Source organism: Panthera tigris, chromosome B1 (assembly GCF_018350195.1).
Source record: "Panthera tigris isolate Pti1 chromosome B1, P.tigris_Pti1_mat1.1, whole genome shotgun sequence".
Lineage (NCBI taxonomy): Eukaryota > Metazoa > Chordata > Mammalia > Carnivora > Felidae > Panthera > Panthera tigris.
Genome location: NC_056663.1, coordinates 139913806 through 139985894, shown reverse-complemented (window position 1 = coordinate 139985894; position 72089 = coordinate 139913806). Strand labels below are relative to the sequence as shown.

Here is a 72089-nt window from a genome sequence, read left to right as displayed (position 1 = left end):
TAATGGAGAAAGCCTGAAAGAGGCCTGGAGTCTTATTTCCTGCTCTTTGATGAGTAGTAGTTGGCTTTTCCAACTCAACAAGGCTCCAAGTTAATGGCTACTAGTTAATATAGCTTCAGTCATAAGGGGTCTCCCTTAAAAGAGCTGCCTTTAAACAGTTGTCAATTCATACCTCTCTTAGTGTGTCTTATTAAAAAATATGAAGGTGCAGTCAGTATACTTACATTCTGGCTATTTCCAACTGCTTGCCCTCATGCTTTGCATTCTGTGGGAAGGTAGTATCCCTTCCAACTTAGGCCAGATAACAGTTTTACGAAACATTTTCACCATGGTATAAAGAGGATTACCAGCTTCCAAGCCTACAAAGTCTGTGTGTGTGTGTGTGTGTGTGTGTGTGTGTGTGTGTGTGTGTGTGTGTGTGTGTGTGGTAGTGCTGACTTACTGACTTCTAAGTGAATGCCATATATTTTAAGTTTTTTTTTTTTTTATTAGGTGTAGGTAAACTGACTATAAAGAATGACCAAAAAAATGATGCTTAAAATAAGATAGAGGTAAATTTCTTTGTATTAACTGTCAGAGGAGAGCAGGCAGTCAGGATGAATAATCAGCTCTGCTCCATGGGATCATTCATGGACCCAGGGTCTACACATTGTAGCCCCACCACTTCTTTGGGTGTGCTATCTGAGCTCTTCACCAGGTGTTCATTCACAGAAGGGGAAAGAAAGGAAGTAGGGGGTCAGAGTTGCCTTTTAAAAAAGTGACATGAGGGGCGCCTGGGTGGCTCAGTCGGTTAAGCATCCGACTTCGGCTCAGGTCATGATCTCACGGTCCGTGAGTTCAAGCCCTGCATCGGGCTCTGTGCTGACAGCTCAGAGCCTGGGACCTGTTTCAGATTCTGTGTCTCCCTCTCTCTCTGCCCCTCCCCTGTTCATGCTCTCTCTCTGTCTCAAAAATAAATAAACGCTAAAAAAAATAAAAAATAAATAAATAAATAAAATAAAAAAGTGACATGAAAATTGCACATCGTTTTTGCTTGCATCAGCTATGGATGGCAACATGGATTTCATTGGTGACTTTAGCATTGATTTAATGAGGTGAGGTGGGCTAGATTTAGGATGGAGTGGGAAGAAATAATACAAGCAATTTTTCAATGAGAGAAAAAACGTAGTTGGAGAGGAACTATTTGTTTTAAATAGGAGAGATTTGAGAATGTTTTAATGTTGATGGGGAAACTTGAGCAAGCACGTAGAAGTGAATTGCAGAATTGTGCTGGAATTTGACATAAATTAGTTTGAGAGTCTGAATGGATGCCTCAAGAAACAATTTGAGATCAAACTAATAAGTTGGCTGTGGAATTTTTAAGTGGGACAAATATTGTGCCTTGGGTAGGAGTGGACATTGTCCCCATTGATTATTCAGACAGAGCACCACCAGTTCCATCAATTCTTTTTTATATGACAAGGTTTCACTTTGGTTACATTCATCTGGGTGACAAGTCCAGTTTGTCAGAGTCCCTCCTTAAGTGTGGTGTCCAGAGGTGGAAACCATTTTTCATGTGAGAGTGGAAGGTGATGGACCATCTTTCCTTTGAATGGGTTACTATGTTTCATATAATGCAGCCGTATTTTCCTTTAGCAACAAGGCTACACCACTAAGTCTCATTGAGCTATTTCTCAGCAAAAATTCCCTTCTCTTTCTCATATTAACTGCTGGGTAAGTTGCTTCTACCCAAGATTTGATCAGTTCATTTATGAAAATATGTAGATACTTCCATTTTTTTTAAAGTAAATTTCTGCCAGTTTATTTTAGTCCATAGTTTGAACTCCCTCAGTTTTTTTGGAACTGGATTGTATCTGCATTAGCCATATTTTCTATTTAGGGGTTTATTATAAAATTAATAATGGGTTCTATGCATGAGATGAAATACCTTTTAGCAATGACAACAAAAATAATAATAACTGCCATTTACTGGGAGCCTAGTGTCTATTCTTATTGAATAGAGCAGTGTAATGAGGTGTAGTGCATATGTCTTCTCATTTAAACTTTGTACAACCCTATAGGGTTGATTTTTGTTTTGTTTGTTTTCTGGCTTGAGTATTGTATTAATTACCTAAAATAAAACACTTTGGGGGAATATTAGTAATTTTGACAGGTTTTTCCAACATCAATGATAGTACTGTTATAGCTACCAAACAACCCCACCACTAAAAACCTTTTTTTTTTGTTTTTGTTTAAGAATCTGGAGTTATTTTATTTAATTATTTTATTTTTATATGATTTATTTAATGTTTATTTATTATTTATTTTATTTATATTTATATATATTAATGTATGTTATATATAGTTTATATATTTTTGTTAATATATATTATTTATATACAAATTTAGTCTATTTGGCATATAGTTCTATTCATTTGGATAAGCTTGTACAGTCTCAGGTGTACAATTTAGTGATTCAACATTTTCATACAACACCCTGTGCTCATCACAAGTGCACTACTTAATCTCCATTACCTATTTAACCCTTCCCCCCCCCCCCACCTCCCCTCTGGTAGCCATCAGTTTGTTCTCTATAGTTAACAGTCTATTTCTTGGTTTGCCTCTGTTGTTTTCCCCTATGATCATTTGTTTTGTTTCTTAAATTCCACATAGAAGTAAAATCATATGGTATTTGTCTTTCTTTGACTGACTTATTTTGCTCAGCATGATACTCTCTAGCTCCATCCACAGCATTGCAAATGGTAAGATGTCATTCTTTTTAATGGCTGAGTAATATTCCATTTGTGTGTGTGTGCGTGTGTGTGTGTGCGTGCGTGTGTGTGTGCACGCGCAAATGTGCGCGTGTGTGCGTGCACACAGAGGACATTTGGGTTGTATTCAAGTTTTTGGCAATTGTGAATAAAGTTATTATAACTGTTCATGTGTAGGTTTTTGTGTGGACATAAGTTTTTGTTTCTCTAAGGTAAGTATCTTGAAGTGAGAGTACTCGGTTATATGGTAACTATATGTTTGATTAACCCAATAGGAAACTACCAAACTGTTTTCCAAAATGGCTGAACCATTGCTGGCTGAACCAGCAATTTATGAGAGTTCTAGTTACTTCCCATCCTTGTCAGAACTTGGTATTGTTTTGATTTTAGACATTCTAGTTGGTGTGTAATACTATCTCATCGTGGTTTCAATTTTCATTTCCCTAATGGCTAATGATTTTGAAGATCTTTCTTGTGTTTGTCATGTGTTTAGTTGACATATTTATATATTTTTCTGTGAACTCTCTCCTTAAATCATCTGCCCATCTTTTGTTTTTGGTGTTCATTTTCTTAATGAGTTTTGAGACTTCTTTGTATAGGCTGAATACAAGTCTTTTATCAGACATATGATTTGCAAACATTTTCTCCTAGCCTTTGGCTTTCTTTTCCTTCTATTAACATGTCTTTGACAGAGCAGAATTTTTATTTTTTTGTGAAATCCAATATAAAATATTTTCTTATATGCATTGTACTTTTGGTGTTGTATGTAAGAAATCTTTGCCTTACCTAAGATCACAATGGGTTTCTCCTATGTATTTTTCTAAAAGAAAAGTTTTCTAAAAGAAAATTTAATCTATGATGTATTTTGAGTTTATTTTTTGTTCAGTGTGAAAAATGAGTTGATATTCTGGTTTTTTTTAACCTATGTACATCCAGTGTTTCCAGCATCATTTATTCACAGTCTTCTCCCCAGTGAATTACCTTTACTTTTTTGTAAAAAATCAATTCAGTATATATGTGTGGGTTGACTTCTGAGCTATTAGATCTATGTATCCTTTAAAGTAGATCATCAATTAACATTTTAATGAGTAAATGACGCTCAAAGAGTTTACTTGCCCAACATCATTATAAATAGACATGAGAGTTAATATTCAATGAACTAACGAAAATGCTGTTTATTATTAGACCAAATATGAAACTCTGCTTTCATTCAGCATTAGACCTGGCCTTCAGGGTTTAAAAAATCCATTGGTTCACATTTATTAGTAGTAAAATAGCTAATAGTCAGTAATTGCTTCCCATGTTCCTGCCATGATACTGAGTCTTTGGATGCATCATCTCATCCAAGCCTCACTAGAACTGTTTGGAGAGGCTATTATTATGCCTTGTCACAAGAAGTGGGGCACAGATAGATATCATGTAACTGCCTCAAGTTCACAGAGCTTTTAAGTAGTAGAGGTGAAATTTGAAGTTAGTTCCTTCTACGTGCTCTTATCCATTATTTTGTCAAACTGAAAGTCTGCAACAAATCAAGATTCTACCTACATTTACTGGCACCTGGTCTATATTTTCCATTACATTTTCATAGGTTTTTCTAAAGGTTGTATAGAAAATCTTCCAACATAATCCATGTCTACAGTGTTTTCGTGATCTTTGGTATCTACAGTGTACAAGCACTGTACTAATTGCTTACAAATGATTGTTAAAAAGGAGGTTAGCCTTTTTGAGAAAAAGCTATCAGAGAGACCAGAATGTCATTTTGGAGTTTATGACAGGGACTGATGCCCTGACATTGGCATTGTTTATAATAAATTTTATGTGCAGAACAAGCAAACAAATAAAAAACATAGAGGGTTTTTTGGTTTCTCATATAGGACATCTTCTGTGTTTGAATATTTGGGCCATGGCAGATGATAATCTTAATGGAGCAATTGCTCAAGAACTTGGAGACCCACTTGAGGTTGGGAAATTATTATTTTTTTAAATTTTTTTTAACGTTTATTTATTTTTGAGACAGAGAGAGACAGAGCATGAACAGGGGAGGGGCAGAGAGAGAGGGAGACACAGAATCGGAAGCAGGCTCCAGGCTCTGAGCCATCAGCCCAGAGCCCCACACGGGGCTCGAACTCACGGACCGTGAGATCGTGACCTGAGCTGAAGTCGGACGCTTAACCGACTGAGCCACCCAGGCGCCCCAGAGGTTGGGAAATTATTTAATAGTACCAGATCCATAGTTCTACTCTTCCAAGAATTAGATTTCCCAAAAAATCTTCCCTGACACTCAGAATAGTAGCAGAGACTTCCATGGTGTATCAGCATAGCACTCTCTACTTGCTTAGCAACACCTTGCACATTCTAATTCTTTATTTAATTTCTTATTTAATATCATAGTCTCTCAAACACTTTATGAGGGTAAGATTGTGCCTGTTTTGTCACAGCTCAGCACAATGCCTATGTATATTAAATGTTTCAGAAATGCTTTCAATGGACTGACTGATGTAGAAAGCAATTGAGGCCACTAGCATAATTGGTTCCTTGGACACTTTTGCAAGAGAAACTAAATATTGTATATGGCCTATCAACTAGTAAAAGAAACCTATTGGTCTGGCATAGTCCTAGTTCTATAAGTAAATAAAATTAGCAACTTTCCATTGGTGAAATAATGGGGGAGAAAATTGGGGGCATAGAAAGACTTGCTAATGGAGAAAGTGCTGGGACTGAACTTCATTTTTTTCATAATTACTATAAAAAGAGTATTCCAGAGAAGTTGCCTACCCTACTCACAGTATGGGACTTTAGCCCTTTTTTTTTTTACCCTTCATCTTAGAATATTTATGACTAAGTCCCATGTCTGAAGACTATAAACCAGCATAGCTAGTAGTAGGCAGGTAGTCTTTTCCAACAAATTTTGATCCTTTTTGAAGCCGTGTAAGCTTGTTTCTTAGAAGTTTATATGCCCCCATAAAAGTGATCCCACACTTTTTAGTGGATTAGCAGGTTGATAACATCTGAACCAATTAATCAATCTTTTAACATTATGAAAAGAGAGACAGTTAGATAATGTGCTTCCTAATAAGATGCAGTAAGTAGACAAAACACATGATTTTTGTAATTTATTATTGCCAAAAAATAATTAAACCTAAATCTGATCAAGCTTTTAGATCCATTACCAGTTTTATAGGAAATATAAGGCAAAAGGGAATTTGTTAAGTAACACCATAGAGATGCATTCAGCAAAGTCTTGAATATGAAATATTTTCTAGGACAAATCATGTGTATAGATGTATAAAATACATACATATGACTTGTTCAGGGACATTTGAACAATAAATGGCTATTTAGTGACACTAAGAATTTATCATTTATTTTTTCAGATATATTAATGCTACTACGATTATGCTTTTTAATAGTTACTATCTTTTAGAAATACATTTTGAAGAATTTATGGATGAAGTGATATCATGTCTGAAGTTCTTTTTAACATAATCCAGTGGGACATTGAGTATTATTAAGGGTAGACAAAATGAGATTAGACAAATGTTGATAAATATTTAAGTTAGGATAGGATAGGATATATGACATAATGATTTTTTACTTTTGTATAAGTTTAAAAAATTCCATAATGAAAGATGTTTTTAAAAATTACGAAAATAGTGATTACACATTTGAAAATTTCCCTTTAGCTCTAAAGAAGCTATTCAATTTTTCACAATTCTCCTTAAGTCTGTCTTTCTAAAATTGTGCTGCGATACATTAAAACACATAATGCTTTCCATAAGTACCCAGATTTCTTTTCCATGTAAGTGTTTACAACATTCTTCAGAAGTTTATGAAGTTTCATCCACATGTCAAAATTAATAGTTGTATTTCACATTTGTGGAGCATGTACCTGGCAAAGTCAGGAAAAAATCCAGTTCTCCAGCCTGTGAGTCCAGTCCTCTATCCATTGGTTTAGGCTACTACTAAATTATGAGCCAGATGACTCATGTAAACACCCAAATCCTTCTGGCGTATCATACAAAATGAGAATTTGTTCTTGAGGATAACATCTGTTAGAGAGACTTTTGTGTAATATCTGACAGTCCCAAGATTCTTTGGATGCTTGACAACAGCCATGGATCGATAATAGAGCATACCAGCAGAATAATCAACACTGGATTGATTCATGCTCTGTTAACCTCACCATGAGTTAGTTTTTGTTTCTCCCAGGGAAGACAGTCACCTAAGTCATTGAGAGGGAGCGTGGATTCAGGTACTAGTTCTACCACTGTAACTTTTATAGCCAAGGCAAGCTCCTTGGCCTCTTTTTTAAAAAGGTTTTTTTTAATGTTTATTTATTTTTGACAGAGAGAGAGAGAGAGAGCATGAGCGTGGGAGGGGCAGAGAAAGAGGGAGACACAGAATCCAAAGCAGGCTCCAGGCTCTGAGCTGTCAGCACAGAGCCCCATGCAGGGCTCATACTCACAGACCGTGAGATCATGACCTGAGCTGAAGTCAGACGCTCAACCAACTAAGCCACTGAGGCGCCCCAAGCTCCTTGGCCTCTTTAAGCTTCATCTGTAAAATGGTGATAATAATACCCACCTCACAGAATTGATGCTCAGGGCTAAATGAGAGAAGAATATATTAAAGTACCTACAACAGTGTCTTCCACGTATCTAAGCCATCATTACCTCCTCTTGGCCATTATCAGCTAAGAAGCTTCTTTCCTTGGGTTTGTTAACTTGTATGCTTTAATACCACTTTGGATGAACTGGATTCAAGTGTTTCTCTATCTCTATAGCCTACCTTGAAAAAAAAAAGAAATTTAAGCATCCTTCCATGTATATATGGAATGGTGGTAGTGTCATTAATTAAGGTGACTTTAGAAGATAATTTCAAAAAATTAAATACAGTAAAACCTTAGATTTCAAGTGACTTGTTCTGCGAGGGTTCCACAAGATAAGCAAACATTTCTAAGAAATTTTAGCTTGATAAACAAGCAATGTCTTGCAATACGAGTAGTAAGTGATGCCAAACATCATATGATCACAACTGAGCCAATGATTCTTCTCTCTGTCTGTCTGTCTGGCTGTCTGTCTCTCTCTCTCTCTCTCTCTCTCTTTCACTTGCTGTGAGATTGTGGGTGATCGTAATCATCTCCCATGCTTGGATGCTGGTCTCAGGCCGTGGTGTTTGTCATAAGTCAGTGATTTTTAAGAATGTTGGAAAGTGCCCACAACTTGCTCTACTGTATTTTTTGTCACTTCAAAACACCTCTGGACAGTCCTTTGCTTTTCCATACAAGAGTAAGATTAGGACTTCTTTGCTTCATTCTAGGTCTGGCTGCCTGCAGATATAGACCTTTTCTTCTGCTGCCTTATTGCCAGTTACGTTAAATACAGTATATGACAAGAGTTTATTAATACTGTACTGTAGTCAACATCTGTGTGAGTGTACACAATGGCCCTCATGCAAAAACAATTGAAAAGAAAGGTGGTAAGAAGAAGGATATGATTACAGTGGAAGTTAAGAAGGAAATCGAGAAGTACGAAAGAGGTATGTGAGTGGCCGAAATTGCAAGATTTTATAAGGAGTCTACATCTGCATCTTGTCTGCAGAGGAGGAGGAGAAAAAGACAGAGGAATCCCTCACCTCAAATGAGATTAGGGAGCTGTGTAAAATGTGGCAAATAGTGCAAATTTTGTGGCAAACCACCACCCAATAAGGCTGTAAGAGTGCTAGTAATGAATCTATTTAATGACAATGCAATGCCACATTTCTGTGAAATCCTCAAAAGGAGACAAAAGCAAGTGTCATTGGATAGGTTCCTTGTTAACATTGCATAAAAAGAAAAAGATTCCATTGAGCCAATAGACAGCAGTGATTCCATTAGTGATAATGAAAGTCGTCTCACACAATACCCTCCTCTCTCTTGTCTCCCTCACACCAGCCATGAAGGTTTTCAAAATTAAGTGCAGGTTAATTTGTTTATTTTTCTTTATATTTTGTAATTTCTGTATTATTTTGTATTATATTATGTATTATAATCATTTTTATATGAATATTTTTGAGTTGTAGAATGAATCGTCTGAGTTTCCATGATTTCTTATGGGGAAATTTGCTTTGATACACAAGTGCTTTGAATTACAAGCATGTTTCTAGATTGAATTATGCTTGCAGACTAGTTTTACTGTATTTTCTTTTAAATGTCTTCCAAAATGTACCTGATCAATTCAACTACTTTGTTCTTTGGGAATATCTTTTATCTCTAGCTTATCTTGGTGGTGTAGTATTGGTTTTGCCTAGTCAGCATTATATATATAATATATGTATATGTATTTCCTGTGTTTTTCTTTTGAGAATTACTCCTTCCCATTTCTGGTCCATGTGAGGGCTCAGCAAACTTTTTCTTAAAGGTCAGATAGTAAATAGATTTTTCAGACTATATGATCTCTGTTGCAATTACTCAATTCTGCTATTATAGCATGAAAGCAGATATGGGCAATACATGAGCAAATAGATATGATTATGTTCCAGTAAAACTTTATTCACAAAACCAGGGAGCTGACTTGTGAGCCATAGTTTGCTGACCCTGGTGTATGGCATTCAGATGAAACTGCCTTCTCCCTCTCTTTTTATTTTAAGTATAGGCACATGAGCTGGAACTGGCTTATTTTATCTGACTATAGTGATAGCCTCATGATGGACATTCAATTGAAACTGGACCGTTTAGATTTAAGTCCAGGACTTTTGCTATTACTATTAAAGCAGAAGAATTCTCTTTTAATTGAGAAAATATATTCCTGGGATTACTGGTGGGCATCTTGTTACTAGAAAGGGGAAGTTCATCTGAAGGTAAAGACATCACAGAAGACCACAGAGAAGAGAAACAGATAGAACTGAGACTTTTTGTGTCAACAAGAGCTAGTTTGTTTCAGGAAAACTTTTCCAGAAAAGATAAGACTGCAAAACCAATAAAGTACTGTTTGTGTGAAGTGATGGTTTCTTTAAAATCTTTCCAGGATAAAATGATTTCAGGTTTATCTTTTGCTGTAGAAAGTTGGGGCTTTGATTGCAAATTGTGTGTGTGTGTGTGTGTGTGTGTGTGTGTGTGTGTGTGTGTGTATCTGTGTTAGACCCAGAATTTTAATTACTTTAGAAAAGTTTTGGTCCTATCCGTAAGTGGCTATTTCCTCGCCCCATGGTCCATTCCCAAGAAATTCAGTAGCTTTCATTTAAGCACATGTCCTGTTGTCACATTTTCTAAAATGATGTCAACCCTGAGGACTCCCAGGATAGATGATTATGAAGGCATATGGGTCTATATTTAATTGTCCAAGAAAAAGAGGTACAGTCCGTATACTTTCCAGGCAGTCTAAAGTCAAACTCACTGACACTTTTATTTGGGGGTTAATGCAGACAATAGAAAACTGAGAATTCAGTTCAGTATTTTGCTTTTGTTGAACTACATTTCAAAGCCTTGCTATTAGTTTACTGAAGGTCATTACTAGAAATAGTCCCATGGAATTTGTCGCAGTTACTGGATGACTATCATTAAGGATTTATTCTCTCCATCAGGCAATGTCCTTTTAATGAAAGTCCATGAGAAAAAAAAAAAATTTTTCAAATCTCAGTGCTAGGAATGTCTAATTTTTTCAAATCAATTGAATACTTTTTAAAAAAAATCTTAAGAGTACCATTAATCAACTTTTTCTCTATGACCAAACTACTACTCGGTGTTCAGCTTATGACTAACACTAGTGAAAGTATAGGATCTTACAGCAAATATTTTTGAGAGAAATACATTTCAGTCATCTTTTTTCCCAACTATTTTTTTCTTTTATATCAATTTTCTAATTTGAATTTATCACATAGCACTGTGAAACCATATGTAAATATCTACATTACATTAGTGAATTATGAAATGTTAGCCATGAAAGGAGAAAGGAACAAGAAAAGGAAAAGTGGGAGGGCACCATAGGCTGACTTTTTATAATCAGTTTAACTCAGTGTTTTGCCTGAACTACTAGGTATCTTTTCTGATGTAGGGGAAGCCATGAATGTGTTCAGATTGTATTGCTTCTAAACATTTGCCGATTCTCAAAGAGACCCCATCTCTTTGGGGACCTGAGCCCTGGAGTTGAGAGCACCCATAGGATTCACGCTTCCCTGACTCTGGGGTTCTCTTTAGGGCTTTACCAGATGGAAAACTAGCACCTCAGAGCCATTGAGGTGGTGAGCTAACAGCCTTTATCGACAGATGGAGGACCCCAAGTGTGAATGAAAACAGCTTCAGCTTGAAAAGAAAAAAAATTCTGAATCCAATCTATGTAAACAAATACCCATATCAAACCAACTATCTAAAGGACTTGGTCCAGTGGCTACCTCCCTGACTCCATGTAAAGGATATTTACCTGTCCACTGTTTTGTTAATGCTTTTGAGTAGATTATACTAGGTTGAGAAAGAATGGCCTTTTCTTCTTCTAAATTTTAACCTAATATAAGGTGAGGAATTCCCTTTTGTTATTGGTGGTGATAGGATAGTTATTGGCAATTTGGAGCAAACCACTGTAGGCTAACAATGTCATCACACATTGTTTGGAAAGCCTTAGGTATATCCCCATACTCCTGGTTTGCCTGAAGGTAAAGAAATAAATATGTAACTAGATCAGATAGATAGATCAGAGTTCCATCATTCAAGAAGAGACCTGAAGTTACAAAGTGCTTATCTCAAGTAAAAAGTCTCCAGGTTGATTCCTATCCAACACTTCTAACTAAATTTTTTCTGTTTCCAGAAATACTAACACTTATGGAAAGAGGATACTTCTAGTACTTAGTTTTATTCTTTTTATAGATTAATTTCACAGCCTATTTATCATAACTATACAAATCCAATAAAAATTTCTTTGGTTAACACTTTGTATTTGTTCTATCCAATGCAAAGAGAAAATATTGACAAAATACTTTTGGTATTTTAACTTTTTTTTAGAAGTTTATCTATTCATTTTGAGAGAGAAATTGAGTGCATGAGAGTGAGGTAGGGGCAGTGAGAGACGGAGAGAAAGAATCCCAAGTAGGCTCTGTACTGTCAATGCACACGGTTCAATCACACTAACTGTGAGATCATGACCTGAGCTGAAATCAAGAGTCAGATGCCTTGCTAGGAATTTGCCCAAGAGATACAGGAGTACTGATGCATAGGGGCACTTGTACCCCAATGTTTATAGCAGCACTCTCAACAATAGCCAAATTATGGAAAGAGCCTAAATGTCCATCAACTGATGGATGGATAAAGAAATTGTGGTTTATATACACAATGAGTACTACGTGGCAATGAGAAAGAATGAAATATGGCCTTTTGTAGCAACGTGGATGGAACTGCTAAGTGAAATAAGCCATACAGAGAAAGACAGATACCATATGTTTTCACTCTTATGTGGATCCTGAGAAACTTAACAGGAACCCATGGGGGAGGGGAAGAAAAAAAAAAGCGAGGTTAGAGTGGGAGAGAGCCAAAGCACAAGAGACTCTTAAAAACTGAGAACAAACTGAGGGCTGATGGGGGGTGGGAGGGAGGGGAGGGTGGGTGATGGGTATTGAGGAGGGCACCTTTTGGGATGAGCACTGGGTGTTGTATGGAAACCAATTTGACAATAAATTTCATATATTGAAAAAAAAAGAGTCAGATGTTTAACTGACTGAGCCACGTAGACACCCCATTAATTTTTTTCTTACTAAGTCTCTATTTGTTTCTCAGCTTTTAAAAGAAGTCCATATATACATACTGCATTCTACTGACCACCATTTCACATGTTCTTGGGTTTTTAAGTGTCTATGTATGCAAATATACGTACATATATGTATGTAAATATATGTACTTATTTTAAGTAGTCTATTAATGTAAATATACTTCAGATAAAAATCACAAATCTCCACCTAAATTTAAAAGGCTCTCAAAAAAAAGGAGGGGGCACCTGGGTGGCTCAGTTGGTAGAGCGTGTGACTCTTGATCTCAAGGTTGTAAGTTTGAGCCCCACATTGTGTGCTGAGATTATTTAAAGTAAAATATTTTTAAAATAATAAATAAATAAAAGGCTCTCTACCAATTTTAATCGTTGGCAAAATGCATTTCCCCCCCCCCAGCCCCCACCCTCACGCTCAGACAATCTAAATTTCAATTTAAAACTGATTTTTAAATTCTGAAGAAATTATACATCAATCTGAAGCGATATATATAAGTGAAATATTTATATTTGAACAACATTTTATGATTTAATGAACATTTTAATTGTAGCATTCCTGGCAGTAACATTAGCAGACCTTTGGTAAATCAGAGTTCTTTTGTTAAAGCTGAATGAAAGTATTCAAAATTGATTTCCCTATTGAAATGCCTCTATGATGTTCCCTTCCTGCCACTGGGAACATAGAATCTATACAGCAAAGTTGGAAAGGGCCACACAAACAGAGCCATGTCTGAGGTAGTAGAGGAGCTTAACAGCCATGGGACCCTTCTGCACGAGTGACAACACTGTATTGGTCATAATGGTGTATGGTCCGCCATCTGTCTGATAAACCAGCTCAGCGTGCTAAGTGTTATTGACAGGAAGATGGGCAAACTGCCTCCTTTTGGGGGGCTCTGGCTGACCCTTCCTCAAAACCTGGCAAACATTCAAAGGTCTGTTTCTTCCATATAAAATACTGTCAATCTGCCTGCCTCAGTATTTCTGTTTTCTTAGGGTACATGCAACATTCTTTATGAAAGGAATGGCTGTTAGTATATTCCACTGATCTAAAATGATGAGACTTAGGTGCCAAAATTGGGTAATGTAAACGTGCCTTTTACTTATAGAGAAAATTTGCCAGATACCAGAGAGACATCTGATCAGCAATGGAGGTTAATGGCATGATGGTTCTAGTGATTACTTCCAAGTTATAAGGATGGTAAAGTAAGCAGTAAGTAAGCCGAACACAGTCAACATCCAGCTGCTCATCCAACTATGCAAATGTAGTTAGATTTCTAGAGACAGCCAGTTTGAAATGATTAGGGAACAGATGTGGAATTTCAGGGCTTCAGAGGAGGGTACTCTTTTTTTGACAATCACCTGTAACTTTTTTCTTCTTTTTAAAAAATAGCTGTATTGAAGTATAATTTATATGCCATATACTATATAGCATATATATATAATTATATATATATAATTTATAATTCATGCAATTTGAGTATAAGATTCAATGATTAAAACACTGTCACCTATTACTTTTTACTTAAGTAGACAATCCTCTTCATTTTGAGAGTGTTTGATAATATATTTTAGGTACGATTGTGTTACTTTGATTTCTATTTGCTTGTTAAACTACTAGCAATTGCTGAAGAAGATTTTATAATCATCGAAGATTAGTGAAAACAGAAATTTAGGCCTAAGCATTGCATAAAAGTTGGTTTAAGAATGTGATCCTTGGGGCTCCTGGGTGGCTTAGTAGGTTGAACATCCAACTTCCAATTTTGGCTCACATCATGATCCCAGGTTTTTGGGATCTAGCCCCCCATCAGGCTCCTCAGTGAGTGTGGAGCCTGCTTAAGATTCTTCCCCCTATCCCTTTCCCCTGCTCATACTCTCTCTCTCTCTCTTTCTCTCTCTCTCTCTCTCAAAAAAAAATATGATCCTCAATCTTTTCTTCTAAACTTCATGTATAAGTCTCATTTTCCTTGTCATAACAAAATACAGGCAGTATAGTTCATTTAGTGCTATAATCTGTATTATTCATTATATGCCATTTCCACAGAATAGCAAATCAATTCGTCATATATATGTTGGATAGAAGCTGTTGTCAATTTAATGTCTATATGGGTTTTGTACTTAAAAAAACATTTTTAAAGACTTTACAGAATCCCTGTTTATGAAGTCTGTATCCCAGGCAACTTCAAAGCTTTCTAAGGAATATGCCAAATAGACAGCTGCTATAGCTACTACCAAAGAACAAATCTTTGTTCACCTTGGCATCTGGGTTTTCCATTTGTTGGCCAAAAGAAGCATAATTTCAGGATTGTCTGTCTGTAGCCATCCAATAAGTACCAGTGGGTAATGCCATTGGGAATACTGATGAAGAGCAGTTGTTTGTTAAATGCCATAAAGGCCATTATTTTGGCTGTTAAAATTAGTTTTCTGGGTAAAAAAAAAAGCTATGATAATCCATGTTATTTAACTGAGATTTTCTGAATTCCATACTCTTCTTATAGCCCACTAAATCTCTGATGGGAAGGTATGCTATAATTTAAAAATTATAACTTAAAACTTGAAATGAATTATGCAATGAGATTCCTAAGTAACTTGAATGGCCATATAGTAAATAAAATTATGGAACTTCAATACAGCAAACAGAAAATGGCAAAGATACATTAAGAACATTACAAAAGATTCATCGTAATTTCCCTTTAAAAACTCCTTACAGTATTATGATGTGTATTAGCCCAGTTTACATAGAAAACAGAGCTAGAGACAAAGCTGATGTGCTAATGCTTTACTCGGGAGTACAACCCCAGGTAATAAGAATGACGTAAAATGGGAAATGAAATGGAGAGGAAAGAAAGCAAACAAAAATAATTTGTTAACTACTTGATTACAGATTCACAAAAAACATACATGGTCAGCTGCTCAGTCATAAAGAATGTCTCCAGAGATGATGTCTGGAGTTCCTGTGCCTTAGAATAATCATCAGCAAGAAGAAAGGAATAGGTTTGTTTGTCAGCTCTTGCTTGTTTCTATATCCCTCTTGGTCAAAATTCTTGCCATGGACACTAATGTCATTGTACTTCTGGGTTGTGTTACCTGGCCGTTTGGGCATCTGCTGGAGAAATCTAGATCATACATCTCATAGTGTGATCTGGTTGAGTTGGACAAGAGGAGGTAAATTTGCTGTGCTTTCTCCCCTGACAGGAGACACCACAGAGGTGTGCCTAAGTCAAGAGCTCACTTTGGGAAAGATTTAGAGAGTGGTATTGGGTGAAAAATGACAGTGGCAGCTACCAGGATTCCATTGATTGAGTAGGACTAGGACTAGGAGTCAGGTAGTACTAAATGAATCTAGGAAGCCTCATTGCTGTATTCAGTATGGCATGTTACTCACTTTATAGAAATTCAGTTTGTATGCATCATTAACATTTCATGGACCTATTTTGGTTGTCTACTATGTTTTGAGTGACAAATAGCCTGGATTACAGATACATGGATTCATGTTCAGTTGTTAATTGTTTGGCTAGATGATCAGGACTTCTAAGGAATGGGAAAGGAAGATTGGTAACAAGGAAGTCTAATTGACTTCTTAGAATGGGAACAAATTGTGAAGATATTTGTTTCCAATGTTAATATCCATCAAAGGGCATCCATCTTAATAGCCAGGTGTACAAGATGACGTGTTCTCTAGAGGTCAGTGAGCTTCTTTTCCCAGCTACCCTACTGCTTGTTTAATGGGATCATGAACAGAGTATCATGATATCAGTGATGGAAGCTATGCATTGGGTTAACATCATTGCATACCCTTACCAAGGCTAACCTGGTTGATAATACTGCTGAGTGTGTATTCTCTGACATCAGAGACTAATATAGAGCCCTTAACATTGTACCAGTTCTCATGGATTCCAGCTAGACCCTTGGTAGCAGATTAATTACATTGGATGTCTTTCACCATGAAGGGGGAATAGATTTGTCTCTTGGAATAGACATATTTTAGATATAAATTTGCCCTTCCTGCCTGTTATTCTTCTGCCAACACGGGACTAATGAATGATTTGTCTTCTTCGTGATGTTATATTAAGGTTTTGTCTGGTCAAGAGACTCATTTGAAAACAAAAGAAATGTAGCAATGGGCTCATGCTGATGGAATTATACAAAATCCTCCATCACCCAGAAGTGGCTGGCCTAAATAAAAGGTGAAATGGCTTACTAGACCAGTCAGTTATGGTGTAAGTTGGGAAACTCTTTCCTGAATCAAGGGATAGATTTGCACTGCTCTTCTCAAAATAGCACATAACAACCTACTCCCAGAAGTTTTGCTTTCCATTCCTGAAATTTTGGGCTATGCTCAAAATTCGTAGACCTTAGTAACCCTTAGTACCTTAGGGGGGGTGGAAGGTGAGGAGTCAGGAGTGAAGAATGTTTCCATTTGGAGGTGTTGTAATAATTCCATTGCATTGGAAGATGAGACTGCCACCTGGTCATTTTGGGCTTCTTATTCCATGGGAAAAAAAAAGATCAAAAGAAAAAGGAAGTTGCATTTTTAGTTGAGGTGCTTAATTCTAATTATCAAGGGGAAGCTGGGTTGCTGCTACACAGTGGGGATAAGGAGGATATTGTCTGAAATCTGGTGGATTTCTGGGGTGCTTAGTACTTTCATGCTCAGTAATAAAATTCATTGGAAAACTGTAGCAATCACAAAGAGACAGAATTTTTGAGGACTCAGACCCTTTGGGAATAAAATTTTGGATTACTCCACCAGCTAAAGAATGCTAACAAGCTAAGGTTCTGGCTGAGGGCAAGACAAATAAGGAGTGGATAGTGAAGGAACTCATAGATACCAACTGTAGCCTAATTGCCAGGTGCAGAAACAAGGACCAAGATAGTAGTTTGATATATATTCTATTGTAAAATTTACATATACTAATCATTTTCTTCTTTCTTCTTCTTATTTAATTTTATATACTAGTTGGTGGAAGTTAACTTTACAGACTGGTCTTTAGGTAATGGCATATTCAGTCTGAATTGTGACAGAACTTGAGGAATTACTGATATTGTCAGCAATGGGTACAATGACTGCTAGGATTATGTCTCCTCATTTTGGGGAAAGGGTAAGAACTTCATCATTTGTAAATAGGATGGCTGAATTTTGCTGGGTGGAAATACAGAGTTGTTGTAGTAGGGACGTTCAAATGTGTTAGAAAGGTACATATGGAAACCAAGTAGCCAAAGACACGGTCTGATGGTCTGTAACAGTTACCAGTTTATTGCTTCCCAGCTCCGAATCTACCATTTGTCTCCTGCTTTGCAATAATTTAGATGGACCCTAAAAGCATTTCTCTTTTGCATTAAACATGATGTTAAACTTTTTCAGTAGAGTGCACTGGAGGAACTTTGCAATAAGAAGGTGATTCCCTCCCTGGTTTCAGTGTGTTCCCAGATGCTTTTTGCTCCTCCTTCCTGGCTGCCAGTGGTACATGTGGGAGACATCTAGTGGTACTCATTCCCATTAAGTTTCATTGGCAGTCTTGTGGATGACTTCCTATCAAGTTTTGTAGGCACCCCCAAGAATGGATTCCCAGTGAGTTTTGTAGGCCCTCCAGCAGTCAGGTCACAGCAGTAGTCTACGTGTACCTTGGAGGTACCACTGCTTGTTGGTTCCAGCTATAGTACCTTGCCTGCTAGCCTCAGCTCACCTGCACCTGGAAGGTGTTTCTGTCTTGACAGTTCTGGCCACAATTTCCTGTCCACCAACTTTAGCTCACTTGTACTCTAAAAGAGTATTTCTTGATTACCCAGCAATTGTGTATTCATCTGGCCTGGGGAAACTCAGAGAACTTCTCTGCCATTCAGTGGTTTCTAATAATACATTCTCCAATGAGTTCTGAGCCGCAGAGTTAGAGGATCCTCTTCCAAATATATTCCTTCATTGGGTATACTCCCTCAGCCCTAGAGTATTCTTCAACATTCTTTTTTATCCCATTATAGTAAATTATGTTTAAAATCTTTACATTAAACTTTCCCTTTTTATAGGGCACCTGGGTGGCTCTGTCAGGCGTGCAACTCTTGACTTTGGCTTAGGTCATGATCTTGTAGTTTCTGGGATCAAGCACCAGGTCGGGGGCTCTGTGCTGACAGCGCAGAGCCTGCTTGGGATTTTCTCTCTCTCTCTGCTCCTCCCTTGCTTGTGACCTCTCTAAATAAATAAATAAATAAATAAATAAATAAATAAATAATAAAAAATAAAGAAACTCTTTCCCTCTTTAAATTACTTTGAATACTAGTAATAGTGTTTTCTGTCTCAGTCAGTAGTGATTGATATACTACCTATCTCTGAGATTTGTAAGAAATCTTGTATGAGATTTCTTTCTCTTTGAAAGAAATTTTTTATGCATAGGAGATTTTATTTCAAATATCTTAGTGGATGTTATCCACTTTGGAGTTCAATTCTTACTCTGGAATATGAAACATACATCAGAGGGGTAGTAGACCTATTGACTGAATAGTAGACCTATTGGCATTCATATCATAGGAGCACCAGGATAGGTTAACACTGACTCTTGTGATGGTTTTCAGTAAGAAGAAAAGATTTAGAGTTCCCATGAACCAGTTCTAATTAATAGATAAGAATAGGCTTTCTCTAGTTTACATAATCTCACTGCTTAGTGGACCTACTCAGTGAAGGGATCCCTTTAGTCATAAACCAACCTCAGGGGTCAAATGTGTTTTTTTTGTTTTGTTTTTTGTTTTTTGTTTTTTTGTTACCCAAGTTATTTTATAGGAGTAGATCAAGTTGGAAATCTCTCGATAGCAGTCTGAGATTAATGTGGGACACTTCCTCATGCTTAAGTAGCTGACATAAACTGTGGAGCACAACCAAAAAAAAATGTTCTCAGGTTCTGAAGACCTCAAGACCTTTCCTTGACTTTCATATCATGGCTTCGTTGGAAAAGGGCTGCCTTGGTAGTTGTTTATACCTAGAGAAGCTTCAAAGAAGGTGAAGAAATCATGGAGATGTTTCTCCTTTTAATCAATTATCTTAAAAAGATCTTGACAAAATTGTCAGTTTTAGCAAAGAGGAAACTAAGAAAATATTAGTTTCCTAATATGAGGGTTCAAATCCTCCCCCCTCACAAAAACACTTATACAGATAAATTTGAAAGATAAGTAATTTAATCTTCCAAATTATCTTCTTCATTTTTTGTTTATTTATTTATTTTTTTTATTGCATGTTCTCTGTCCTTCCCCCCACTACTAAACTATAAGCTCCACGAGGGCAAATACTTTTCTGTCTGGTTTACCACTATATTTCTTATATTCTTACTGTGTTCTCTGTGAGACAAGTTCACTGATATCCCACCAGTCCTGATTCATTAGGCTACTTCCAGTAGTACTAAACCATTAGATATCAGGATATGCCTGTTGAATGAATGGCAGATATATTGCCTAACTTTTCATTTAGTACACTGTCTGTTATCTTTTTCTTTTGGTATTTATCTATCATCTACTTCTTAGTAAAACAATATTTGGTGTACTGAAATTAGGATAATATTAATGTCCCCATTAGTAGGATATGTTCCCAAGACAAAATTTAAAACTTAATAATTTTATGACTCTGTTTAAACATTCTTTCTCTTGAAAGAGAACTTAAGTAGTTTTTTTTAATAGAAAGGCTCTAAATATTAATTTAGAAGAATCTTTTAAAATATAATTAAGTGATCAACACCAAGGAGATAATCTGTCATCCCCATCCCCCAAGGGAAAATGAGGGAATCTACCTAATAAGACCCCCTGCCCTTCTACCTAAGGGAAGGTGACTTTGCCTGGTAAAGTCTTTTCTTTTACTGACAACTTTCTTGTCCCACCTGCCTTCCTATAAAAACCTTTCATTTTGTACAACTCTTAGGAGCTCCCCTGTACTTGCTCAATTGGATACTGCTCGATTCATAAATCATTTACTAAAGCCAATTAGATCTTCAAAAATAATACAGTTAAGATTTAAGCTAAACAGACATTTAAAAGGAAAAACCTGGTGATATCTTCAGGAAATAAAGAGGGAGTGAGTAGTCCATTTATGAAAAATAAGTAGCAATTAAATCTTTAACACAGACTTACTTAACACACTTCAAAAATGTGACTAAATTCATCAATTGAACTTGCTTACTTGGGTTCCTAAGGCAGTTTACTCAAGTGTACTAATCACAGTGTGTGCTAAATAGTGAGCTAAACACTTGATAATGCATTATTTCATTTAATTAATTAGTATACTTGTGTAAAGAATGCAAAAACACCTTGAATGTGACTAAATCTACTAATCATTGGTTTACAAATTCATTGTAGAAATTCCCTTGAGTTCAAATTTCTTTGATCTAGAAATTTGTCTTCCTCCCCCCGCCCCCCCAATCTGACAGAATTTCTCTCTCTCATGACAATCAGGGCTGGCCCACTGAGTGCCACCTGAGTAACTGGGGCCCAGTTTTGGTTTCTTGAAGCAGACAAGGCAAGAAAACACCCACAAAGTCGTGGGCGCCAGAGGTCTGGAGTCAGTAGTCAAGCCAGGGGTATGGGGCGGGGAGCATTCAAACGCGAGTTGTGAGGCTGCAAAAGTAAGTTTGAGCCTCTGGTTCTAAAACCATAAGTTCAGAGGTGGGTATGGTTTAGGAAGCAATGAAAAACAGATTGTGAAAAAGCTCAGGACTGGAGAGGTTTGGTTTGATTATTGCAACTATCCATAGATATTTCGTTAGCTCATCTTCGTTGATCCAGGGGAGACTAGTGTGTTTATCTGGTTTAGAAAGCTAGATATAGGGAAGATCATTACTAGTCCTATATCATAAACATTTGATTGTTCACTTGGAAGCCCATTATTTTTTTCTAGATGGGTTTTGTCACCACTGAATTGCAGAGAATTTCATACCCCTCCCGCCATCTTGGCTCCCACTTTTCCCTAGAGTGGCTTCCTCACAATCTATTCATCCCAATTCTTTCTTCATTTACCCATATTCTCCCAAACATGCCCTTCATAAGAAATTAAAGCCTGATTGTAGTTCTTATAAGAAACAATGCTTAATGACCTGGAACCAGAGGATCTGAGAATAAGAATGACATGGTTTGAAGTGTTGGGGCTTGGAGCCCGTGGCCAAGAAAGAATTCTCCGAACATCTTTGGTATAAAAAGGTGGATTTATTAAAGCACAGGGCCAGGACCCCTGGGCGGAAAGAGCTGCACTGGGATTGTGAGAAGTGACTGTGTACTAGGCAGTTGGGGAAGGTAAAAACTTGGGGAAGTTCCAAAAGGACTTTCATATGTTAAAGAAGACTCACAGGATCCTGGAGGCCTAGCTATTGTCAAGCTAAGGTTGTTTTCCCTCTAGCAAAGCATTAACATTAAGACGGTTACTGCCTTCATCCCAGCTATCATCCTGTGTCACTTTGACAACTTCTGGAGCCCCCGGTTTCCTTTGCATTCTTTGCCTTTAACTTCAAAAAATATAACCTAAGCCTGATTAATTCTCACGGCATTTTTGGTTGATTGTATAGCAGCTGTAGTGAGGATAAGAGAGGGGTCGAACGTGACTGCAAGGTTTTGTTTTTGTTTTTAATTTTTTTAAGTTTATTTATTTATTTTTTTTGAGAGAGAGACAGAAAGGGGGAGAGAGAGAGAGAGAACAATGCAGTCATGGTGCACAGCCTGATACGGGCATTGAACTCAGGAACTGTGAGATCATAACTTGAGCCGAGATCAAGAGTGGGATGCTTAACTGACTGGGAGACCCCAGTGCCCCTGACTGCAAGGTTCTGAATGCAAGTGATAGTGTACATCACATTTACTGAGGTAGGAAAGGCTAGGAGATAATCAGTGTTTTGGGGGGGAAACCAATAGTTTAGTTGTTTTAACCTTGGATACTTCTTAGACATTCAAATAGAATCATCAAACAGGCAGTGAATATAAAAATATGGAATTTGGGAGAAGTATAGAATGGAGTTATCAAATTGTGGAATCTGTTGCATGTTGATGGTATTTAAAGCCATCGGACAGGATACAATAACCTAGGGAGGAGGTATAGACAAGAAAAGAGACCACAGACTAAGTTCTGAAGCACACCAACATTTAGCAGTTAAAAAAAAGAGAAACCAGCAAAGATTTGGAAGGAGTGTTCAATGAAATAGGAAGAAAATCACTGGTTTTCTAGAAGTGAAGTGAAGAAAAAGTTTGAGAGAGAGAAGGTGAACTAAATTTATTTATTGGGCATGGCAAGAAGTGTGTTGTTGGTGACATTGACATAAGTAATTTCAATAGAGTAATCAAAGTCTGCCTAGAGAATGTTCAAGAAGAATAGGAAATGAAGAAATATTTTTAAAAATAGGGATCAAAGAAATGGCATGGTAGCTATAAGGGATGTCAGCTCTAATAAGGATTTTATTTTATTTTTTTAACGAGAGATATTAGAAAATGTGCTTATGCTGACAAGAATGATCTGTCATGCCTCGACTTTTGAGTTTGTGAGGAGGACACATTGTCAGACTTTTATTTGTCAAAACAGATGAGCTTTGTGTTGAGAGAGGAGGTAGTTTTTGTTGACATCTTCATTAGAATCAATAACGTTGTATATGAATAGCTTCAGATTTGCTCTTTTAAGACAAACATAAATAACTTCTCAGGGCTTGCTCTGCTCTACCCAGGTTCCCAGGCATCTAGGCACATGGCAGGAGTGGCCAACCTGCCAAACAGTGTGTCTGGTCCTGTGTGATCGATTGGTGGGTTTTGATGAATGGCCCATGCCAGGCAGCACCATTAGAGCTGACTGACTCCAGCAAGATTAATTGTTTTAGATTGTACAGACATCTTTCAAGAGGGACGTATTTCTGTATATCTCTCTTCCGTCCATCACAAAGAGGTCCCTTGCAGCTTGTCATCATCTATAAAGAGGAACAAAACATTTTTGTACCTACCAAGGATGCTTTCAACTATTTCCTCAGTTATTTTTATATCTTCAGGGCCGATAAACGTATTTTGGTTATCTTTTGTAGTTGTTAAACTCTCATTGTAAGTTGTCCCTGGCACCATCTAGGAGTGAAAATTAAAATGGAAAGGTCTAAAGACCAAGGTATATCGTGGCTTTATTTAGTTTGTAGAACACAGCAATTAATATATTATAAACATTTGTCTACACGTCTTAGTTTTCTTGAGAGATAGATACCTAGGCCTGGGATATATTAAGTATTCCATAAATGTTTGTTAAGTGATTTAATTTATGAATGAGATACATAATACTATTTTAGAGTTAATGGTATTTAAAAAATATTTAAAATGCTTTGGCTTTTTCCTTGAACAATTTGATGAAGAAAATGTATTTTGAAGTGACATATATACATTTATTTTTGCCAAACATTTCTATAGAGCTTATTATACAATAAGCACTGTAATAATTGCTTTCAAAATATTAACATAGATAATTTCTTAAGTCAATATTATTATTACCATTTATACAAAAAGAAACTGAGGCATGGAGAAATTAAGGAAGGTTATATAGCTAATAAAGGGCAGTGCTAATATTCAAACCCAAGCAGACTAACTTCAAAACTCTAACTACATGATTTGCCAAACCATAATGTTTGGAAATTGATTTAATGTGTAGTACATTATTTTTCAGAATCAATTACTGTTGATCAGGGACAAGCTATAATCAGGGGCCCCTGGGTGGCTCAGTCAGTTAAGTGTCCAACTTCTGCTAAGTCATGATCTCACAGTTCGTGGTTTCAGCCCCGCGTTGGGCTCTGTGCTGACAACTCAGAGCCTGGAGCCTGCTTCAGATTCTGGGTCTCCCTCTCTCTGCCCCTCCCCCACGCACCCTGTTTCTCTCTCAAAAATAAATAAACATTAAAAAAATTATTAAAGAAAAAGGAATAAACTATAATCAGAATGCTGCACTTGGAACTGCTTTGAAGTTTGAGAGGTTTATGGTTTGGGGTCCACAAAACTAATAGTTACTGCTTATTACACTTAACTATTGACAGGTATCATACTAGGTTCTTTATATTTACTACCTTAATTCTTAAATGATAAATCTGAACAATAGGAGTTTTTACCCTGTTTTACAGTTAAGGAAACTAAAGTGTGACTGGAGGAACTGGAAATCAAACCCACGTATGTCTGTCTTACTTCAAAATCAGGGCTCTGTAGAGTGACTCAGCAGGGAAAATAAAAGGACGTACTTTAATAAGTCAATTTTGTAGAGAAGACAGAACCAAGTGGGTTGAACTATGGTGTTTTCTGAAGTTGAGATTGAATTTAAGATTGTTTTATGCAAAATCCCCATTTTGTAATCTCTGAAAATAACCATTTCCTCTTTTTAGTTTTTATGTTTTGGTTAAGAATTTTGTTTTAATTCAAGTGGAAAATCATGGAGAATACAAAGAAAAGAAGTGATCAGTGTCAATAATAAAATTAAAAGTATATATACTCAGCACAAAAATAATTCATTGCTTTTATCTTCTTAAAGAAATTTAGTGTTAGCTAAAATTAAGAATTTTGGGCTTCATCTTCTCTTGTTCATCTACAGTTCTATCATAGTTATAAGAAAATGATAACTGACCTTTAATCTACCTTGGCCAGCTGCCAAGTAAAGTACATACATTGCCTAATTTAATCTTTATAATAATCCTATTTGTTATATACTATTATTATTTCATTGATTAGGAAATTGAGGACAAGAGAACTAATTACTTGCCTAAATTCACTCAGATTATAAGTATCAGAGGTGAGATGTTAATTATGTTCTATGTGACCCTAAGTTCATTAAGTACATTTGTTGTAAGTTACAGCATCCAATGATAATTGTTTAACTAACTAGAAAGCACTTCCATAGACTTTATCACATTTAATTTTAATAATTTTGTGAGGTAGGTAAGTCAAATAAAAGAAAGACCAGGAAGATCCTGAGTTAAGAAAACCTTTTTTTAAAAAACAATGAACAAAAGACTATGTTAAAGTTAAGTACTACTTTTAAGAAAAAGAAAATGTAAGCCACAAAATTGGATAAAACAATCTCAAAACGTATATGTAACAAAGAAAAAGATTCTTTAAAATTAGTGGGAAAAAGACAGATAACTTAGTAGAAAAATTAAAAAAGACTTTGACAGACACTTCACTGAGGTTATTCATAGACATAAACATGAAAAGGTGCTCAACTTGATTTTCATCAAAAAATACAAATTTAATCCATAATACAATGCCATTATGGCTAAAATAAAAAGGTGTTTGTGAAGATATAGAGTGACCAGAACCCTCATACCCTGCTGGTGTGAGGATAAATTTCAGATACTTTGGAAAGCTATTTGGCAATTATTCACTAAAGCTGAATATATGCATTCATACCCTATGACCCAGTAATGCCACTCTTGAGGGTATACTCAACAGAAATGTGTATGTATATATATATATATATATATATATATATATATATATATATATATGCATGCATGTATGTATATATGGACACCTAAAGACATGAAATTATGTTCTATAGAAGCACTATTTGTAATACTCTAAAATTGTAAACTCTCCTGGGGCCCCTGGGTGGTTCAGTCGGTTAAGCATCTGACTTCGGCTCAGATCATGATCTCATAGTCAGTGAGCTTGAGCCCCACATTGGGCTCTGTGCTGACAGCTCAGGGCCTAGAGCCTGCTTCGGATTCTGTGTCTCCCTCTCTCTCTGACCCTACCCCGTTCATGCTCTGTCTCTCTCTGTCTCAAAAATAAATAAACGTTAAAAAAAATAAAAATAAAATTGTAAACTCTCCAAATGTTCATCAACTGTCAAGTGGATAAATATGTGTGATGTGTTCACATAATGAAATGCTATGCAGAAATTATAATAAATTGCAATTGTACACAATAGCATGGAAGAATCTCCCAGACAAAATGTAAAGTGAAAAAAGACAGATACAAAATAGCACATGCTATCTAGTTATATTTATATAAATTTCAAAAACAGAGAAAACTAATCTATACAGATAGAAGTCATGATAGTGATGACAATTGGGGATGGTAATAATTGGAAAAGGGCATGGGAAAAGCATGCGCTAAACAATTTATTCTCTTGTTGATGGATGTTTGTGTTGTTTCCAATTTGGGGCTCTTATGAATGGAGCTGCTTTGAAATGTTTGTCTATTTTTTTAATTTTATTTAAATCCAACTTAGTGAACATGTAGTGTAATAAGGATTTCAGGAGTAGAATTTAGGGATTCATCACTTACAGATAATACCCAGTGCTTTTGGTGACGGTATGTTTAGTAATCTTTCTTGCCTTACACTCTACTTTGCTGATAGTAATATAGCCATACCAATTTCCTTTTTTGTTAATGTTTGTGTGGTATAACTTTTTCACCCTATGTCCTTAGAAGACTGTCTCATGGGAACAACCCAAGCGTCCATCAATGGATGAATAAATAAAGAAGTTATGGGGTACACACACACACACACACACACACAGACATACACACACACACTAGAAAATTATTCAGCTATAAAAAACAAAACAAAACACGGAAACCCTACCATTTGTGAAAACATGGATGGAACTTGAAAAGCATTATGCTAAGTGAAATAAGTCAGACAGAGAAAGACAAATACTGTATGATCTTACTTGTATGTGCATCTATTTAAAAACACACCTAACAAAACTCATAGAAAAAGAGATACAATTTGTGGTTATCAGAAGTGTAAGATATGGGAAGGGGAAATTGGAAGAATGTGGTTAAAATGTACAAACTACTAGTTATAAATATAAAATAAGTATGCTATAGATGTAATGTGTAACATGTGGACCATAATACTGTTGTATGATATATAGAAAAGTTAAGAGACTAGATTTGAAGACTTCTGATTACAAGGAGACATTTTTTTCCCCTTTATTGTGTCTATGTGAGATGATGGATGTTAACTAAACCTACTGTGGTAATCATTTCACAATGCTGTATATGAAAATCAAACCATCATGCTGTATACCTTAAATTTATATACTGTACTGATGTACATCAGTTATAGTTAACTCTTGAACAACAAAGGGCTTAGGGGCACCAACCTCCATGAAGTTAAAAATCCACATATAACTTTTGACTTGCTCAAAACTTAACTACTGTGGCACTTGGGTGGCTCAGTTAGTTGAGCTTCCAACTCTTGATTTCGTCTCAGGTCATGATCCTAGGGTCATGAGATCAAGCCCTACATCAGGCTCTGTGCTGAGCATGGACCCTGCTTAAGATTCTCTCTCTCTCCCTCTCCCCAGCTTGTGCTCTCCCTCTCAAAAATAAAAAAAATATTAAAAAAACTTAACTAATAGTCTACTGTAGACTGGAAGCCTTCCTAATAGGTCAGTTAATGCAGATTTTATGTGTTATATGTATTTTTTACTGTATTCTTACAACAAAGTAACTAGAGAAAAGAAAATGTTATTAAAATCATAAGATAAAATACATTTACAGTACTGTACTGTATTTTAAAATCCACATATAAGTGGACCCACACAGTTTGAACTCATGTTGTTCAAGGCTTAACTGTGTTTCTCAATAAAACTGAAAAAAAAGTTTTAAAAAAGACTGTCTCTTCTAAACTTCATTTAGTTGAGTCTTTAAAAAAAAAAAACAAAAAACAATGTTAGTCTTTTATTTGAAGTGTTTAGTTCGTGTGTGTGTGTGTGTGTGTGTGTGTGTGTGTGTGTGTGTGTATTATAGAGGAAATAGACTTTAATTGCATCTGGAAGAGTTAGGTGCTCATCCCTGCAAGTGCCCTCCTTATTGCCCATCACGCATATAGCCCATCCCCCTACCCACCACCCTTCTAGCAATCCTCAATTTGTTCTGTATCTTTAAGAGTCTCTTATGGTTTACCTCCCTCTCTGTTTTTATCTTCTTTTTCCTTCCCTTCCTCTATGTTCATCTGTTTTGTTTCTTAAATTATACATATGAGTGAAATCATATGATAGTTGTCTTTCTCTGATGTTTTTCACTTAGCATAATACACTCTAGTTCCATCCACGTTGTTGCAAATGACAAGATTTCATTCTTTTTAATCGCTGAGTAGTATTCTGTTGTATATATATATACCATATCTTCTTTATTAATTCATCAGTCAATGGACATTTGGGCTCTTTCTATAATTTGACTATTGTTGACAGCACTGCTAAAACACCCCCAAAATAAATAATCCAGTGAAGAAATGGGCAGAAGACATGAATAGACACTTTTCCAAAGAAGACGTCCAGATGGCTAACAGACACATGAAAAGATGCTCAACATCACTCATCATCAGGGAAATACAAATCACAACCACAATGAGATACCACCTCACACATGTCAGAATGGTTAAAATTAACAACTCAGGAAACAACAGATGTTGGTGAGGATGCTGAGAAAGGGGAAGCTTTTTACACTATTGGTGGAAATGCAAACTGGTGCAGCTGCTCTGGAAAATAGAATTAGCCTATGACCCAGCAATTGCACTAGTAGGTATTTATCCAAAGGATACCAAAATGCTGATTTGAAGGGGTACATACAACACAATAGTTCATTTATATTTAATGTGTTATTGGTAGTTGGTTTATTTCTATCGTCTTGCTATTTATTTTCAATTTGTCCCTGCTTTTCTTTCTTTTTATTCCTCTTTTCTTGCCTTATCTTGGAATAATCAAATATTTTTATAATTCATTTTCACTTCTTTTTTATTGTACTTTCTTGTACTACTTGTGTATTTTGAGAACTATAGTAATTTCTCTTGTCTGGAAAATGGGTTGAAGGGTACAAATGTTCCTCATATGCCTCAATGTTGCATTTATGACTCTGAACACCATGTCACTCATAGTTCAGTTCAACATATTTCTCTGTTCTCAGAATTTCCTGCAAAGATGTATCTGGATTTAGGGATTTGATCAGACTCTGGTTGCATTTCTTTGGCAAGACAACAAATGGTGATACATTCTTTCATCACGAGACACGTAATGTCTGTACTTCACTTTGTCTTTACATTGGCAGCTATTGATGTTTGTGACCAGATCCATTAAGTCTGAAGATTCTAAAATGGTGTTATTCTAATTTGTTGTCCAATAGAAATAATGTGATCCACAAAAATTAATGACATATGTAATTATACATATTCTTATAGCCAAGCTGAAGAGTTAAAAGGAACTTATAAAATTAATTTTAATATATTATATATATATTTAACCCAATATAAAAAATTATCATTTCAACATGTATTCAATATAAAAATCATTGAGATATTTTAAATTCTTTTTTTTTTTGTACTAAATCTTGGAAATCTGTTGTATATTTTGTATTTATATCACATCTTAATTTGGACTAGCCAAATTTCATGTGCTGTACATAAATGTGACTATTAACTATCATATTAGATAACTCTTTCATGTTTATAAAACTAGCTGGAGTAATTTCATAAGGAGATGTTTCTTTCCAATCATAATTTTTAAGTTCACAGAGGAAGATAGAGGTAGAATATCCAAAAATTACTGATTTGCTTTATTCAACTATGTATACATGGCAGTCTCAGAAAACAATACTATTGCTATTATCCCACTATAAGTATTTAAAAGAGTTAATTTTTTTTTTGCATATTCCATTCCATTTTTGCACCAAGTTTTAGAGTTGTACTATTTATACATTACAGAATATATATTCATTACCTTATATACTCTTCTCGTTTAATCTTAGTTCCATCAGTAACTACATTTCATGCTCATAAGTATTTGTCCTGATACAGCTCTAGTCATTTTGGTTGTCTAAATTAAGCTTGTTTTCTACAAGATTCCTCAGGTAGAGGTCCTCAGAACAATATTTTTGAGTACTTGAATGTCTCTGACAAATATTCTATGCCTTTTGTCTTTGAAAGTAAGCTTTTCTGGAAGTGAAAGTCTCAGTTCACATTTTCTTTCCTTGAGATTCTTTGTTACTCCTCCCTTTTTTGGGGGGCATACAGTGTTGCAGCAAGAAAATATGATAATAGTTAAATATTGTTCTGTGTGTGTCACTTGCCCTTTTTTTCTAGATGTGCAAAGGATGTTTTTTCATATATGTGTAATATTTATGAGATATACATATATACATATATATATATATATGAATATGATCTTGGTATAGATCATTCCATGTCAATATTCTTGGATATACAGTGTGATGTTTCAGTGTATATTTTCAAATTTTAACAATTATTTTAGAAAAGTTTTCTTGAATTTTGCTCTTAATTTTTATTTAGTTTAGTATTTAGTTCCCTTGTTTTGGTGTTAAGTCTCTTATTACCTAGAAGTTGGATCTTCTTTGCCTATCTTCAATATGTGCCACTTTCAAGACCTTTTTTTATCTCTTTCTTCATTTCTTTTTGATTCTAACACTTCCCTATTTTTATTTTTCTCTCTCTTAATCCATTTTTATTGTGCTTATATACTTTTGTGTTACTTCTAGTTTGATCTTCATTTCTAATTTCTTTTCTAATTCTTTAAAGTCTGTCACATTATTTACGAGCTTTTATAATTCTATTTTATGCTGTTATTTAATATCTTGTATCATTTTATTAATGCTGTTTAACTGATTTTGAAATGTATGCTGCTACTTTCGCTAAAGTCATGATCTCATGGTTTGTGGGTTCAAGCCCTGCATCAGGTTCTGTGCTGACAGCTCAGAGCCTGATGCTTGCTTCAGATTCTGTGTTTCCCTTTCTCTCTGCCCCTTCCTTCCTTCCTCCCTCCCTCCCTCCCTCCCTCCCTCCCTCCCTCCCTCTCTCCCTCTCTCCCTCTCTCTCTCTCTCAAAAATAAATTTAAAACATTTTAAAATAAATAAATAAATAAATAAATAAGCTTCCTGAATATCCAAATTCCAACAATGAACACTTGACTGACACCTAGCTAGGCCATTCTTATACCCTCTTACGGTAGAGTGAATTTGGACATTAAGTATAGTATACATAGAGTTTTGACTTGTGAACACCTACTATTTACCATCTGTACTAAGAAAGCATATTCAAGATTATAGAAAGCTGATTTCCATTTTTGATGAACAGTGATTGAGATTAAGGAAGAGAAGCCATTTGAACACAAAAGGCCTGGAAAGAACCCCAGTAAGAAGGAAAATGGAGGGGCACCTGGGTGGCTCAGTCGGTTAAGTGGCCGACTTTGGCTCAGGTCATGATTTCGCGGTCCGTGAGTTCAAGCCCCGCATCGGGCTCTGTGCTGACAGCTCGGAGCCTGGAGCCTGTTTTGGATTCTGTGTCTCCCTCTCTCTGACCCTCCCCTGTTCATGCTCTGTCTCTCTCTGTCTCAAAAATAAATAAACGTTAAAAAAAAAATTTTTTTTAAAAGAAGGAAACTGGAAACTATGGCTCCATGCAGAAAACCTGAATTGAAATCTTTATGATGCACCCACTATCTCTTTGACTGGGGAAGTCATTTATACCAATTGAAACTTAGATTTTTTGTTGGTTTTTTCTAAAACACTTTCTTTACTTGGCTAGGAATATTTGGAGGAGGAAGCAAAAATGCAATGTTTTACAGAGCTCCTTTAAAACTAGCAAATTGCTCATTTAAATTATTTTTATTAAATCTTTTCTAAATATTACTACTGTGGTGTTATAAAAACCAATGGTGGATCCTCTTTACATTAGGGCTATCTGCCACTTTTTAGTACTGTATCAGTAGGCACTGAGGTGAAGATTAAAAAGGAGAAGTTAAGAATTGCATTACCAAGCACGTTGATATATGATATATATAAACACCTTTTGAAAGTGATAAAATGACACCACTGAGACATTTGAAGTTTCTCTAACAAAGATTTTAATAAACAGCCTAGGTTACTTGTGTGTGTGTGTGTGTGTGTGTGTGTGTGTGTGTGTGTGTGTAATGCAGCCCTTAATGATGACACTGGTAAATTTTGGCTTTTATATTCAGTCTGGCTGAATACCCTTGGGCCAGACAGCCATCTGCCTTGGATGCTTCAGGTATTGTTTTGGCTAAGTATGAGACCAAATGACCTTTGAAACACCTTCCATGATTCTACTATTTCATTAGGAAATAGTGTGTATCTTTTTTTTTAATTTTTTAACATTTATTTATTTTTGAGAGACAGAGAGAGACAGAGCATGAGTGGGGGAGGAGCAGAGAGAGAGAGAGAGAGAGAGAGACAGAATCCAAAGCAGGCTCCAGGCTCTGAGCTATCAGCACAGAGCCAGACACGGGGCTTGAACTCACGAACAGTGAGATCATGACCTGAGTCAAAGTTAGACACTCAACAAACTGAGCCACCCAGGCACCCCTAGTGTGTATCTTTATAAAGTTGTATTATGCTATATTCACTATACTTTGCCAGGAAACTGTGTGTGTATATATATATATAAATATATATATAATATTTTATTTATATATTAATATATAAATATATAGTATATATAACTATATATTCTTATAATATATTATATATTACATATTATTATAATATATAATATATTATAATAATATAACTATATATTATTATAATATTATATATTATATTATTATACTATATAATATATTAATATAGTATGTAATAAATTAATATATTAATTAATATAATTATATATAAACAATATATAAATATATAATATAATATAATATAATATAATATAATATAATATAATGAATATATATATAATAAAGTCTAAGACTCAGTGAAATGGAAAAGCTCAGATGATCATGACTTTCACATTAGTTTGTATCAGTGATGTAGGAGAAGAGGTAGGGATAGGATAGGGATACAGTGTGCCCTATGTCCTGGACTAGAGGTAAAACTTTGTATATGGATCAATTGTGGAAGTTCAACTTTAAAGAATATAGCTTTTGGGAAAAATACAGGGTCATGAGGTTGAACCCAGGTGGTACAATTGTGTCTTTATAATTTTCAGTCATTTAAGGTCCAGAATCCTTAGGTCTTGAACAGAGATAGGCATCTAAGCATTAAAAATATCAAGACTGGCATTATGAAAGATTTTCCCATCAAAAATTGTCTCTACAAAATGCTGTCTGAAAAAATAAATCATGCTAAATAATATTAACATAAATAAATAATATTAAATATATCAAATATAAATATAGCTTGTTATATAATCCTTTTGGAAGGTTGGCAGGATATTAGCATATTAAAAGCACTGAAAAAGACCACAATTTAGAAACCCATTTATCCATCTATAATCTAGTCTTTCCAGGTGACATCACTCCCTCTCTTTTTGTTTTTGGAAAGCTATAATACGTTGGAGACAAGAGGATATCGGAGGCAAACCTAAAATCTTTGAATCTAATGGTATGGACTGAAAGTTGGTGGGGATAGAGGTGTCATGGATTCATTTCCAGGCTGTAAGCAATCCTAATAATATTCAACTGCCTGAAAGTAGATAATCATGTGACCAAAAGTACAATTTCCAATGATATTAGTGGGTATGGGGAAGAACTAAAACCTCTGCTGGAAATCATGGAAGAGACAGACTTGTTAACCATGAGGAGAAAAGGAGTTCCCACTTATGGGAAATAGCACATTGTGATGTTGCAGTGCTTAGAGACCTCTGCAAAGTGTGCATGGGTTTGCTGTGAAGAAATGAGCTAGACGAATGTTATTACCAAATGAATATTTGGTTATACAATTATTATTAATTCTCTTTGCCTTTGCTACCTCTTTCTGTGGCGGTTGAATAACTCTAAATAGTCACTTTCCTAGTCTCACTGGCAGCTATGGGTGGCATTGTGATGGAGTAACAGCTGGCAAACTGGAAGGGGAAGGTGGAAAACTTGTGAGAAACATCTTGCTGTACAACAAGAGGGAGGAATGTCTGTCTCTCACAAATACCCTCCAGTTCTGCATCCTTTCTGTAAATGAGGCTTGTTACCATGAAGTGAGAAGCCAAAGACAAAATGGTGGTGGAGTCTATGTCCTTGAGTAGCTCAATCAAGTATAGCTCCTGCTTAATTGTGTACTTTTCTAAGAGAAAACAAACTCTCTTTGTTTAAAGTTATTGTTAGTTGAGTTTCTGTTAATTGAAGCCAAGCAAAACCTAATTGGTAAAGTAAACATGTTCTAAAGAGTGTAAATATTAGACATTCTATGAACTCTACTATTTCAAAGATATGCAGTTCACAAATGTTAATAAGATTATGATGTCACCAAGTATTTAATAAATGAGTATTCTATATCCAGCACCATGCTGGATATAAAAGAAATACAAAACTGTCTCAGCCTTTTAGAAACCTACACAGTGACAAGAATTGCAAGATTTAAAAACATAAAATACTAAAGTATAAATAGTCTCTTTCTCTCTCTCTATTTTTTTTTCATGTTATAAACTATAAATCCTACAAAAATTCAGGCAAGGGAAGGAACAATGTTTTGTGGATCAAAACGAGAGCAAGGAAATCATGGTATTTTTATCGCTCTTATGTAGAACAGTGATTGGTACATAGTAGCCATTCAATCAGAGTTTATTAAATTAAAATATGATTTCCAAAGTCTTGAAAAAGTGTAAGATATGGGTGACATGCAAAATGGGAAAGGCATTACTCTATGATCTATACATATGTTGGTGCTTGTGTGCATGTGTGTACATATATATGAGAGAGTTAACAATAAACAGTAACTTGAAGAATTGACCCAGTGTGTGCTCGAGAAGATGGAGATGTGACTCTAGGTGGTCTTAAGTGGCAGCTAGAATTGGTTTTTAGAGACGAAAGGAAGTACCATGATTTCTTGGGCTGAGTGAGATAATGAATGAAGGGTTTTAGCAAGATTAATGTGGTTATAATATGCAGATACACTGGCAAAGGAAAGTCATTTAAGAGATTATTATAGCAAATAAGGCATTTAACAATGAATGTTTTTATGAGTGGTGGCAACAGGATTGTAGGAGAATGAATTTATCTGAGGGATGTTACCAGAAGAGCACTTTCTCCTCCCTTGCCTTTTCTCCCTCTGTCATATCCTCTCTAACCCTGGTTAGATAACGCTTCTCCTATTCAACACCTGCATCTAAGAAGGCATATGTGGTTGAAAAAATATATACAACAATACCAACTGGACTAATTTTAAATTCATGGCTTCAAATTTCAAGCAAGTCTTTAGTACTATTCGACAACCCTACTAGACTTCCTTAGTCCACTTATACCCTCATTCTTCTAGACTACTTTTTAAACTTCTCTCTCCTCAATCCCCCAACACCTCATACCCCATCTTCACTCACTCTGTCTTCATGGAGGAAATCAAAGCCAACAGAAGACAACCTCCACATCCTCCCAGAAGTCTACTGCTCTAATTTCATCTAAGCCCATATACTTACTCTACCTTCTCAACTTTTAATTTTGGATGTACTGTTTCTTCTCTTATTTCAGTCAACGCTTCCTCTTGTGCGCTGGTTCAGCCCTATCATGGACTGATAATGTACCAGTTTGTGATGAGACAAGTACAGAGATGGAGAATAAATATATAGAAATTTTTATAACAACTTAACAGTTGACTTTGTTGAATCTTACAATTTAAAAATTGATCTTGTATATAATGTGAGTGTGTTTCTTTCATTTTTCTAATATTGATTTTGTATTTGACAAAAGCATTAGCCTTTGACAAATTGTGGGTGGGGGCTTATTTTTCATCACCAGATAGTTTGAGAAACACTGCATTTGATAATATTTCTTTGGAGGATTTCTTTTTTTTTTTTTTAATGTTTGTTTATTTTGAAAGAGAGAGCACAAGTGGGGGAAGGGCAGAGAGAGAAGGAGAGAGAGAATCATAGCTCAGCAAAGAGCTAGACGTGGGGCTCGATCCCAGGAACCTTGAGATCATGACATGAGCCAAAATCAAGAGTTGGACTGAGCCACCAGGCACCTCTCCCTTTGAGGATTTCTCTCCTTCAATTGTTCCCTCTCTTGGAAGATCAAATTTTTCTTTTACTGTATCATTTGCATCATTATACAAATAAACTACTAGCTCCCATTTAAAGTAAATTTCCCCGAACATATCATTCCCCTTCAGCTCCCGTTCTATTTCTCTACTCCTTTTACAGAAAAACTATTGAAAGAGTTGTCTGTTCTCAGTATCTCTCATATGCTTTTTCCCTCATGTCTTTGTACCATTTTGATAAGAGTTATCCACATCAGTCCAAAATACTTGATTTGTCATACACACCAGTGATCTTTACTAGTCAAATCTAATGTTTAATTCTTATTCCTAATGTTTCTTAATCTATCATCATCATTTAGCATAGTTATTCACCCTCCTTTTTGAAATATTTCCTGTGTTTAGTGAAGCAGCATTCTTCTTGTTTTTCTTGCCTTACTGGCCACCTCCTTGTCTCCTATAATAGATCATTTTCACCTTTCTTTAAATCCTGGTTGTTTCAGGACTCAGCCCTTGAATTTTTTCTAATCGACACCCACTTCCTAGATGATCCTATCAAGCTCCATGACTTCAATGACCATCTCTAGTCTGATAAGACCAGTCATGACTTCCTTCTCATTGCTAGATTCCATTGCTACAGCCTTTTTGAATTCTAAATTTCATATTCATATATCTAATTGCCTATTCAACCTTCTCTGTTTGAATATCTGGTTGGCATTTCATACTCAAAATATCTAAAATAGAGGCACCTGGTGACTGAGTCGGTTAAGTGTCTGACTTCGGCTCAGGTCATGATCTCACAGTTTGTGGATTCGAGCCCTGCATCGGACTCTGTGCTCAGCTTAGACCCTGGAGCCTGCTTTGGATTCTGTGTCTCCCCCTCTCTCTGCCCCTCCTCTGCTCATACTGTGTCTTTCTAGCTCTCTCAAAAATAAATAAATATTAAAAAATATCTAAAATAGACTTCTTAATTTTCTCCCCCAATTCTTTCCTCTCCTAGTGTTCCACATCTCAATAAATGTAATCCCATCCTTCCACTTTCTTGGGTTAAAATCTTAGGAGTCATCTTTATTCTGTCCTTTTCATAAACACGTATCCAATTTATTGGCAAACCCTGTTGCTCTACCTTCAAATTACAGTTCAAATCTGACCATTTACTGTACTTAGGCTAACCACAATCCAACCCATCATCATTTCTCTCCTGGATTTCTTCAGTAACCTCCAAACTGGTATTCCTGCTTCCACTCTTGCTCCCCTGCAATCTGTTCACCACATGGCAACAGAGTGTTGTTGTTGTTGTTAAAAACCTAGGTTTGCTGATGCACAGGGGCACTTGTACCCCAATGTTTATAGCAGCACTCTCAACAATAGCCAAATTATGGAAAGAGCCTAAATGTCCATCAACTGATGAATGGATAAAGAAATTTTGGTTTATATACACAATGGAATACTACGTGGCAATGAGAAAGAATGAAATATGGCCTTTTGTACCAATGTGGATGGAACTGGAGAGTGTTATGTTAAGTGAAATAAGTCATACAGAGAAAGACAGATACCATATGTTTTCACTCTTGTGTGGATCCTGAGAAACTTAACAGAAGACCATGGGGGAGGGGAAGGGAAAGAAAAAAAAGTTAGAGAGGGCAGGAGCCAAACCATAAGAGACTCTTAAAAACAGAATACACTGAGGGTTGATGGGGGGTGGGAGGGAGGGGAAAGTGGGTGATGGGCATTGAGGAGGGCACCTGTTGGGATGAGCACTGGGTGTTGTATGGAAACCAATTTGACAATAAATTTCATATTAAAAAAAAAGAACAACCTAGGTTAGGTCAAGTCAGTCCTCTATTCAGTACCCTCCATTGATATCTTTCTTTCCCAAATTATTATGCTGGGTCACTGTTCCTGATAAGACTCTCTCAATCCCCTCCCACTAACTTACTTCCTTTCACCCACATAGGTGTCCTGCTGCTCTCCGAACACTGAGCTCTTTCCTACTTGACAGCCTTTGCATTTACTGTTCCTTCTGTCTGAGCTGCTTCCTCCAGTTTTATGCAGGCCTTGCTTACTACCTTAATTTCATGAGGTCTGAGCTCATTTCTCCATAGTAGAGAGGCATTTCCTGTAGGTTTTACAAAGTAATGCTAATTCCCTCTGCACCACTCCTTTAACCATTTATTTTTCTTTACAGCACTTTTCACCCACCTATTAAAATATTATACGTGTTTGTTTGTTGTTTCTCTCTTCTAGAATTATTATGATGGGAATCCTTGTAAAACATCTTTATTGCTTTAAGTTAGTTGGGTCCATGCGTCCTTTTGCCTGTGGGGCAAACTTGGTCACAAGCTCACATTCCTCTACTCTCCCTCTCCAGTGTTGTTTATGCCTTTTAGACATGACTCTCTCCCACCCACCTGCCCTCACATCCCCACTTCTCCTGGAGCGTCCATTACACGGGCATTCAGTTTTATAACAGAGCATGGGACTTGCAGGGCCTCTGCCAAAGCCCTGCTCACCCAAAGTCATTTAGTGAAGGAGTCCATTATGATCCACACTTGCAGAGCAAAATCCCCCGCGTCAGAGGCAGCCCACTTGCAGCAGACGCACTCTCCTCCTAATGGCATTCTGCTCTGTCTGGCATGCTTCCTGATGGGGACGCTGCCCCCCTGGAAGAGCACCAAAGCACATAGAAACATCCAGTAATGACAACAGCCACAGCAATAAAAAACAAATATTCACAGGATTGCCTGAAGAGAGACAAAAGAAACCGAGCTTTTCAGGGGCTGTGATTGCTCAGGTTTTCGCCCCTCAGCAGGATGGCATGACCAGGTCAGGCACCTGACGTCCTCTGCTCTCTTGCAGTTTGGCATGCTGGTTCCTCCAGAAGCCAGGTTTTTATAGAAACTTACAGTTTTATGCTCCCAAATTCAAGAATCTTTTCATGTGGGAAAAGAACTTTAAAAAAGGTCTTTCAGTTGAAGGCACCCTGGAAACTCTTCCAATAACTAGTGCGAGGAGTTTTCATTTTCAGGGTGTAATCATGGCACAAAAGATTCTTCTCTTCCTCTTTTCTGTTAGCATTATTGAGTCACCGCCTCATCTGAGAACAGAAAGCAGGGACCAAGAGGAAGGAAAGTGTGTGTTTATTAAGAGTGTAATTAGGACTTCACTTGTTCAATGAAAAATATTGCATTAAATCAGTAGAGTCTTTAGGAATAACATATTCCACCAAGTGATGAATTTCAAACTGTTTGTTCAAATAAAAAGCACATTAAAGGGCAAAAGGCATGTTTTATTAAATTATCTTTATATAGCTGAATTTCTAGAACAGGGATAATTCAAGGTTATATATTTAAGCAAACAGGAATGCTTTCAGTAGCTATAAATAATCAAAAGCACAAACCTAAATCGCAACCTTCTTCCTGAAGCAGCTTCATTTATATGTTTTAACTAAAGGAAAGCTGAGAGAAATTTCATAATAGTCTTCAAGAAGATGCAAGCATATTACATACTAAATGTGCTTTATTTCCATGGAGCACAGAATGAAGAAAATGAATTTCAGCAGTGGAGATTTAGGTAAAATTTAGATGAATTTTCAGAATGAAGATTATTACACTTGGGGAGAGACTAATAAGGAAGGAGGAACCACCTTAGCAGTGGAATTCTAGAAATGCTCACAACTTCAAATATTTATCCAGACTCTGAACGTTTGAACAAGTCATAGAATGTCTCTTTTTTTTTCAATCGTTAATGTGACGAGGTGGATCCTTACAGATCCTTCTGTCTATATGGACATCGTTGCTTGGAGGCAAAGGGCTACACCGTTTGAATGGTTGAGGTCTTCTCAGGGAGAAGTTTCTTTATAATGAAGTCTCATAACTGCAAATGGAAAGCCCCAGACTGTTCTCTGACACAACAGCTTCAGGGAGAACTTCTGGTTCTTTGTCCTTCTCTTCTGGGGGAAACAGACTTTCCCTGCCTGTGGTTGCTGGCATGACACCCCATGAAGAGTTTATTTCCCCATCCCGGTGACTGGGAAATGGCATGTGCACTGAGCCCTCAGCAGCACTGAGGAGTTTTGGGGTGTGTGTCTTCAATACTGTGGGAGCTGACGTTCCCGTTGCTGTTTCCTAGGAGGAAACAGCAGCTTCTGGCTGCCATATGTTCATATAACACTGCATGCCAACTTGCATGCCATATCATGCCAGCCTGGAAACAAGTATGTTCACCAGGACTACATTAGCATCATTCTACTTGCAATCTAATTAATAATTAGCTGTCTTCCTGAAGCCCTTGAAGACAAATGTGAGAGCAACTTCGTCATGTTTATTAAGAATACACTTATCTTCTTGTGTTTTAATGTGGACAATGGAAAAGGGAAGTTTCAGAAATCTGTGGAGCATTGGTGAATCTGAGTGAAAGGTTCAAGGGACTCTTTGTGCTGTAGCTGAAACTTCTAGGGAGTCTATAAATCATCTCAAAATAAAAAGTTAAAAAAATCTGTGACACAAGCTCAAGGCTGGCCTCCTATGCCAATAGAGTAAGCAATAACTTAGATAGTGTCCATGCAGGCGTTTACAAAGTCTGCATTTACAAAGTCCATGTCAGAAGCTAAAACTGATTGCATCCAGTCTTTTGCAGCTCACTTTAGTATGAATGAATGATTCAGAGAGAAATTATGAGAAGATGAGTGATGAAGATCAAGGAGACCGATCTTTCCTGCTCTATAACTCTGCCCCAAGTGATCCTTGAGGACAGTTCTTCATTGGGCTCCTAGCACTGGGCTGCTGGCTAGTGAAGGCTCTGTGTTTTACCAGAGTATAAATAATTATGACCATTTTGCATTTTTGAAAGCAAAACTTAAGTGACTGTGTATCTTGGACATCTTTACTTTGAAGACCTCTCGATGTAGTGTCAATTAATTGCATGCAGAATCTTTTACTTCTCCAAATAGAACTATGTTTATGAGTAATTAAAGACACTGTGTGTTTTTCTTTATGTAAAAAGGAACATAAAACATAAAGCTTTTGTTTCTTTAAGCACACTACCTGGTGTGATTTCTCGACAGTTTAAGGAAATGATAACAAACATCATTGCTAAATAATTGAATATATTTAGGGGAAATATTCCTTTTCATTGAGTTAATGTTGGAACTTCACATTGTAAAGGTATTACGAAGAGGGAAATAGCTAGCCGTTTCTTAATTTTGCCACAAAATTGAACTAAAATAAGAGCAGTTTTTATTTAAGCAATGTGCAAATGTTAGATTTCTTACTAAAAATGTTGTGAAATAGGGATTAGGCTGTGTAAATCCTTTTAGTTGATGTGTAAGCAATAAGTAAGGTAAGAAAATACAGTGAGACTATATTAGAATAATACATTTTACAAGTAAAAGGGAACTCACAATGTTGTTGCCAGTCTTCTGACTGCCAGCCATCCCAGCCATCTCTGGCTATTCATGCCACCCTAGCTGAGGCTCTACATATAATGGAGACAGACTGTCCTTGAATCATTGACCTATAGAATTGTGAGCCTAATAAAATGATTTTTTTTTAATGTTATGCAGCCATTGGTAACTGGAAGAAGCCCTCCCCCTGCTCTACCTCTGACAGTTAGGTAGAGGATATTGTAGGGAGGCTGGAATGGTGAACTGGAATCCGGAGCATCTGGGTTCTACCTCAGTGCTCTTTTCCTAACCATTAAACAAATGTACAGCGAGTGAAATTATGCCATATACTTATTAACGTATAACTGTTCCTCACTAAAATATATCAATGGACAATGCAAAAGGGAAATTTCAAAAATCTGTGGAGCATTGGTGAATCTGAGTGAAAGGTTCAAGGGACTCTTCGTACTGTAGTTGAAACTTCTAGGGAGTCTATAAATCATTTCGAAGTAAAAGTTAAAAATAAATCTGTGACTCAAGCTCAAGGCTTGTGTCACATACAAAATATATGCCATAAACAAATAAGGCTGTATTATAAAAGTAGTATCTTTGTAAGTAGCAAAAGCACTTCTTGAGGCTTCAAAACTTGTACTTCTCCCAATAGCATCTACATATTTATAATTGATGTTGTCAAAAGAGAATTTGTACCGTTTCCCAAACTTGTTGGAATTTTATTAAAAGAACCAAATTTCCTGGAAGGAAGTGATGATTTTATTCTAATTCAAACCAGACTGTTGGATATATATTTAGACAAGAAAAGCTAAGTACAGTGATTTTAATTGATATCCTGTGCAACAGCAGAAACCTAAAATATCTAATCGCTTGTTTTATGGGCAAAGAGGGAGAGTAAATCCCTCACTGACAACGGAGTGAGATATGGACTAGAAGAAAAGAGGAGTAAAATGCATTCTGAGCCCTCACCTTTCTTCTTTTCTTTCAGTTTCTTCTAACTAGAAACAACAATTATATTTACTGTATGAATTATGATTTCAGAAAGAGGTTTTCTCTTGTAGGTTGTAACATCCGTGTTGCGCAGAGATGCTAAAGAAGTAACAGATTCATGGAAAGTGGCGGGGGGAGGGCTTCTTCCAGTTACCAACTGCTGCATAACATTAAAAAAATCATTTTATTAGGCTCACAATTCTATAGGCCAATAATTCAAGGACAGTCTGTCTCCATTATATTTAGAGCCTCAGCTAGGATGGCATGAATAGCTAGAGATGGCTGGGATGGCTGGGGTCCTGGAATGCCCCAGTTGCTCATTCTCTCACATGTTCGGCACCTGGACTGTGATGGCTGCAACAGCTGGAGGAAGGCTCTTATCATTTCTTCTGCATACAATCCCTCCACATGGCTTCTTTACAGCATACAAGTCCCAAAGTAGTAAGGGTTCTTACATGGCACTTGGCTTCCCGCTGAGCAAGAGTTTCAAGATGAGGGACACAGAATCTGGTAATCCTCTTAAAAATTAGGTCCAGGACTAGCAAATTCTGGCATGTTTGATTGGTCAAAGCAATCCATGGCCAGCCCAGATTCAAAAGACTCCACAGATTGCACCTTTTGATGGGGGGAGTGGCGTATAAGCGCAAGGAAGGGAGGAATTGAGACAGCCTGTGGAGACAGGCTACCATAAGCCATAAGGCAAAATTTCCATTTATGTAGTTTTATCGTTTTATAGATACTCATGTAGTTTTAACTCATGGAGATGATGCCCTATTATTTTTATAGATTCAAATCCATGGGTTAAAAATTATGTATGATAAGTCAATTTCAGATGTAAACTCAGAGGAAGCTGGAATGCAGTAAGTTATACAAACTCTGGAATAATATCCACTGGGGAAAAAATAGTAGATACCAATGGCCTGACTCACTTTAAACTAGACTGAAAAAAAATGCTGTTGTGATCAATGTCGGATTGGCAAGGAGGTACAATTGGTCTTTTTAACTCCAAATATCTATGATGTGTTGCAATATATGTATTCTTTTGTGGCCAATAAAAGTATGTCATAAAGTTCACTGAACTGTTAACATTGCCTGTCCATTTCAAGGATTATATCCAAGCATGTGACCAGGCCCCTGGGATGCTATTGAACTGCATAAGCGATCACCCAATGCAATTTGTTGGTGTGTTAAAGGAAGTTAAGTACATTGCTGCTGTGAAACTCCTCTAAGCACAACTCTTCTTCCTCTTCTGTGGAAAAAAAAAGTGCAGGAATTCTTTTATCAGGCTATTTGCAAGTCCCTTGCTCCTACACGTCAGCTGCCCTTGGCTGCAAGATAACCATAAAACATTTACTGCAAAGCCATGAAGAATCCATATGTCCATTTGATGTGTCAGGCCACCAAGAAGCCAGAGCTTGTGGGGTAGCATAAGGATATCTGAAGGTGACACATGCTGTCAGTTGATGAACAGAGATGCAGAAGGGGATTCTGGCAGACTCTATCTTGGCCTTGACAACTTGTGATGGTGACCAGGTGGGGTGTGTTATCTTAATAGTCTGGAGCTCTTGTGAATTATTTGCTGATAGATGTAAACAGCTGTTATTCTTGGTAATGGAAAGCAATTAGAAACATCTGTACTCTTGGCTATGAGTAATGCCTCCTATCCTCACTGCTCCCAAGTGCCAATTGGAAATAACTACATCATCGAGATGGTGTTGGCAATTCTACACTGCATTATGGGCTGATGATTAGTACTGAGCTGTGAAGAACACGAGGTGAAGTGTGGGAGAAAGAGCCTTTACCTGCGATTTATGAAGCAGAGGGGAAACACTGCTTTATCTGTGCTCCAGAAATCAAGCACTATGGCTTTGGGAAAAAAGTACATTCACATAGATCTCAGAACTATCTCAGTGTAAAAAGTCACCAGTTCCTAAGAGAAACTATGTTGATTTGTTCATTGACAAGTCTAACCTAGTGATTAAACGCGAGCTATAGAAGTTGGGACTGTCCAGGTTTGCATCCCAGCTCTGCTACCTGTGTGGCTTTGGGAAAGTTGCTTAACTTCTCTTAGCTTTTGTTTCCTCATCTATAAATACCTACTGCATGGTACAGCTATGAGAATCAAATGAATTTGTATATGAAAAGTACTTACTAAGAACAATGTATGGCAAATAATAAGTACCCAGAAAATCTTAGCTATTGTTACTAAAGATCTGTGTATTTGGCCCTGCTAGGCTGTGGATATAGCCTGAGGAGCGTATTCAAGGTGGCTACTCTCATGGTGATCATACTTAGTGTAACGTTCATAAAAGCATCAAATCTATAGCCAAGTACATACAAGACACTTAACATAGTTTCTCTTTTCTTTTGCTTTCCAGGGAAAGAGTTATATGTTAGTTTCCCAAAGACTGAAAACTAGGACGTACGATGGTTCCTAGATACTATTACTGGTCTAGTTGTTGACAGCTTGGAAGAAATATGAATCTGTAAGTGGATATTTTCAGGGTAGATAATAATTGAAGAATTTTGTTGTTAGATTTGTTAAGTAATTATATTCTAATACTCTCTCCTCCCAGAGATTGCTATAGAGTTTTTTTCTTTTGGATGCTCATTAAGTACACAGTATATACACATTGCAAAATTGAAATATACTGCTATCTATATGCCTCATCATTCGGAAAGAATAGAGATCAAATTCTGTCTCTGGATGCAATTCTCCCAGTATATAGTTTCATGGTGGAGATTTTTGAGGAAGACCTGTTTGTCATAGGGAGAGGTGATAAAGAATTTGAGTGAATTCTGTCATAAGAAAGGGAAAAATTGAGGCATTTTTGCCCCTACATGTTGAGTATCATTTTAGGAATTATAGTCTAATAGACAGAGATTTTGTCCTAGGGTAAGACAATATTTTCACTCATTTATTCAACCAATATATAATCAGCTCTTATTCTCTTTTCATATATGTATTATATATATGGGAATATATATATTTATGGAAATATATATAAATTATATATGTGGATTATATGTATAATATATGGAAATATATAACATATAGAAATATATATAATTTATGGAAATATATAATATATATATGGAAATATATATACATAAATTATACATGTGGATTATATGTATAATATATGGAAATATGTATATTATATATGGAAATATATATTAGGAAAATGAATAAGAATGGGACATAGACCTTACAAGGTTACACTGATTTTTATGTACATTCTATTGATTTCGAACTTGTATTTGATGTTTCTGTGAAGCCAGTAGATTGTCCTGAAATCTAAGTGTGCAATCAAAATCTAGAATTGTGAAAAATAGGGCCAGGTTCTAGTTTACTATGGACAAGGAAAAAAAATCAGATGCTTGAAAACTAGTAGAAAGGAGAAGTGAAAGTGTTTCTCATTCAAAATGAGAATATTCTCAAAGTTAGGTGAGTTTGGACTTAGCAGGATATGCTGTAAGCAACATGCTAAATTTGCAGTGAGTCTGGCATTCTGTTGGGTACTAACAAATGCTTATTAATTTAACTATGTTTAAGAACTTTACAGTTTAGAAGGAGGAGACCTTAATCAAACCAATGTTAAGTCACCTTGACAATGCATTTGATATTTTAAAAGGACTAGAATATTTTAATGCTTTTTTCTTCTGTTGCTGAAATTCTTTACATGTCTTGCACAATTGTTCATATAAAGGGAAGGCATGGTTTCTGCTATTCCCATTCATCAGCTATAGAAACTGAGACTTAGAGCATCTAATTCATCAGCTATAGAAACTGAGACTTAGAGCATCTAATTCATTTTATAATAATTTAAACAAAAGTAACTTTCAGTCTTCTGATTCCTACTTGGAAATCTTGCCCCTGTGATCTTGTTCTTGTTTGCAGGGAGAATGCATTGAAAATCCAAAGGTTGCGGCATCTGGGTGGCTCAGTTGGTTAAGCATCCAGCGCCTGACTCTTGGTTTCAGCTCACGTCATGATCTCATGGTCCTGAGATCAAGCCCCTTGGCATGGAGTCTGCTTAAGATTCTCTCTCTTAGAGTGTCTGGGTGGCTCAGTTGGTTGATTTTGGCTCAGGTCATGATCTCTCAATTCATGAGTTCGAGCCCTGTGGGCTCTGTGCTGAGAGTTCAGGGCCTGCTTGGAATTCTCTCCCTGCCCCTTCCCCGCTCATGCTCTCTCTCATTCTCAAAATAATTAAATAAACATAAAAAAAGATTCTCTCTTCCTCTCCCTCTGCCCCTACCCTGTATGTGTGCATGTACATGTGTGCTCTCTCTCTCAAAAAGGAAGGAAGGAAGGAAGGAAGGAAGGAAGGAAGGAAGGAAGGAAGGAAGGAAGGAAAAAGAGAAAGAAAGAAAGAAAGAAAGAACGAAAGAAAGAAAAAGAAAATGCAAAGAGTTGACTAGAAAAGACAGTAAAAGCCAGTGGAGACTGGTGAGTCCTCAAAAACATAACTGCACCATCACGAATAAAGATAGGCATATGACACCCTAAGTGTAGCTGAAAATGAACTCTGGCTCAGGACGCATCCTGGAGTGATTTATTTGCAAACTTTTTTAGAAAAGAAAAATTGGCCGGTAGAAGCTTCCCTTTCTTTAGTTTCCATTTCTTGGGCTCCCATTACTATCTCCCCTACCAACCTCAACCTCACCCAATTAACCAGTTCCAGTGCTTCACATTTTTCTTCACCTCTTCTCCCCTCTCCACTGCCTTATTTTCATCCCCTTTTGGCTCCTGCTTGGACTCTTACGGTAATTCTGTTCCTATTCTCTTCCCCTTCAAATTTATTTTCCACTTAGTTGCCAGTGATCTAGCCAATGAACATCTGATCATGCTGTATTATTTCTTAAACCCATGCTATTAGTTCACATTGCCAAAAGAAGGTTTAAGTTTCCTAGCATGTCATACAATGCCCTAAATTACCTGGTTTCTACTTCTTCAATCCCATCTCTCACATCTCTACTTTGAAGTTTGTTCTTGAAATTGCTCGTAATCACCCTGCACATATGCCTTTATTCATACTGTTCTCTTTCTTGGCAATACCCTGTTCATATTTCTTTGCCTGAAAAACTCCTAGATACTCATAATAGTTCTCTCCAGAGTTATCTCTGCCAAGAAGCTCTCTGGACCAGTCAGAGCATAATAGTTGCATTTTCCCTGTGCTGTTTCTTGGGCTTATCTCTACCATTCACATCTCATTGTTTTTAATTTATCGGTTTGAGGTCTAGACTGTAGAGATACTTGAAAGCTGAAAGTTGCCTCTTACTGATATTTGCACAGTTAACATCCTTTATAGTGGATCTTCCATAAATATTTGTTCAATGATTAAAATGCCGATGAAGATTATTATAATAGTATTATTGGTTACTTACTATGTGCTAGGCACTGAACTAAATACTTGGCAAGAATTTTCTCACTTAATTCTCCTAGCAAATCTAAGAGATATGTACTACTTTTATTCTCATTTAACAGTTGAGAAACCAAGACTTAGAGTGAATACATAACTGGATTTAGGTCACACAGGTGCTGAGTAGGGGAGCCAGGGTTATAATACAGGTCTAACTGGCTCTCTTAAGTGTTCTTTTGAACTAAACTAAATTTTGCCTAAATTCTGGGTTCTCAAGTTAGCCCTGAAATTTGCTTGCTGTGTAACCTGGGAAGTAAGACTCCTCCAATTTTATTTCCTTATCTAGAAAGGGGAACAATAATGTCTTCTCTGAGTAAACAAAATGGTTGCTATCGTCCCAGTTAGCTCAATGTCCCTAATCCCTTCCCACCCATGTGCAAAGCCAGAGGGGCTCTGTAAACTCCTCTCTGCCTCTCAGTTCCAAGATCTCACAAAACCTCTCCTGGCTTTACCTTTCATCACCTACTCCATTTGGACTTGATGCTATAGATTCTTCTGGAATTTGCTGAGCCTACCTCCAGGATGCTCTTGTGTATTTCTCATCCATTCACTCTTTCAATAAATCTGTATCAAGGATTTGCTCTCCACCAGACACAGTTGTAGGAACTTGGGGCACATCATAGAACAAAGAGGAAAAATCTCTGATCTTGAGGAATATATGTTTTAGTGGGAGTTTCAGAAAATAAAAAGCAACATTGTACCTAAATTAATTATATAGTAGATTAGAAAGTGATTTGTGATCATCTCAACTCCAGGTCATCACTTTGCTATGATGCCCAATCTTGGCTCTTAGTACCCAGTGCTGACCAGAGCTTCTGAGCCTCTCTGTATGCCTGAGATAAATAAATGGATAAATTTTGGATAAATGACATTAACAAATGGGTAAGTAAATATGAGAATGTGTTGTAAACCTACTTTATATCTAATCGTCTCAGAGTCACGTTGCTCCTAAGGGGTTAGCCAGTAAAGTTTCAGATGAGATAACCTAGGATTTCTTAGATAAAAATAAACACCCCTGGGGTGCCTGGGTGGCTCTGTTAGTTGAGTGTCTAACTTCAGTTCAGGTCATGATCTTGCAGTTCATGAGTTCAAGCCCCACAATGGGGTCTCTGCTGTCAGCCTGTCAGTACAGAGCCTGCTTTGGATCCTCTGTTCCTCTCTCTCTGCCTCTGCTCTGCTTGCACTCTCCCAAAAATAAAAAAAAAATTTTTAAAGAAAACACCCCTGGCCTTCTACCCTAAACCAGATCCCTGATGGTATTGGGTGGGAGATACGGGTGCATTTGAAGAAGAGAACAGACATAACTGACATTGTTCCAGGAGATATGTTCATTTCCTATCAGACAACCAGTACCAATAATCCATGGGCCTTTTTCAACCTGGGATAAACTAAGAGAAGTTCATAAGGTATAATAGAACCTACAAGTGGGTATTCTCTTGGGGGGGTGAGAACATTTAAACAAAAATATATAAAATACAATGCAAGAAGGCAATGCTAAGTGCCAGATGTCAGGTATAAATAACTCCTGTAGAAGTTCCTAGAAAGAAGTGATGGTTAAATTCTGGGGCAGCTTGTAAAGGCCCCAGGGAGGCAGTTAGCTTGACCTGTACTTAAGAAAAGGCCAGTAGTTAGCAAGTGAAATGACAGTTAGGGAAAGAAAGCTGGGAGAAAAAAGTGGACAACTAAGTTGAAGATGAAAAAATCTTGGACTTAGGGCTCCATTTATTTCTGAATTTCAACTATCAATTTTGTTTTGGGGAGCTATCCTTCCTCCTCTAGATACTATGCCTTCCCCTAGCCAACGGATGGAAATGCAGTCAAGGTCAGTTTAATTATGTTATTTCCCTGGGATTTGCCCTTTGAGAAGAAAAATGACAAAAGGTGAAAGTTGTTGCCACTGACTCCTCTTAGGACCCTGAAGACACTAGCTTTGGTTTCCGTAACTTAAGACCTACCTTGATTCTTATCCTTTCTGAGTCTTTTTTTTTTCCCTTTCCAGCTTTTCTTTGGATTCTATAAAATGTTCCATGTGCTTTTGTCAAATTTATTTATTCTATTAAGGTTGTCCAGTGTCAGTTTCAGTTTCTTGTAACTGGAGAACCCTAAATGATAGATGACTTTAGGAGACTCTGAAGACTGAGGGAAAAAGGTGGCATCTTTCATTTATGTATATATACAGCAACAATGCTGGGTCCATTACATGTACTTAGTAAATTTTAGCTGAAATAACACATGTGCACATGGCCTGGACTGAATGGAAGTGTTTATATGATGGAATGAAGGAAGTTAATTAATATAAAGAAAGATATAGGTACTATATCAAGGAAGGCCTTGAAGGAGAAATCAGATTCTTAATTATTTGAGAATTGAGAGGCCTTGAATGTTTTTTTATCCAGAGTTTCAGTGTGTGATGGGTAAGGCAGTGATGTAGGTAAAGCAGTATTTTAGAAAGATTAATTGGATATGCATGGAAGAAACTAACACTTATCAGCGCTTTCTAGGCTCTGGCTCAAATGGTTACCATGGATTACCATGAAAATTAACCAATTCCTCACAACAGTCTATGAGATGGGTACCCATTTTACATATGAGGAAACAGAGTCACAGACTGGCTAAATAATTTACCTAAGATCAAACAATTACTTTGTAGTAGAGTTGGACTGGCTCATAGGCAGTCTGACTTAAGAGTCTGTGCTTTAACCATTACATCATTCTGCCTCCATAGTATGGAGCCATAGTATGGAGCCATAGTATGGCTATGCAGATGGGGAGAGGAAAGAGTTTTCAAGGAGGCAGTAAAGAATCCAGGTAATAAGAATCTGGGCTAGAGTGGTAGCTGTAGGAATAAAGTGTTGTCAGGACTTGGTCTCACTGGATGTGGGTGGATATTTGGGAAAAATCAGGGCCCAAAATTAATTCGTAATTTATCCATTAATTCTATAAACATTTATTGAGCACCTACCAAATGTCATGAACTATTTCATCTGCACTATGATGCCATGGTGAGCAAGGCAGGCAGGGTCTTTGTCATCATAGAGTACACATTCTACTGAGAAGTAACTGATCATAAACAAATAAATAAAAAAACCAAGTACCAATAAATGCTATGATGAAAATAAAAGAGTGAAGTGATAGAGAAGGAAAGGTCTCTCTGAGGAATTGACATGTATATAGTGATCTGAATGATGGGAAGGAACCAACCATCTAAAAGATCTGGGGCAAGTGTCCCAACAGAGAGACCAAGTACAAAAGCCCCAAGGAAAGAATGATCTAGGCATCTGGGCATGCTTGAAGAACCCAAGTAAGGCAAATGTGTCTGGGGCATAGTGAGCCAAGAGTATAAAGAGATGAAAACATAGAAGTGAACAGAGCCCACCTTCTACAGGGCACTAGATGCCAGGATTAGGGGGTTTAATTTGGAAGGTTTAAATAGAGCAGTTACGTGATACAAATTCTGTTTTAAGGAAAGTTACTGGCTAATGTATGAAAAAGGAATAGTCATATAAAAAAAGGAGAAGCCAAGTACCATGTTAGGAGACCATAGCTGCGGTCCACTTTGTCATGATAGAGATGGAGTTCATGGATTCAGGGGATACTGTGGAGGCAGAATTGACAAGATTTACTGATGGGTTAGACATAGGAAGGAGAGGAAAGGAAAGGACTTCTAAATATTTGCTTGATCAACCAGGTTGACTGCTGTGCTTTGTATGACAAGTTAAAACACAAGGGGAAAGCAGGTTTTGCAGGTCTTGGAAGTTTTGTTTGGGGGTATGTTAATGAGATGCATATTAGAAGCTCAAGTGGAAATATCAAGAGGTCAATTGGATCTAAAAGCCAATCTGGGGCAAAGTTCAAGTCTAGAAAAATAAAACTCAGAATCACTGGAAATATAGGTATTCTTTAGAACCATGGGATTGGATGAAATCACCTAGTGAGAAGGTATAGATAAAGAAGAGAAAGAGTCCCAGATCCATACTAAGGAGCCTGCAAAGGAATGGCTAGTAAGGACAGAGGAAAAGCTAGCAGTGAAGTATCTTGAAGCCAAAAACAGAGAGGCTTTCCAGGAGCACAGAATGGTCCAATGCTGTTGAGAAGTCTGTAAAGATGAGAACAGAAATGTTACTGTTGGATGTGAAAACAGGGAAATCATTGGTGATGTTAATGTGCAATCGCCATGGATGGTGAGCCAGAAAGCCCATTAAAAGGAATGAGGAGAAAATAAGAGGTGATGCAATAGAAGCAATGTAGACAACTTTTTCAAGAAATTTTGCTGTGAATGGGGGTAATATAATGGGGTAGTTATAAAATTTTTTAATGCACAAAACTAAAAGTTCTTTATATGTTAATGAGAATGATGAGTGGAGAGGGGGAAGTTGATACTGCAGTATAAATAGAGTCCTATTTGCAGGAGGAAATTTTTTAAGGATCCAGAGCTAATGTGTATAGGGTGACGTGAAGATCTGACTTTTGATAGGAGGGGTCTGTCTTCCATTAAAACAGACAGGAAGGCAGAAATTACAGTTAGAGGTTCAGGTAAACTGGTAGATTTCTTTTTGGGAAGATGAGGGAGTTTCTGTCTCATAGCTTTTATTTTAATCAGAAAAGCTGAGGCCAGGATTTCAAGTCTGGGTGACTTGGAAAACAATAGAATACACCACATGCTTACACAGAGAAAATCTCCATGGGTGTATGGAGACTTCACAGGGTATATAGAGATGAACAGAAGGCTTAGAAGTGGATAGTTTCTTCATCTGTCTCTGTTAAAAGTGCCTTCACTGGCTATGCATATGTTTCACATGGTGGAGGTTAGGGAAGGGGGAAAAAATAATTTTGCAAACTCCGAAAAGGAATTTTTAATATCAATACTCAAAAATCACTTATAGTGATATATTTCACACCTTTATGGAAACCAGGGAGCATAGAAATAAATATATGTATAAATCTCATATAAATCTGTTATGTTCATTGGAATTGTATTTTTTACTTACCTGTTGTTAAAAAAAATTCAGAGTAAATTTGAAGATGTAACTGGCTTCATCAAACAATTCATGAATCAGTCAGCATCCCATCTAACAAGTAGAAGGGAGCTCCAGAGGGCTACAGAAAAGAAAACGTTTTTAAAGTCAGGACAAGGAAGTCATAAACAAAAAATAAAAGGATTATTTCAGGTTCAGTCACCTTCATTTGGGTTTTAGTGGGTAGATTACCTCATCTTCCTTTTCTGGATGAAGAGGGCTCATGTGACAGATTACCTTATTGGTGCTGATGAGAAAATTCCCAAAATGATTGGATAAGACTACCTTTCTGGGTGGTTGAAACTGAGTTAGTTAAGTATTAAGTTATGGCTTACTGATTTGAGATCTTAACCTAAGTGACACCATTTTGGGCCTATGGTTTTCTTTTTAACACTGTACACCCCCATTAACTGCTGCAGAGCCCAGGGCCCTAATAAATATTTGTTGAAAGAATGAATGATTGAATGAATGAATACAGTGATTTAAAGAACTTGGAAAGCAAAGAATTACATTTTTTCCAGGATAGGTACAATAGTACATAAAAGAAACAAAGCTTTCATAAGTGTATTGCTTTATCTCTAAATTTAAAAATAAAAGTGTAGTTGAGAGGGAGCAGAGCTAAGGTAGAAACTCTTAGGAGATGTAACTCAATTCTCATTTGGTTCTAGAAATTACTAATCAGAGTAATTTAAAAGGCTCCAGAGAAGGTTGTGATCCTAGGTTACAATTTAAGCCCCCATTCTGATAGCAGTATCCCACCAAAATCAATACCAAACCATGGATGGGTCTTGGGGAATGAAAGAAAGGCAATATGAATTAGTATAATGAAGGCTTGTTAGCAAAGTGTCCTTCTATTTAGTTCTTAAATAGAATCCTGACTGTCATAGAGCATCTTCTGTGGCAGGGCATAAATTCTGATATCCCTGCCTATCAATCAAGTCTGGTTCAAGAGTATCAGGTTTATTATGTGGGGAGGGGGGGGAACCCCTGCAGTTAATCATCATTGCTAACAGCATCTAACAACAGAGTCTAGTTATTGTGTTTTCTTGAAGAATGATGAATGCCTTTAAGAACGTGCAAATTGAATATTCACATATCGGTCGGGTAGTAGGTGACTAGTTTAATAAATTCTTTAAAAGGGTGTTTGTAGATTTTTTGGTAGGGTACATTTAAAATCAGTTGGATATTATGTGGGTAGCTTTTGCAGAGTTGGTCAGAGCCAGTAGATGGTGGTCTTAAGTTGCAAGTTGCATTTACAGTAACACCTGTCAGCATGTGAAATAACTACTTCTTTCCCCAAAATGTCAAAATTCACTTTTCCATTCATTGGATGCTGCAAATTGGAAGACAATCGCATAAAAGAGCATTCTGAGATGACATGTTAACTGTTATTTTTCAAAAATAACCGTTTTTTTTAATCATTGGAAAATCGTAACATACCATTTAAAATCATGCAATTCTTGTATCAGAATGTGATATAAATACCTTTATCCATTGTTTATCTCTTCTTTAAGAATTAAAAAGATTTTTAATTTCTTAATTAGATTGCTCTCTGTTGGAATTCTGGAAAACCAAGATCAAGTCTAAGCTGGAATACCTAAATAAAATATCCACTTAACATTCTCTATTGTTAAATGCACTTTAGAGATTCAGTTGCAAGAGTATTACAATACCTTGTAATTATGCAGACTGAGTAGAATTAAAGACTTTGGAAATTAATTTTGAGTTGAAATATTAAATTAAGTAGAATGTTTTATCATAATGGCATAATTTAAAACTAACTAAAAATAGCATTAATAATAATCATGATCACTCTCCTTTCATTAAAAGAAGAGATTTAGCACTAAATTATTAAATGATCAAATTTATGGTGCCCAAGTTAGTAAAGATTTTGTAGTAGTGTAAATCATGCTGCATGATTTCTGTCCAGTGACTATAGCAAATTAGTCACTATAGTAAATTTTACAGGGTGTTAATAATACAAACACTTCAGTGTTAGAAGCTTTGGTAGAACGTACTATATACATCCTTGGACATTCAAGTATTCCTTTTTTTTTTCTTTCTCCCAGCAATGATTATCTAAACTGCCGTGGGTAGCAGCAGGGATGGACAATCACACCTTGAACAAAAGAAAAGGGTAAGCCTTTTATTTTTATAAGCCAGTGATTTATGATAAGTGATTTCTGCTTCTCCACATTAACCTTTGGGCTCCTTCTATTCAACAGTCTTCTGGTTTTATTTTCAAATTGTACTGTGTTCTAAACAGAACATATGTTGCTCATTTTCTTTAATGATTCTGAGATCAACTCAATTTTTTTATTATTTTTAATTTTTTTTTTTAATTTACATCCAAATTAGTTAGCATATAGTACAACAATGATTTCAGGAGTAGATTCCTTAGTGCCCCTTACCCATTTAGCCCATCCCCCTCCCACACACCCCCTCCAGTAACTGTCTGTTCTCCATACTTACGAGTCTCTTATGTTTTGTTTCCCTCCCTGTTTTTATATTATTTTTGTTTCCCTTCCCTTGTGTCAACTCAATTTTACTCTACAAACTAAAAAAAAAAAAAAATAAAGAGGCAAGAAATGATTGCTTTTCAGTTTATTTAATATTATCCTAACATATATACATGATTTTTCCCCCATAATTGAATTAGCTCTACCATATATGAGCTGTAAAATGGGTAAGCAACCTAAAATAGAAAGCAAACACACATCAACCTCTTGAGTGAGGAGAGGGGGTTGGTGATAACATAAAGGCAGATTTGCTTTGCTTATGTGTTTCTTAAGGAAAGTTTTTATAGGTGTTCTAAAGTACACATATGCTATAGATTTGTCTGTATTTAATACCTTTAAATGTTTCCTTCCTCTATAGCCACGGATATGGTTTTGGTACCTGATCTATATTTTAGAAAGTTATCAGATCTGAGAATCTCAAAAGTCATGTAATATTGCAATGGATTGGTACATGTTTAAAAATGTTGTGACTCCCCTAATCACTCCTCAGAACTTTGTCTTTCATAGTCTAAATATCAAGATCTGTGGAGGTTTTGTGCTACAAAGACTGCATGTTACATACCTGTTAATACATAATGCAACTTTTAGAAAATTGTGGGGAAATAAGTCACCTTACCAAACTTACCATTATGGATGAATTTCTGAGAATGTTAGAATTATTTTGGACCAAGAATGCTAATTTAGAGCAAACCAATCACTTGTTACTTTTCTTTTACTTAATAACATTTTGACCATGAATTTATCCTATGCCTTTAGCATTACCCAAATTATTTTGGCAAAAGAGAATACGTATCGCAGTGGAAAATTCTCATTAAGAACATGGATTAAAGATGGTGTGGGAGAAAACCCAGGCAGTGCATTCTCCCTTACAGAACTTTGGGGTGTCATTAACAAGAGGTTAGTTATTAGTGATCACATAGTCATTTATTTAGCATGGTCATTGTACTTTATAAAGTGATGGGTGAATAAGAACAACACAATTGGTATATCGATAGTATCAAAGTCACTATAGCTTAAGATAATTTTCTTAAAATATTAATTCAACAGCTAGGAGATTCAGTAGAGAACTACATACATCATATTGAGACATTTAACTAGACTCAAGAGTCAAACACACATCTGAAAACATCTATCGACTCATTAGTATTGTTTCAGTAACTGCTTTGGCTTTTATATAACTCAGGAAATAGGAAATCATAACATCGTAAATAGTGTTAAACTGAACCTATCCATGTAGCCAGAGCAATTTTAAGCCAATCATTTCTCATTAGGCTAATGCTAGTAAAGTTTCTTATTCAGATAATTTTTTTTCTTTTTTTCTTCTTTTGGCTATTCAGTGGCCAATGAGGTGTAATAAGTTTTAGCAAATTGGGGCTGAGGTCTCTTAGGTTAGCTTTATTCTTTGCTGTAAATTACAGCAGCTTTATAACTGCTTAACACAGCTCTTGAATCAAAAAATGTCACACCTGAATTTTTTTGTTCAGGCTGAATGACTGGCATTAGAGAGGGATGGCGGGGGTGGGGGAGAGAGAGAGAGGGAGAGAGAGAAAGTGCATACACTCCTAGAATTCAGGATTAAAACTGCTTTCAGACTGTCAAACTGATTTATATGTTAACCATTGAGCAGCTGAAGTGGCAAGTAAATAGAATTTTAATATACTAGCATCTTCCCCTAATTTTGCCCTTTGCAGATTCTAATTCGGCAAATTGTTCAAGTTTTGAATTACACTCAGTGTACCTCCTGTTGACTTTGAATTGGATTCTGTATTTTGGGCTTTATTTTTTATTTCAGGCTCAAAACAAGGAGGTAAGATTGAGATTACTTGCCTTTTAGACTTCACATCTATTTTTTAAGAAGAAAGCCAGTCACTGCTATAAGGACCCTCACTTAGTAAGCAGCAGGCTTACCTGAGAAGATGATGTGACAATAAAAAGGGTACTGGTGTGGAAATCTCTCTTCTCTTAGCAGCTTTCAGTAGGTCAGCAAATGTGACTTGTTGGCTGTTTTCTTGTTTTTTTATTGACAATTCATTACAAAATGAGGTAGGTTATTTTTTGTTCTGACTGGATTAGCAAAAACAGAAAAGTAATTAATACATAAAGTACCAAATATGAAATATTACTCTGCACAGAGGCATTTCACACTTCATTGATTTCATGAGTAGGCCAGAGGTGCCAGAACAATAATTAATATGTTGTAAGGGAAAAATTATTATGCAAGGTCAGCAGCGTTTGAAGACTTTACAAAGAAGAAGCATTAAAAAATATTCTGAAACTGTGTCTTAAATAGGGCTTAAAATTGGGTTTTAAATGGATATTTGAAGAAATATCTGTTTTTTTCTATGAGAAATTAGTATGGGTTTTTCATTTATCCCTGAGAGTATGCCTCTTTTGCAAGCATAGAATAAATCAATACACTGGCATTTGGGGGAAATCTGAATAAATATGTGTGGGTATGTATAGACTAATGGATATCATTGTTTACATTTCCAAATTTTCAATGAAATCAAAAAAATTAAAACTAAAGGAAATTCACTTATATTATTTTTAAATTACTAACCAATACATGTTTTGCAAAAAATAACAATCTCAGAGAAGAAAAAAATAAAAACACCAACATCAAATCAGCCGTAATCCTACTGTGCTGATACAAACATGTTACTATTTTGGTGTGTATCCTGCCAATATTTTTTCTCAAAGAAATACATAATTTTTAATGGGATATTGTAATGTTGTTTTTTGGTGTGCTTTTTTTCACTTACTGTATGATTATTCCATTGTGTCATTCAGTATTTTTCTCCAGTATTGTTGGTGGCTACATAATGCCTCACTGAATATAACATAATGTATTTAAGCAGTCTTCTGTGGATGGCCACACAATTGTTTCCAATTCCTAACAAATTGCAGTGAGCATCCTTAGAGCTGTATCCTGATCAAGACTTTGGACACATCTCTGGAAATGGAGTTTTGATTGCTTCACAGGTATTGCCAAATTTTCCTCCATAAAGGTCATCTCAGTTTGCCCCCAACACGACATCTGTTTCAAATTCATTGTCAGTTGTGATTTTTATTTGTTTCTTTTTATTTTATTTTATTTTATTTTATTTTATTTTATTTTAATTTAATTTTCTTATTTTTATGAATATAATTTATTGTCAAATGGCTTACATACCACACCCAGTGCTCATCCCAACAAGTTCCCTCCTCAATACCCATCAACCATTTTCCCTCCCCCCATCTACCCTTAGTTTGTTCTCTGTATTTAAGAGTGTCTTGTGATTTTAAAGCTCTTCTTTACTGTTATATAGTAAGTAATGGATTTTCCAGGATTAATTGAAGATGACTGAGAGAACAACATCTCTTGAAAAAATTTTAGAAGCAAAATATTCCCAGCAATTATCTTAAGACCAAAATAAGTAGGATCCTTTAATATCACATTTTTAATCCCAAATTGAAAACTACTGATAGCTCTCGTTTACTGAGTGCTTACCATGTATCAATGGTAATAACCTGGCAACAATTCTATGTGATTTACATCTATTACCTTATAGTTTATCCTCACAATTACCTGTGAGGTAAGTTTATTACGCTCCTTTTAAAACAAGGAAGCCAAAGTTCAGGCCATTTATAAACACTTGCCTAAGCTCACACAGCTCGTTGGTGGGAAGCTGGTATGTGAATGCAGAGAGGCCTAATTCAAAAGATCGTATTTCAGCTACTGTAAAAAATAGGAAAGATTTTAACCTGGTGATTCCGAAAATACCGTACCTTCAAATAGCACACATTGTAGCTTATTCGTATATTTACAACAACTATCTTTCTTCTCAATCTATTGTCATTTTGCTATCATGATTGAAGGTGTCTGCTTAGATTGTCTATATATTTCTACCACCTGGACATGTGCTAAGAAACAGTGGGTCTCATTTCTCAAACATGACGTGCTGGGAAGGCTGGCGCGAGGTTGGCAGAAGTTCTCATCCTTTCTTAATGCACATGGCTCTCTGGTGTGGGAAGCTACCACTGGTCCTCCAATTATCTCTCCTCCGCTCACACACTGGAGTTCCTATGATAGTGTGACTTTTTTTTTTTTTTAAGTATATTCATTTTTGAGAGAGGGAGAGAGAGCAGGGGAAGGGCAGAGAGAGATGGGGGAGAGAGAATCCCAAGCAGGCTCCACACTGTCAGTGCAGAGCCCGACATGGGGCTTTATTCCACAACCCTGGGATTGTGACCTGAGCTGAGTCTCACACTCAACTGACTGAGCCACGCAGGTGCCCCAATAGTGTGACTTTCTTGTTGGCCTCCTTTCTGTGGGTGAATCTGAGATGATACCAAAAGAAAGAAAAAGCTGGAAAGCTGGGAGTAGGGGCAATCTTGAGTCTTCCTTAGGAAACTTTCCTTGGCACAAAAACATTGTTCTGAAATTGGACCAGTGGGGAGTGGCCTTTCTGAGAGGCTGGCTCTCTGGTGACACAGTTTCGGGAGGGTTAGGATGGGGAGACAGGAAGAAGTTATTATGTTCCAGACAATATTCAACCCCAGATATAGTGGGAGTTCATAAAGGGAAAAGAAGAAAGTACCCTCTATTCTGGATATGGAGCTCAACAAAGTAACATAATTAGGACCAGAAATTGCCCTGTTGTGGCATTCCAAATGCATACTTGTGCCTCTGTCCTACTCATTATGAATCTTTATCCTTTCCTCTCCCTCTGCTCCCTCTCTCATCAGCAGGCTAAAGAGAGGATATATCTCTAGCTTAAGCTTGGGGCTTTTTGGCACGAAGCTTGATTGTCTCGGTTTCCTCTTGGCAGATTTAAATTGTTAGAGAAATGAAACTCGTTTGAAAACAGTAGGCCCTGGCAGGCACTCTCCCAGGCATTGCCCAGGACTCCAGGAACAGTTGTCAACTTGCATGGCATTTGTCTAGGTTGGGTTTGATCTCACTCTCAGATCCCATATGGTAAGAAATAATTCAATTTTAAAGTTTTGTGTGTTTTATGGTTGTGGGGATTGAGGTCAGAAGAGGGAGAGAGGTTGCTGCATATGGAGTTTGCAAATTTTTTTTATATTGAAACTGAAACTTAATGAAGACGGGATTGATTAAGGGAAAAAAATTCTCTTATTTGCATGAACATGAGACAAAACTTAACAGGATGTTTTCTGTGTTCGCTGAATATAAATCTTTATTTGGTTATGATGCCCTTAATTGTAAGGTATTTCTACCATTGTGGAAAGATACTAATACTGACAACCAGTATGCATATATGGTAGTTTACAGATTAAAGACACATTCATGGTCCTCTCTTAAAAAAAATTCATACATAAATGAAGAAACAAAAGAAAATAGTACCATTTCTAGTAGATTCAGTTCTAATATAATCAGTAACCCAAGTGTTTGGTTTCTTTTATAAGAGCATATGCAGCACTATATAAAGAATCTAGTGGTAGGTAATCATATGCTCAGTGGTACTGGTGGGATATTTTCAGCCAATTTACAAGTTTTTCTTTAGAATTATAATAGAACAGAATAATAGCAGATAGTTGGAGTAAAAACACCCCCGAAATACTGGGGATAAGTTTATAGATATGCACAACTTTTAGAACCAATTTCTAGTGAAACCAATACTGCTATTTGATCATGTAATTACAAATTTCATCTTCCTTCCTCTGTCTTCATACAACCATGTGGGAAAAGACATGAACAGTTAACAGCTGGAGCTGTGAACACAGAATGGATTTCAGAGCAACTAAATGTGTATGCTACTCCAAAGAACATTTTAGGCATCGTAAATAGCCAGTGTTTTAAACCACTAAATCCCTTGTCTACTTCCTCTCTTTAGTATGGCCACTCTATCACCATTATTCCTCTTTGACACACAGTTTCTTCTTCCCATTTCAGAGTCTCAAAGGGGCAAACACTAGGTCCATTTCATAGACTCAATTTAATGTAGACTAATTATGCACAGCGATAGGCGCAAAACTACCAGTGAAAACTTTCTATACTTGGTGGTTCACGGAATTAACATAAGTTATCAAATGACACCTCACTCCTGATTTTCGACCTGGATTTATTCTTTACATATCCAACCATCAGTTAGCCCAGGTTCAGTGGAAGCTACAGCAGAGTAGACTGTGGGGTAGAGGACCAATCTGATTAAATCTAACAATTTGTACATCTGTGTCTGACTTTCATCACTTCTTATGATTGTACATAAAGTACCTGCTGTTGAATGGGGGATTAAGCCCATTCCAATTATTGATGCTTTTTAACTTTACAGATGTCAAAGGAATTCCTTCAAACCTGTTCATTTCCAGAGCAAGGCTTTTCCAGATGGGAATTAGAAAGCAAGATTTGATAAAATCTGCTTCTCTATTACTCAATACAAAGGAATATTACAGTAGCACTCTTGTTTCTGCTAATCCATTCATTTCAGGTTTGATTTACTTTTTTTGCCTTGATTTAAAATCCATGTGGCTTTATAGGATTTATATTGCTATATTCAGGTTTTGAATGAATCACAGGGTATGCATTTTAATATGATTTGTCTGATTCCAAAGCCAGGATTAACCTGTTGTTTTTTTATTAAAAAGATTTTATGTTTAGATTTTAGAGGAAGAGTGCTAAATTTCTCTGGTTATTTATAAATAGACAAGAGAAATTATATTTGTTGGCCATAGTGATGGAAGAAAGAAGAAAAGGGAAGCATAATTTTACAGAGGATTTTAAATATTAATAATATCAACTATTACTTAAATAAGAGTGAAAGTTTCCTTAGCACCAAGCTCTCTATTCCCTGTGTTAACACCTTGCAAAGTTACGACTACTGAAGCAGACCTCATTTGAATCATAGTAAAGGGAAATATTGGTGACTGGTTAGGTCATAAAAATTGGATATTAAAAAAACAGTTACGTTAGTGCTTAAAAATCAGGAGACACTCTTTTCTCCTGTGGTGCTTTTATTTTTAATTTTTGGCTCTGCTAAAGTGCTTCTGGGAATAGGAAGATATAGTAAGTGTTCCTGATATTATTTTATGGAACAATAATATTGTAATAGCAACACCTTAAAGGTGCTTAGAATGTGACAGGCGGTGTTCTAAATCCTTTACATATAATCAGCTCAGTTAATCCTCACAGCAGCCTCATGAGCTTGATACCATTATTTCCCTGATGTAGATAAGGAAACTAAGGCACAGAGAGGTGAAGAAGATTGTTCAAGCATGTATGACTGGTGAGTGACAGAACCGCCTAAGCCTGGGAAATCAGGCTCCAGCCCATGCTTTCAACCACTATGTTAATTATGCTGATGTGGTCATACCACTAGTTTCTGGTCTACCCAAAAAGTATGTAAAATAAATTAAGCTCGGCCTAATGAGAATATGGTAAAGAACAAATGAGAAACTGAATAATCAACTCGTACATTTTTGTTTCCTCCTTTTTAATGTAGAAATTCCAGTTACGTGTTCCACATTTGTAGATTTTAAAAACAGCTCATGTGCCAAGTCACTAAGGATTTAGCCTGTGACCTATAAGCTCTTTGGACTTATTTCCATGTAGTTTCCCTTCGGTCTCACCCTACACTTGGGGAACAGAGATACAGAGTAAAGAGGAATTTAGCTGTGAAAACTCAACTCAAACAATTGATCGATGTTTGTGGAAGGCAGATACTGATTTTTCTAAGTTGGTGATGGAGGAAGGATTGAAGTTTTTATATATGTGTAGATATGTAGATATATGTATAGATAGATAGATGATAGATAGACTAAATAAAGGTAGAGACAATGCACACCAAATTGAATTTTGGCAAGCTGAAAAAAGGAATGTTTACAAACGTGTCTAAATGCAAACTAGCAAGTAACATAACCATTGTTTGTTCAAATAAATGTCACTTAGGGGCGCCTGGGTGGCTCAGTTGGTTAAGCGGCCGACTTCGGCTCAGGTCATGATCTCACGGTCTGTGAGTTCGAGCCCCGCGTCGGGCTCTGTGCTGACAGCTCAGAGCCTGGAACCTGTTTCGGATTCTGTGTCTCCCTCTCTCTGACCCTCCCCCGTTCATGCTCGGTCTCTCTCTGTCTCAAAAATAAATAAACGTTAAAAAAAAAATTTTTTAAAAACAAATAAATGTCACTTAATCTTTGAAATTTCTGCTATTTACAGGCAAGCCTCATTTTATTGTTCTCTGCAGATATTAATTTTTTTATAAATTGAAGGTCTGTGGCAACCCTGCATCCATCAAGCCTGTTGGTACCATTTTTTTCCAACAGTGTTTGCTTACTTCATGCCTCTATGTCACATCTTGGTAATTCTTGCAATACTTCAAACTTTTCCATTATTATTATCTTTGCTATGGTGATCAGTAATTAGTTATCATTGATGTTACTATTGCAATTGTATTGGGGCACCATGAACTGAGTCAATGAACTGAGTCAATGTAAGACAGTGAACTTAATCGATAAATGTGTGTGTTTTGATTGCTCTACTGACCTGCTATTCCCCAGTATCTCTCCCTCGCTATTCCCTGAGATACAATGACATTAGGCCATTTAATTACCCTACAATGGCCTCTAAGTACTGAGTGAAAAGAAGTGTTGCAAGTTTCTCACTTTAAATAAAAAAAAAAACAACTAGAAATGACTAAGCTTTGTTAAGAAGGCACATCAAAAGTTGAGATAAGCTAAAAGCTAGGTGCCTTGTGCCAAACAGCTAAGTTGTGAATGCAAAGGAAAAGTTCTCGGAAGTTAAAAGTGCTACTCCAGTGAACACATAAATGATAAGAAATAAAACAGCTTTGTTGCTGATGTGGAGAAAGGTTTGGTGGTCTGGATAGGAGGTCAAACCAGCTACAACATTCCCTTAACCCAAAGCCTGATCCAGAGCAAGGTCCTAACCCTCTTCAATTCTCTGAGGCTGAGAGAGGTGAGGAAGCTGCAGAAGACAAGTTTGAAGCTGGCAGAGATTTGTTCATGAGGTTTCAGAAAAGAAGCCATCTCCACAGTATAAAAGTGCAAAGTGAGACAGCAAGCCCTGATGGAGAAGTTGCAGCAAGTCATCTAGAAGATCTAGCTAAGATAATTGATGAAGGTAGCTACATTAAACATGTTTTCAATATAGAAAAAAACAGCCTTGTATCAGAGGAAGATGCCATCTAGGACTTTTATAGCTGGAGGGAGAAGTCAATGCCTGGCTTCAAAGCTTAAGAGGACAGGCTGACTCTTGTTAGGGGCTAATCCAGGTGGTGACTTTAAGTTCAAGGCAATGCTTGTGTCCCATTCTGAAAATCCTAGGACCCTTAAGAATTAGTCTAAATCTACTTTGCCTGTGCTTTATAAATGGAACAACAAAGCCATGGTTTACTGAATGTTTAAGCCCCTTGTTGATACCTATTGCTCAGACAGAAAGATTCCTTTCAAAATACTACTTCTCATTGACAAGGCACCTGGTTACCCAAGAGCCCTGATGGAGATATATAGTGAGATTAATGTTGTTTTCATGCCTGCTAATGTAATGTTCATTCTTCAGCCCATGGATCAAAGAGTACTTTGACTTTCAAGTCTTATTATTTAAGAAATACATTTTGTGGGGCACCTGGGTGGCTCAGTCATGACTAGCTCAGGTCATGATCTCATGGTTCATGGGTTCAAGCCCCACATTGGGCTTCCTGCTCTCAGCCTTTCAGCACAGAGTCCTCTTAGGATCGATCCTCTGTCCCCCTCTCTCTCTGCCCTTCTCCCACTTGCTCTCTCTCTCTCTCTCTCAAAAAGTAAATAAAATGTTGAAAAAAAGAAATATATTTTGCATGGCTAAAGATGCCAAAGATTCTCTGCTGAATCTAAGCAAAATAAATTGAAAACTTTCTGTACAGGATTCACCATTCTAGATGTCATCAAGAACATTTTTGGCTCATGGGAAGAGGTCAAACTATCAACATGAACAGGAGTCTGGAAGAGGTTGATTTCAACCCTTATGGATGACTTTGAGGGGTTCAAGACTTCAATGGAGGAAGTAACTGCAGGTATGGTAGAAATAGCAAGAGAGCTAGAATTAGAAAGGGGATCTTGGAATCTGAAGATGTGACTGAACTGCTGCAGTCTCATGATAAAACTTTTTTTTTTTTTTTTTAAGTAGGCTCACACCAAGTGCAGAGCCTGATGCAGGGCTTTATCTCATGACCTGAGGTCATGTCCCGAGCTGAGATGAAGAGTCAGACGCTTAACCAACTGAGCCACCCAGGCACCCCATCATTAAAATTTTTAACAGATGAGGAGTTGCTTCTTACGGATGAGCAAAGAAAATGGTTTCTTGAGATGGAATCTACTCCTGGTGAAGGTGCTGTGAAGACTGTTGAAATGACAACAAAAGATTTAGAACATTGCATAAATTTAGTTGATAAAGCAACAGCAGGGTTTGAGAGGATTGACTCCAGTTTTGAAAGAAGTTCTAATGTGGGCACAATGCTTTCAAACAGTATCATATGCTCCAGAGAAATTGTTCATGAAAGGAAGAGTCAATCAATGCAGTATTTTAAGAAATTTCCACAGCTCTCTTCAACAAATAGTGTTTGGGAAACTGGACAGCTACATGCAAAAGAATGAAATTGAACCACTTTCCTATGCCACACATAAAAATAGATTAAGTATCTACATGTGAGACCTAAAAACATAAAAATACTAGAAGAGAGTACAAGCAGTAATGTCTCTGACATTGGCTATAGCAGCATCTTTCTAGATATGTCTCTTGAGGCAAGGAAAATAAAAGCAAAAATAAACTATTAGGACTACATCAAAATAAAAAGATTCTGCACAGCAAAGGAAACAGTAAAACTAAAAGGCAACCTACTAAAGGGGGAAGATATTTGCAAATGACATATCTGATAAAGGGTTAGCATCCAAAACATAGAAATAACTTATACAACTCAACACCAAGATAAACAAACAAAACAACAACAAATAATCCAATTAAAATGGACAGAAGACATGAACAGATATTTCTCCAAAGAACACAATATGAAAAGATGCTCAACATCACTATCATCAGGGAACTGCGAATCAAAATCACATTTGGTATTTGCCTGTGCTTAGTTGGAATGTATGTTCAAATAACGTAAAATTTTTTTTTTAACATTTATTCATTTTTGAGAGACAGAGAGAGATGGAGTGTGAGCAGGGGAGGAGCAGAGAGAGAGGGAGACACAGAATCCGAAGCAGGCTCCAGGCTCTGAGCTGTCAGCACAGAGCCCGATGTGGGGCTTGAACTCACAAACTGTGAGATCATGACATGAGCTGAAGTCAGACACTTAACCGACTGAGTCACCCAGGTGCCCCTGAAAGATCCCCCCCCCTTTTTTTTTTTTTGCTTATATCTGGTGGCTTCATTCAAAGTACTCTCTATGGTGTTTTTATCCAGTTTCTAATAAAGAAATCCAGCATTACTCTCTATCTTTAATGAAAGATGATTTTAAATTTAAGCATCTCAGTATCTGAAAAAATAAAAATGAATCTGAAGTGAAAATTTTTGATCCATAATTTTCTAGGGGTGCACAGTCCACATACTCCTTTCAAGTAGATTCTGAACTCTTCAAAAAAAATCTTCTTATTGACTATTTTTGTATAATCTATTCGGCTTGTCCTTCCCCATGTCCTCACTCCATTCTATATCAATTTTGGTGGTGTGCATAGAGTAGATGCTTAATAAATATGTGTTGTGTGAATAAATTTCTTTCCATCACTGAAACTATTTGGGGGATTATTTTTTAAACAATAAGGGTTTATAGAGATTATAGTAGACAAGGTTTGAAACGGGGTTTGAATGTAAATTGAGAACCTGTTTCCAGGTCTCTGGTTTTAACTTTCTCCAAACAGTGCTTGACTATAAAGCAAACAGGTGTATCAGTACATCTTTCCTTGTCGAAGGGGCTTAAAAGGAGTAATGAAAAAGAAGAGGTGATATTGGAATTTACTTTCTGGCTGCATCCTTTGCTTTTCGAGCACTAACTGAGCTGCAGCATAAGGTGTGAAATTAGGACAAATGTTCCAAATCCTAGAAAACGAGTATTTTATTTAACTCCATCCTGCTTAGGAAATCTGTTTCAGCACCGTAGGTTTCCAGAAGAGATTGGTGACTAAGGAGTGTTCAGATTGAATTGGATAATCTTTGACAACAAAAGCTAAAATAAATGCTGACACAATGAAACATCTTTAAAAGTGATGCTGGTGACGGTCTATCAGTACTTTCAGACACAAAGGAAGAGTAAGTGTAAACTCCTAGTTTATTGTTTAAAATCATAAGAACCCCAATGTTAAACACTAGGAATCTGGATTACTCCCAATTTTCCAGGTTCCCTGGGTAAATCTGAAACTTTCAAGGACTGGAGAGAGGCAGCCCAGTCAGATAGCATAGAGGGGGGAGCAGGAGAGAAAATGTTTGAAATGTTACATATTCCAATGAATAGCATATATAATCTTCAGTTGTGAAAGATCTTGTTCAATGAGAAAAGACTGCTTAAGAAAACTAGATAGTCAAGGATAAAGTATTATTCTTACAATATTTTCTATTTCCATCATTGATCAAGTAATGCAGAAGACTGAATTATTATAACTATGAACTCTTTTTATTGATTTAATATAAAATATATAATTTGTTCTTCTGCCCTGAGAGTTCTGTTCCTCTGAAAGATAACGTCTTTAAATTATTGGATTAGATGAAGCCTCTAGTTACTTGTATTCAGTCTTGAGCTGAGCTAATATTTATAGATGGCTTTGTAAAAAACAGTTTTAAAGGACATCCTTTTTTTCTTTTCTATTTGAAATTTCTTTCCTTCACTTAACCAAAATTCTTCCTTCTGAAATTAATTCATTTTGTATAATTCCATGTGGAAGTAGAAATAGCTATATATTGAACCCTTACTTACATGACAGACAATGTTTTGAGTGCTTTATATTAACTCGCTTAATCTTCATAATAATGCTATGAGGAATGTTTCAAACTATTCCCATTTTACAGATGAGGAAACTAAGGCACAGAGAGGTTTAGGAACCTGCCTAGGGTCACACAGCTTATAAGCTATGAAACCAGGCTTCAACTTCCAGAGGCCATCATTTTAACCAATAGGCCATACTCCATTCTTTGAGACAGAGGACGCCTTGTTCATCTTTGTATTCTATATCTTGATCCCAGGTACCTAGTACTTGGTAGGCACATGTATAAAACGGAACACTTTTGAGCGCTAGAATGCCCCTCCCTTCATTTCACGTTTCATCTATGCAGCCAGATCTATATCTTGTCCTTTATTATCTGGGTAAGAGCTTCTCATTAATGTCTCCCATCCAACCTTCAACTGATACCAGTTTAAAGTTCAGTTGTGAGCTTTTCATTTCATTCCCTTGTTCAGAATCTACCATGGATCCTCGTTACTTCTGAACTGTTGTGTCTGGCATGCAAGCCTCTCTATTCTTTGTCCCAGCCTATCTTAATTATTTTTTTAAATGTTTGTTTGTTTGTTTGTTTTAAGAGAGAGAGAGAGAGAGCAGGGAAGGGGCAGAGAAGGGGGAGGAAGAGAGTGAGCAGAGGAGGGGCAGAGAGAGAGGGAGAGAGAGAATCCCAAGCAGGCTCCATCCTGTCAGCACACTGTCCGACGCGAGGCTCAAACCCACAAATTGTGAGATCATGACCTGAGCTAAAACCAAGAGTTGGGCGTTTAATCCACTGAGCCACCCAGGCTCCTCTAGCCTATCTTAATTCTAATCTACCACAGTATGCCTTACTGTACCACTCAGTTTTGTCATCTGAAATCACCCAGTGATTTCACATTCATTCTCATCCATAGACTACTGAGTGCTTTTCCTTTGCTGTTGTGTGCACCTAAGATTTTCACACCCCTCCCATCCATCTAATCTCTATCTATGTTTAAGACTATTGATTCTTCAATCTTCAAATCACATGTTAACACTTTAGTAACATGTTATCCACTGATTTCACTCGACTATATGTCTTCCCTCTTTTGAACCTTTAATAGTACTTTACCACATTCTGCTTTATATTAAATGCCTTTATTTTTTCCTTCTTACTAAGTTATAAACCTTTTGAGAGCAGGGATTTTACCTTATTCTTTAAGAACTGGCAATGAAATAAAATCCACGTGTGTAGCAATGAGACTATTGCCAAATATCTGTCATTTTTCTATCTTGAGGTCTATTTTGAGAAATTTGCTATCACAAAATCATTATACCTCGTAACAGGAAGAGACTTTTGCAATGAATTCAGTACCTACCTGCCGTATTTACCAATAAAAAACCTGAGACCTGGAGAAGTTATGTCTTCCTGAACACAATGCCTAATCCTCATGATGGCTTATGCTCAATCCTGAGCCCTATTCACTATAAAATGTTGCCTCACTACATTTTTGAAAGATAAAAAATGTTATAACAATAAGGTAAAGGACTTTAGAAGTTTCCAGATGGCATCTGGCTGTGTTTTCATAGACCCTGCAATGATTTGCCCAGCAGAAAGAGACTGAAAAAGGTGGTAGGAATATTAATGTTGTAACTGTGGTTTGAATCTTCAATAAAACTCTGATAGTTTTTATAGAGATTGGTCATTAAAAAAATCACTTCCTTATGTTGAATCTTTGTTTATACTTAATTTTTTTTTGGTATCTGTTATATCAGTTGACACTCCCTCCCCCCAAAACAAAAACAAAACAAAAGCTGTCAGATATCTTCGATAGGTATTTTTTCCTATTTTATGGGTAAAGAGTCTCAACAGAAGCAGTTCCATCAATATTAGGATTGTGACCTTAGCCAGGACACTAGCCAGGAGAGATCCTGTTGTCAGATGGTAAATACCAGGGCATCCTGCTTCCTCAAGAGACAGTAACTCTAACCTCTTGATGTGACTCTGTGATATCCGAGGTATATTTTATTAGCATTGGAGACTGCAAGTGACAGGTGCTAATAAGTCTGAAGTCAATGCTCCAGAACCGGCTACCACTGCCAACGAACCGTGGCTTGGTTCAGCTTGGTTTCCTAATGCACTTTCAGGTGATGGAGATGTCGTGCTTTAACATGTCCAGTTATGCTACTAATGGCAATCTGTTGTACCTTCTTAAATGAGGCATTGATGCTCATAGGAGCAAGCGCTTTCAGACACTGAAAGAGCAGAACAATTCGGGAAGTTGTGATAATGACATGGAGTGACATTGAGAACTGCTTCTCCTGAAAGATGCAGGCAGATGATTTTCCTCAGGTGTGGTGCAATGCTGCCCATGTTTGTATGAGGAAAGAAAGGATTGGTGCAGGGGGAGCAAAGCAATACAGTGAAATTTGTTTTTATACCTTGCTATATACCTCCAAACATGTTTCAGCACAAAGAGCATTTCAGGTTAATATCCAGAGTTCTCACACTGGTGTTCAAGGTGCCCCCACAATCTGGCCTATCTACCTTGCCACTTCTGTCATTTGTTCCCTCCACATCCCACCTGCTGCAGTCAACACAGGCGGCTCGCTGTGCTCACAACATGCCGACTCAGCAAAACTCAAATAAACATTTGTTCAGTGTCTACTGTATACTTGGAATTTTACGAGAAACTAAAGAAGAAAGGAAGAAAAGTCATTGCTTCTGTCCTTAAATAATTGCAAATCTAGCAATAAGGACAAACTAGTACATAAGTGAATCTGATATGAAGCAGAATTAGCAGTGGAAAGGGCAAAGTGTAGAAAGGTAAATTGGAGTTATACAAACATTAGAGAGTTTGTTTAATTGTGTGTGTTTGTGTGTGTGTGTGTGTGTGTGTGTGTGTGTGTGTGTGTGTGTGTTTAAAGCAGTGGGAGTCCCTAAAAGATTTTGAACAGGGGTGAATGATCAGAACACAGGGTGGACATTGTGAAGAATTAAATGGAAAGACAGGTATTAAAATTAGGGAATAAGTAAGTAAACAGTAATAGCAGTTCATGCGGGGTATGATAAGGGCCTAAAAGGTAATCACTGGCAGAAGTGAGATGGAAGGGGCGAAGTCCAATAACATTGCAAAAGTGCTGTTATATTACGGTGGTTAAGCATATGAATTCCAGAGTCAGACAAGGTTTGCACTCTGTCTCTATCATTTATTAGCTTTGCCACTTAAATGAATTAATAAACTGATCTATGTATCAGTATCCTCATCAATAGAATTATCTTGGCATCCAGATTAAAAATGTGTTTTGAGTTCAAATGAAATAATCCTTGTAGAATCCCTGGCACAGAGTAAGCATTCAGTAAATGTTAACAGACATTGTTATTAATGTGGATGAGTTTTAAGGAAGATGGGTGAAGAATTTGATTAGAATGCCCTCCTCCCAACTTTTTAAAAACTAATTTCTTTCCACTTTCTTCTCTG

The 72089-nt window shown here is 36.6% G+C and overlaps 1 long non-coding RNA gene across 1 annotated transcript; it reads left to right on the top strand.

Moving 5' to 3' along the window:
• Positions 1 to 45146: 45146 nt before the first annotated feature.
• On the top strand, positions 45147 to 55341 carry LOC122237718. Its single transcript, XR_006216328.1, has 3 exons — positions 45147 to 45248; positions 48944 to 49070; positions 55273 to 55341. It is a non-coding gene; the product is annotated as an uncharacterized LOC122237718 (long non-coding RNA).
• Positions 55342 to 72089: the final 16748 nt, after the last annotated feature.